Source organism: Lactuca sativa, chromosome 5 (genome assembly GCF_002870075.4).
Source record: "Lactuca sativa cultivar Salinas chromosome 5, Lsat_Salinas_v11, whole genome shotgun sequence".
Taxonomy (NCBI): Eukaryota; Viridiplantae; Streptophyta; class Magnoliopsida; order Asterales; family Asteraceae; genus Lactuca; species Lactuca sativa.
In genome coordinates this window covers 183,224,499-183,296,587 of record NC_056627.2, presented here as the reverse complement: position 1 = coordinate 183,296,587, position 72,089 = coordinate 183,224,499, and the positions used below count along the sequence as shown (strand labels likewise).

Genomic DNA, 72,089 nt, shown 5'->3' with positions numbered 1-72,089 from the left:
AATGGCTATTTTGGAGAGGAAAATAAAGGTTTTGCGTAACAAGGAGATACCTTTGGTAAAGGTTTAGTGGCAACATCGGAGAGGCTCCGAGTGGACCTGGGAGCCGGACGCTGAGATGTGGGAGCATTACCCTGAGTTATTCATGACGGTTGACTTCGAAGACAAAGTCTGGTTCAAGTAGGGGAGAATTGGAACATCCCGATGTCAAGGTAATTTCAAATTCAAACCTATGTTTGAATTATATTGTGTTTTGACCCTTGAGTTGAGAAAGGTTGCTAGATTGACCATCTTGGCAATGTGAAAATTTTGCCTAAGTGTTGTACGTTGAGTGTACATTGTGTATGCTAAACGTACTTGGGCGTGCCCTAGTACACTGGGCGTACACCTCGTATGCGGGGCGTACGTGAAGACATGCCAAACCCTTTATTTTAGGGTTTGGTCAATTTTAAACCTCATTATATCCTCATGTCTCATTTCTTCATCAGCCTCCCTATGTGGAAAATGATCCTAAGCAAACCCTAAGTGAAAGGAGTGCATCTTGAAGCCATTGGAGTGTTTTGGAGGTGTTCTTAAAGAGGAGGAAGGTGGTGAGAAGAGCTTAGAGCTTGGAAGCATCTTGGATCTAGGATTTCCTTCTTGCTAGCAACCTTTAGGAGGTATAAAGTTCTCATCTTGATCACTCCATCTTGTAGATCTACACATTTCTTCCTTTAAGACACTTTTTGTCCCAAAAATGGTGATTCTTTAGCATGGCATGTTCGAACCCAATAAGTTGTCCTTTAGACCTCATGAGGGGTCTTGAGTCATAAAAATGTAGTCTTGAGGGTTGGTTTCACTCCATCCATGCCAAAGAGGGTCTTAATGCATTAAGATGATGGGGGTTTATGTTTTAAGTACTTAATGGGCATGCAAAGTCATAAAGTTGGAAACTTTATGACTCATGAGGGTATTTTAGCTTTGGATCTGACTTTGGACGTGGAGATCTGAAGTATTAAGCTCTTAATGGAAAAAGGGTTGAACATGGCGCGTACAGTGGGCGTACTAAGTGGTACGTGATGCGTACGCGGTCAGCACAACGTAAGATGGTCAAACACCAAGTACGCTCTGCGTATGGAAGGGTACGCCCAACATACTCGGCTGAGTCAACTCGGTCGGGTTGGGTCGACTGAGTTGACTCAACTAGGTGTGGACTTTGACTTTGACTTTAAACAAGTTTGACTTAAGGGTAATTTGCATTGTGTTTGAGAATTGGTCATTTGGTTGGATAGGTGACGGTTAGAGCTGAGAATCGGATTCAAGACCTCATCGGCTATTGTTCAGATTGAGAGGTGAGTTTTCCTCATTGTACTTTCGAGTCGAAGTGACCAAGTCCGGCCTATTAGATTGATATACGGGTTTACTATATGTTGCTATGCGGTAGTGATCTATAGATCTACCCGTTTGTCTGTTGACTGATTATAAGTTTATCTGTTATGTATATGTCGACATGTTATGTTGGGTTGAGGTTGTAATGCTTTGTGTTGTAGCAAAAAAAAACCGGGAGCATTCTAGATATGAGTTGAGGGACGATTGGCATGCTAGACTCATAATGAGGGCTCGAGAGCATTCCAGATACAAGTTGAGGGCCCAAATGGCATGCCAGACTAGTATTGAGGGCATGAGGGTATTCCAATCTAATGTCTGAGTGAACGCGTTGTATATTGGCATTCCCTTCCTATGACTGGTTAGGCCAGACATAATCCAAACCGATGGCTGTGGACCCAGGGTATTCCAACCAGATGACTGATTGGACCCAACATGCTTGTTCATTTATGTTGTGTATTTTGTGTGGTGGTACTTTGGGGGAACTCACTAAGCATTGACTTACAGTTTTGGTTATGGTTTCAGGTACTTTCGAGGATCATGGAAAGTCGAAGGCCTGACCGTACACATCCTGATTTTATTTTATTGATCTTAGGAGACTCTGTTTTGAACAATGTTTTGAAAACAATGGTTTTGTAAGCACTTTTATTAGTAAATGGGTTAATTTAAAAAGTTAATTTTTTTGTGATTTTTGAGATATTACATGACCTTGGCTCATCACGGTGTGATTTCTTAAGTGAAAGTCATGGCGTGACATGTATTGTGCACGACGTGATCTAGCTGATGAGAGAAACCCTAGTTCTTGGCCTTCGTTCCCTATTTAAAGGCTCTAACCACTATGGTTTGCCTCATTTGACAGCCTTCATTTAACGTTCCAAAAAATACTGAGTAAAAATTTCATTTAAGATAAATCAAAACCATTCATTCATTTGTTCTAAAAGACAACCAGAGTAACAATATTCTCAATTCATCAGAGTAAAATAAAAAACAGCCAATGCGAAATAAATCTTCAGGGGATGCAGTGTGATCAAGTCGGTCATTCCCTTTGGAACCAGAAGTACCTGAAAACATTTTAAACATAAATTGTAAGCACAAAGCTTAGTGAGTTCCCCAAAATATCACATAACATACATAATATAGCAAATGCTATGGGCCGAATCATAGTCTTACCGCCACTTCCTTCCATGGGCCAAATCATGGTATTTTCTAGCAATGTCGAGGGCTAAATCCTGGTCTTACAAGCAAGTGTTAGGGGCCACATCCCAGTCTTCCATGCAAGTATCACAAAGACAACTAGCATCCTACATACAAATGTCAAGGGCCAAATCCTGGTCTTACATACAATTGTCATCTAAGGTCGATGCTTTTCGATCATGCATGTCCAATGCAAGTCTAGAGCGCAAACTACGTCAAAATGGAGAAATAACACCAAACTCTCATGTATCGAACTCAAAACACCAACACACTTTAGATCTGAAACATATGTTCATCAAGGGACTTCAAGGACTCATAAAGTTGCTAACTTTTTGGAATCCCACCATTCCAACTAGCTAATCCTTGAAGAAAAGGGAGAAGAACCTAGATCTAGAGACATAGTGTAACGCCTGGGTTTCAGGGCTAAGCATTTTTGTCAATGTAACAGTCTAGGTCAAATCTTGTAACTCTTTTTGAAGTAATAAAGATGAAATATTGGAGTATTATGTGAATTATGTGTGTTTATGTGTTTATTATTTAATTATAAATGTATAATTAATAAAGAATAAAAATGAGCATCAAAATTAAAGTGTGAGATAATCTCGATATCTCTACATAAAGTTGTAGAATATGTCACAAGGTTTCCGTGCATATAAGGAACGCCGAAATCCGAGTTATAACGAAGAAGTTATGACTCGTCGAAGTTTCGCGACAGAACCGGCACGATACTGGGAAGCGTAAATAGTGAATTTACGATAGAGCGAGATTTAGCCTTAGCGCTCTAAACGAAAGTCATATAATATGTTAAACTAAGAGCATAGATAAAAAGAACGCCCAAATCTGACATCGTATGAGGAAGTTATGATTTTTCTAAGATTTAGCATAGCAGTGCACAGCCCGAAATCTGAATTTTAGATCGGTCGATTTTTAGCCGACGGGATCTAAATGAAAGTTGTAGTACTCGTAAATACCAACGCGTGGATATAAAGAACATTGATAATAGAGCTCGTATGCGAAAGTTATGGACGAAGCTTAGTCCCTACTTTTCGAGCGCGACGAATTTGATACAGTTTTGTAAATCCGAGATAGAATGAGAATTAGCCAACGAGGTCTAAATGAGAGTTGAAGATCTCATTAATAGGAACTCAATGGTAAAAATACAGACAAAAACGGAGCTCGTATGCGAAAGTTATGGACGAAGCTTAGTCTCTACTTTTCGAGCGCGGCGAATTCGATACAGTTTTGTAAATCCGAGATAGAATGAGAATTAGCTAACAAGATCTAAATGAAAGTTGAAGATCTCATTAATAGGAACTCAACGGTAAAAAGACAGACAAAAACGGAGCTCGTATGCAAAAGTTACGGACGAAGCTTGGAGACTACTTTACTATACACTTCCTATAAATAAGAGATGAACTCTTCATTATTTCCTCACACCTTCAAACCTTTCTTTCTCTCTCTAACTTCTCTCTAACCTCCCTAAGCCCCTCCCAAGTCTAGGGAACCTCCCTATCATGAGAAGAAAGCCCCAGAGCGCCCGACGGCTCCGAGAAGAAAAGCTTTCGGCTCGGAAACGCTGCTCCAGCGAAGCCCAGTTTTTAAAAAAAATCCGCTGTAAGTGAGTTACGCCTATACTATATTTAATATAGCTTTTATTTAATTATAGTAACATTATTAGGACCTTAAAATAATTATTTGGACTATTATTATGAGTTATATTGAGTGTTATTTAACGCTTATATAATAGTAATAATAGCTAGACTATAAATTAGTCGCGATTAACGTTAAAACTAAACTCTAGTGGTATTAATACTAGGTTTTGGTCAAGGAAAAATTGTTTTAAGAAGTAACGAAGAGCTGTCCGAGTGCTGAGTCACCACCTTAACAGGTGAGTGCGTAGTTACTTTCAGCTTACACATAGATATGAAGTATTTTATATAAATTACGTGCTATGTGTGCATATTATCTGAATACTTGCTATCTATGCTAGATGAACGTTGTTATACATGTTTTCAATTATTTAAACTGTATATGTATTTTATATCTACGAAAATGTTGGGGTAAAACATGGGTAGATGTAATAGGTGATGTGTGATAAAATGATGAGAGGCCTCGATGTTGATGTTGTTGATTCTGTCATCTAGCGGAGTATGGATGACGACCACAGACTCTTCTAGACAGTCCAGTGGAACACTAGCAGACTCGCAACCTGTAGGTGTTTTTGAACGATGTGTTCACCAGTGTACTCCATCCCCCACATGGTTGCCTTTAGGACATTTATTGTTAAGGAATCCCCTTAGCAATAGTGTCCATCTCGATGATGATCCTTAAACTAGGTCCCTTATGATAGGTGTTTAGGGACGTAAAGTGAGGATAACGGGAACGGGTAATCGGGTTATTGTTGATTGATGAAATTAATAAACTTATTTATTGTGGGTTGAAAACCCTATGTGCTCACCAGGCTCCCAAGCCTGACCCACTCAGTTTCTTGTATTACAGGTAGTGGCGCATGAGCATAGGTGTGATGTTTTGGACGAGGGATTACGGATATAGGCCTGTAGATATGAAATAATGTAGTAAGGCTTATATTGTACTGTTTATGCTTTTGATCTGTACGAACATGACATCCCAAGTCTTTTAATGAAATACATTTCTATGGAAATGCTTTTGATAAATCTTTATCATATTTTGTTTTGGGAAAAATTCTGCAACACTTTCATTTAAAATGTAACTCTGATTTTTAAACAAAGCATAAACAAATCGGTCTTTTCTGGCCGTGATTTTGGGGGATGTCACACATAGAACAATAAATCCTGGATCTTGAACACTTATAAAGGTCCAAAATATAAAATAAAAGATGATGATGAGGCTTGTAAGCTAGATCTACACACCAAGTGCACTTCCTTCTTCTTCAAAACACCAAAACACCAATACAAGCTCAAGATCTTCAACAATGGAGGCTATGGTTCCATTAAAAGTGTTAGAGGATGCCCTAAATCTTGAGTTTATGGGTTTAAATATAAAGAAAACCCTAAAATATATGGGGTTAGGCCGAAACAGCCGCCAGTAACACTCTTCATGTCATATCATGGAGTCAATCCGAGACACATGATCTTCATCTTGCTTACCACATCGTGACACTCCATATGTCACATGGTTTTTCTTAAAAAACCATGTCTTTGACTCCTTTACATTATGAACTGATCCATTCAGGGAAACGGGCGTTACACTTTACTATCTAAAAATGATTCTTTCCCTAACCCTGACCCTTTTGGTGCTTTGTGAACTCATTCTATGTATTTTGATGTGTTCTTGAAAAAGAAGGTGGCCATTGGTGGAAGATAAAGTTATTCCATCCAAGCTCCTTCACTCTTTTCATCTTTTGGACATTGAAGAAGTATAACGTCTCCACTTTTATGCTTATATTTCATTAAATCTAAGTTATGGTTGACTATATAGTCATTTTGGTCCCAAAACCTTGTGTTCTTGGAGTTTGATGAACTATGAGACTTCTTTGTGCATTATGTTAGTTTCTGGACCTTGTATGATGGAGAAAAGGGGTTTACAAGGGCTTGTCTTGAATACATGCACAAGTTTTGGCCATTTAGAGAGTTTTTAGGACTTATGGTTTAAGATCTTGGATTATTGATTTGTCTAAATGAATAAAGTTGGAAACTTAATCTATTAAGTCCTTTAAGAGATTCAGATATGAAATTACGAGAATTGATCTGTATGGTTTAAGCACTTAATGGAAAGTGGGACTCCAATCTTAGTCTTACAACCATTTCTCTTGCTACAACCCAACTGCAGTCTTTCCTGCCATGATCCAACCATGGTCTTCCATACAAGTGTTGAGATCCAATCATATTCTTTCATAAAAGTGTTGTGATCAAACCACAGTCTTTCATGCAAGAGTCACAAAGACAGTCTAGCATCCTACATAGTATAGTGAAAAGATGCACCTCACACTCGAAGTCGAAAATGCCAAAGCTCTTATAGTCAAAAGGTTGGTGCTACACACCACCTAATGACGCATACAACGATAAAACCTTAGTCTAAACTCTAAAACTAGCAATTTTGACCAAAAGTTAACTAGATCAAAAGTCAACGATTAATGGTCACCACGTCATGGCCAATTACTGGCCATGTTCCGGCTACTGAATCAGTAACGACTAGTTCTGCCACCACGTCATGGCAAACTATGTCACCACGCCATGTTAGAATCACGAAAAAATAGTCATACAAACCTACTCAACATGTCGTGGTGAGCATCATGCATGTAACATCCCGATGTTGAGGTATTTTCAATTTTAAACCTATGTATGAAAGAATATTACATTTTATCCCTTGGATTTTGAAATGATTATAATTTGGCAATATGGTAATTCAATCCAGAAGTAGTACGTTGAGCGTATGTTGTGTACGCTAGGCGTACTAGGGCGCACCCTAGTACGTTGGATGTACACCTCGTATGCAGAGCGTACGTGAAGAAAGTGCAAACCCTAATTTTTAGGGTTTGGTCTATATATAAACCCCATTATAGCCTCATGTATCATTTCTTCATCAGCCTCCTTCAATGAAAAACGAACCCAAGCAAACCCTAAGTGAGAAGAGTGCATTTTGAACCCATTGGAGTGTTTTGGAGGTGTCTTGAAGAAGAAGAAGAAGAAGAAGAAGAAGGAGGTGAAAAGAGATTGGAGCTAGGAAGCATCTTGGATCTGAGTTTTCCTTTTTGTTAGCAACCTCTGGGAGGTATAAAGTTCACAACTTGATCACTCCCTCTTGTAGATCTAGACATTTCTTCCTTTAAGACACTTTTTGTCCCAAATATGGTGATTCTTAAGCATGACATGTTCTTGACCCAATAAGTCGGCCTTTCAGACCTTATGAGGGGTCTTGAGTCATAAAAATGAGGTATTAAGGGTTAGTTTCACTCCATGCATGCTATAAAAGGTCTTAATGCATTAAGATGTTAAGATTTTGTGTATTAAGCACTTAATGGACATGGAAAGTCATAAAGTTCGAAACTTTAGGACTCTTGAGGGTATTTTTGCTTTGGATCTGACTTTGGACATGAAGATTTGGAGTGTTAAGTTCTTAATGGGGAAAGGGTTGAACTGGCATGTACGCTGGGCGTACCAAGTGGTACGTTATGTGTACGTGATCAGCGCCTCGTAAGCTGGTCAACCACAAAATACACCTCGCATACAGAACAATACACCCAACGTACTCGGCCGAGTCGACTCGATTGGGTTGACTCGGCTAAGTGTTGACTTTGATTTTTACCAAGGATAACCAAGTTTGACTTAAGGGTATTTTGGGTATTTTGGATTGTTTTTGAGGATTGGTCATTTGGATGGATAGGTGACATTTAGAGCTGAGATTCAGAGTCGGGACCTCATTAGCTATTGTTCAGATTGAGAGGTGAGTCTTGCTCACTATACTTGCGGGTCGAAGGCAGTAAGGCCAACCTATTGGATTGGATATCCTATTATATGATAGTATGTTATTATGTTGTAGAGATCTATTAGATCTGTATCCTGGTATATATGGTATTAGCATGCGGTAGTGATCTGTAGATCTGTCTGCTTTCCAGTTGACTGGTTATATGATTTTATGTTATGTATATGTAGACATGTTATGTTTGATTGGGTTGAGGCAGTCCTGCTTTGTTCTAAATGCTAAGATACCCGGGACGGTCCGGATTGACTGTAGGCCGTGCAACGCGGTCTAGTCAGGCAGAAGGCTCGGAGAGCAACCCGAATAGGTTGTAGGCCCTGCAAGGCGGTCCAGTCATGTCGAAGGATCGGAGAGCGGTCCAGATGGGCTGCACGCCCTATGAGGTGGTCCAGTCAGGATGAAGGCCCATTTATGCGTGTTGTTGTTTGTTTTGTTTATGTGGTCGTACTCTGGGGGAACTCATTAAGCTTTGACTTATAGTTTAGTTTTATTGTTGTAGGTACTTCTGATGATCGGAGAAAGGCGAAGGTGTGACCATACACATCCTCTTGTTTTATGGCCTTATGATTTTGGGATACTCTGATATTGATACACTTTGAAAACAATGATTTTGTAAACATTTTATGATTATGGGTTGTTTTAAAAAGTTTTAAATTGTCGTGAATTTTGAGGCGTTACAAGTTGGTATCAGAGCCTTAGTTTGAGCGAATTGGAGGAACATTTGTGTGAATCCATGCTTAAACCAAGGAGCTGCAAAGGTTTTAAATTGATTTTCAAAATTGTTTTCAAAAGTAACCAAGGAAGGATGCGATGTGTACGATCAACCGATGCCAGTAAGTATACCCCAAGTTACCACACAGTTATCTGTTATTATGTTATGATGGAACAACATGCTAGTGATAGGCTACGGATCTTCAAAAATTGCATGATAGAATTGTCTGATACATGATCCCTTATTTCCTATAGAGTTTTCTTGATTATTGTTAAGGGACTCTTTCGGGTGTGAATTAATTATCAATTAAATACGTTAAGTCAGATGCTGCATGGGTTAAATAATTTTTGAGTGAAGGATTTGGTCCTATGGAACAACTCTTATTTGAGTCTAATCATTGTAGGGTTGAATTTTTTATTCGAAAATTATTTAAGTTATGTTCCATGTGATTGTATTCATGCAGTAGTTAACTGGCACCAATGGGGGTCATTTGACAATTGATGGTAGGGTGAGGTGTGGATCCTAGAAGAGCCTAGGAAGTATTTTAGTATGGCTGTTATGATTTTGAGCATGTATTGGGAGTATTATTATGAGTAGGTGACTTAGAGGACCCCAAATGATTCTTAAGGAAAGTATAGATGGGTGTGGAAGGTAGTATTGAGCCCATACTACTGGAAGCACATGATCCATACTCGAATCAAGGAAAATTTAGGGGATTCTAAGGGTAGGTTGGGGAAGATAACATGGTTTGATACCACCATTCATGACAGTGATTCCATATATGACGACCTTTTGGTTATGGTTGTCCAAACATGAGGATGGGTCTGGTAATTGTATTGGGCCTCAGTAGCGATGTCATTTTGGTTTTGAATGGTGCAGATCTAGGTGAGTTTGTTGGTTTTGAGGTCTCGAGGGACTTGCTCGATGTCGTGCATTTGAGTTGAGAGTCTCAAGAAGGAAATGGCTATTATGATTGGATTGATGATTTCAACTGGAAATTGAGTGCTTGACAGGTGGACTGGAGTGTCGCTAGTTATGGCGAGGGTTATGTCCTGACAGTTTTCTGAGAAGGAGTGAGCAGGCTTGTGAATTTCAGAGTTGGGATGTAATCCCAACATGGGGGCTAGTTGGTTGCGGTGTTTGGCAGCAATATGACAGTGTGGGAATGCACAGGAGGATTGATGTGGTATGGATGCTTAGTGATGGGATCAAGGGTCTGTTTTCCTTTGATACAGGCAGGTCAGGTACCAGATTAAAGGTTGGGATTGTAGGCAAGGAGTGTATGTTGTGGATAGTAAGTCGGTGTTTTGCTTATGTATTTGCATGAAATCCTTAATGTTAAAGGTAGTTATGATTGGAAAATTTTCTGAGGTCTTCATATGAAATTTAGAATATCTCAAGGTTTTCTTGGTCCTTATCTAGAAGATCATCTTGTGTGTGTTATACATTCCAAGAGTCGGGGATGGTTTATACCTCGTTGAGCCGGTTTGAGATATGGTTTGGTTGCAACACTAACGAAGGTAGTTCGAACCCTAATTGGGGGAGAACTAGGTATTCTTTTTGGAGGATTATCGATCTGTTCGCGTTTGTGGTGTCGAAAGAATGGTTCATAGGGATTTACGGTGTGGGTATGCGAGATTTCGGTCTAAGACTTGGTCAATCTAGGGGTGCAGAGCAAATGGCTATCAAATGCATGTGTACAGGAAATACACATGTTGTATCATAGCAGGTAGTAGTTGGTCAAGAAGCTCTTTGTAGCCATTGGTTCCTTTTTAGGATACCAATGAAAAGATGAGGAGGCGCTAGGATCACTCAGGTTGAGTATTGGTTGTCGAGGGAGTTGTCAAACCGTTGTATGGATTATTGTTCATAGTCTATGATCTATGTGAAACTAACTAGTTTTAATCCTACTAACTTAGACACAAAATAAACACACGAAAGGCAGTGTACCTATCGATTAGTAATATAGTTCAAGCGAGTAGGGTATCGAACACAGGGAATGGTAAACAATTAAAATAAATGCAAATATTATCTAAATAAAACAAGTAAAAATAGGGTTTTATCTAGTTTTAAAAAACTAGAAACTTAAATACTTAACTAACACTCAAACTAAGCAACTAACAGCTGAAGCAAATAACCAATCAACTAAATTCAATAATGAAGAAGACTTCTGTTTAGGTTTTGAATCATCTATTCCTATGGTTGATTTTATGACAAGTGCAATGGCTTAATTGGCTTTGGCTACCGATTAGTGTGATTCAATTCACGTTCGCTATTACTAATCCTTAGAAAACAAATTAATTCAAGCAGTGATCAAGTGATTAAACTAATAGATTTCCTAGTTTATTGATTCGGGTTAAGTAAAACTTGTAGTAAGCTAATGAAATATGCTAATTCAATTAACTCCTTGTTGATGGTTCATCACACAAGCTCACACATTAACTTACCTATTTTCTAATTAACCCTAGTTTCACGTTCGCTATTCCTAGGCATATAACAATGTTTTTACATAAATCATATGAGATTCACAACTAAGAGATGTTCATGCAACTTAATTACTGGTTAATTAATAGAAAATAGTTATTATTAACACATAAGGTTCTTTAACAAGCTTAACAAAACAAAACTCACCAAATTCAATTAATCCAACCACAAAATCAAATCATAATCACAAAATCATCTATCCTAAACAGAAGTTATGAGTTTTTAGCTCATATCTACAACAAATAACAAACTAAAAACATAATATAATGATTGAAACATGGTTCATTCAAAAGATTAAGATAAAAGTAATGTGTTATTGCCTTTGATCTTCTTCCAAATTGATATCTAAGTTGAAATCTCGAAAACCACAACTTCTAAGAACCCTTTTGGCCTCCAAAAATCGTCCTAAACTTCCCCCATTCGTTAGGGTTCGAATGAGAAGCGTTTCTATATATATATATATATATATATATATATATATATATATATATATATATATATATATATATATATATATATATTTATGAAAACAAGGGCAAATCGGCGAGTCCAGTGACCAACTCGACGAGTCCATCACTTAAAATTCCGTGTACGGCAAGTCAGCGTCAAGAATCGCGAAACTTCTTACCAACTCGTCGAGTTGAGGCCCAACTCGTCGAGTCCCTTTCGAATCAACATTTTCTCAAAACACGAAAGTCGTCCAAAATTGTTTCTATTTTTCAGAACATTTTGAATCTCGTCAACCGGAGTTACGGTTCATGAGATATGACCAAAATACTGACGAAGGGTCAAGCTGTCTAGCAACATCCTTATTTCTTCAAAATCCAAGACCCAAGCTTCCAATCGCTAGTTCCGCTTCATTTTCCATCCGAGCATGTCATTGTTGCTGAAAAATGAAATTCTAAACTAATTAATCACATTTTTTTCATTAAATGAGACAAAAAAAACATAAAGTATTAAGATAATGCATAAATTATATGACTAAATATGCCCATATCAATCTAGATTTGGCAGATGTCGATCGGTAAATCAGTTTCAGGGATGGGTATGTTCAGCTCCGCGTGAGTTTTGGTTCATTGGATTAGGTTCCAATGTGTTCTTAATCATTGGTCAGTTCTGTAACAACGCGAATTTTCAAACAAATTTTTCATTTTAAAAATATATTTATTTCCATTCAAAACAAGGCATAAATAGTTTAAGTATTCTCTCAAATACAAATAATCAAAATCCCAAGATCATAAAAGCATTCTTCAGTGTGTATCGATCACGCCGGCGCCTTCCCACGGTCCTCGCTAGTACCTGAAATACATGCACAACAACTGTAAGCATAAATGCTTAGTGAGTTCCCCAATATACAACTTACGCACATACGCCTTTCCAGGCCCCGACCTTCCGGTCCATGTGTCTCAGGGGACTTCCGTCCCTGCTGGGTAAACCTTCCGGTCCTACCCACGCCGACCTTCCGGTCCATCACACAACATATCGCCTTCCGGCCCATAACATATTGCCTTCCGGCCCATAATATAATCGCCTTCCGGCCCATAACATACATAGCACATATAACAAATAACTTACCACATATAGCATACATATCACATATCATATCCGACCTTCCGGTCACACAGTCAAACCCTTCCGGGTATAGTATAGTGAGAAGACTCACCTCGTAAAAGCTGAAAGCTAGCAAATCCCGAAATGACTCGTGCACAATCCGACGAGCTACAACCTCCCTATAACATCACATATCTCATTAACACTTATATCTTCTAAGTGTGACTATCCCTAAGAAGTCAGACTTAGGTCAACTCTGGTCAACGGTCAACTCGACCGGACTCGGCGAGTGCCATGGCGACTCGGCGAGTCTAGACGTCCTCCAACTCTCTGAGATTCCCTATCTACTCGTCGAGTATCCTCCTCGACCCGACGAGTTACTCCTGGAAGAATCGCGGGGCCACCCCGACTCCACTCGCCGAGTCTGAAGAACAACTCGGCGAGTCCCAGTAAATCTTCAAGCTACTCGCCGAGTCTGAAGAACAACTCGGCGAGTCCATGCCATGCAGGAGAGCAACTGCTTCCTAAATTACGTATGGTCCCGAGATATATAATCATGGGACTTTCTGGACTTCTAAACATCTTATTACTGGGGTATAAACATCTGGGTAATAACATAATAACCCATCTAATCACTAAGTGGGTTTCATAAACCCTAGATTCGTATACACATCAAAATAACAGAAATGGTCCGAGTATTACCTGAAAACGCACTCTCTGTGTCCCCCAAACCTCAGGACTCGATCCTCTTTGATATTCCTTTGGCCAAATTCTTCTTCTTCTTGCCTAACAAGTTCCTCCAAGTTCCAATAGCTTTCTCTCCTGCTCTAGACGTCCACAACGATTAGGGTTCTTCTCAATCGACCAAAAGACGGACAATGACGGCCTAAGAGGCGTTATATACGATCCAAAACCGAACGGTTAGGGTTTCTGCTGAACAGCGTCGCTCGTCGAGTCCATATCTGGACTCGTCGAGTCCAGTCGCGAACCCGCGACCAAGTCTACGATCCTACTCGGCGAGTCTAGGCTCCAACTCGCCGAGTCCCCTCTTAAATCACCCCCAAAAACATAATTTAATAATACCTGAGATTCCGGGCTGTTACAACTCTCCCCTGCTAGGATTTGACTTCGCCCTCAAAGTCTCATTCTGAAAATAGTTCTGGATGCTGCTCCCACATCTCACGTTCCGGCTCCTAAGTCATTTCCGATCCCTTACGGTGTTGCCATTGAACCAACACCAGAGGTACCTCCTTGTTCCTCAGAACCTTGATCTTCCGATCCCTGATAGCCACTGGTCTCTCCGCATAATTCAGGCTCGCATCCACCTGAATATCCTCTAATGGAACCACCGCCGACTCATCGGCTATGCACTTCCTTAATTGCGACACATGAAAGGTGTCGTGGATCTGTCCCAACTCCGCTGGCAACTCCAACCGATAGGCTACCCGGCCTATCCTTGCACTCACACGAAATGGCCCAATATACCGGGGACCCAACTTGCCCCTCTTCCTGAATCGAATCACTCCTTTCCAAGGAGAGACCTTCAGGAGAACGAAGTCGCCGACCTGAAATTCAAGCTCGGATCGACGCCTGTCTGCATAACTCTTCTGCCGGCTCTGGGCGGTCAATAACCTTTGTCTCACTTGCTGAATCTGCTCTGTCGTCTGGAGCACGATCTCCGTGCTGCCCATCACTCTCTGTCCCACCTCTCCCCAGCAAATGGGGGTCCGACACCTCCTACCATACAACAGCTCAAAAGGTGGCATACCAATGCTCGAATGATGGTTGTTGTTGTAGGAAAACTCTGCTAAGGGTAAATATGCATCCCAGCTACCACCGAAGTCTAACACACACGCTCGAAGCATGTCCTCCAGTGTCTGAATCGTCCGCTCGCTCTGACCGTCTGTCTGGGGATGGTATGCGGTACTAAAATGCAATTTGGTACCCAGCTCCTCATGGAATTTCTTCCAGAACCTGGAAGTGAAACGCACATCACGGTCTGAAACAATCGAGATCGGCACCCCATGCCGAGATACCACCTCTCTCACATATATCTCCGCCAACTTCTCCGCTGAAGAACTCTCACTGATGGCAAGGAAGTGTGCACTCTTCGTCAACCTATCCACAATCACCCAAATTGCATCAACTCCCCTAGCAGTCCTCGGCAATTTGGTGATAAAATCCATAGCGATTTGTTCCCACTTCCACTCGGGGATCTCCAATGGCTGTAACTTGCCATGCGGTCTCTGGTGCTCGGCCTTAACCCTACGACAGGTCAAGCACCTCTCAACGAACCATGCGACGTCCCTCTTCATACAGGGCCACCAATACTCTTTCCTCAAGTCCAAATACATCTTCGTAGCACCGGGATGGATCGAGAATTTCGATCTATGAGCCTCTTCCATCAAAGTAATACGTGTACCGCCCACGAACGGTACCCAAATCCGGCCCTGAAATGTCATAAGCCCTCGACCATCCTAAACGAACTCTGAAATTAGCCCCACAACCCGCTCTTTCTTCTGCATTTCTGGTCGCACCGCTTCGGCCTGTGCCCCACGAATAGCATCCAATACAGGAGTCATCACAGTCAGTCTCAAGCATACATCTCGCAACGGAGTGCTCTCCGCCTTGCGGCTCAACGCGTCGGCCACCACATTAGCCTTACCTGGGTGGTACAGGATCTCACAATCATAATCCTTGACCACATCCAACCACCTCCTCTGACGCATATTTAGATTGGGCTGACCCATCAAATACTTCAAGCTCTTATGGTCCGTATATATCGTACATCGAACCCCATACAGGTAGTGACGCCAAATCTTGAGAGCGAACACTACTGCTCCCAACTCTAAATCATGCGTAGGGTATCTCGCCTCATGAGGCTTCAGCTGCCTCGACGCATAAGCTATCACATGACCCCTCTGCATCAACACTGCACCCAATCCCGAAATCGATGCGTCGCAATATACCACAAAATTTTCCATCCCTTCTGGGAGAGCTAATACCGGGGCTTCGCACAACCTCTGGCGAAGTGTCTCAAAGGAGGTCTGCTGTTCGGGCCCCCATGAGAATGCAACACCCTTCCGGGTAAATCTGGTGAGTGGCACTGCGATCTTGGAGAAATCCTTGATGAATCTCCGATAATACTCTGCCAACCCAAGGAAGCTCCTGATCTCAGAAGGTGACTTCGGCACCTCCCAACTCATCACCGCCTCAACCTTGGCCGGATCGACCAATATCCCTTTCTGATTGACAACATGTCCTAGAAATTGGACCTCTCGCAGCCAGAAGTCACATTTGGAGAACTTTGCATAAAGCTTCTCCGACCTCAATACCTCGAGGACCTCCCTCAAATGCTCCTCATGCTGCTCTCTAGATCTAGAATACACCAGAATGTCGTCGATAAATACAATCACTGACCGATCCAACATCGGTCTGCATACTCTATTCATGAGATCCATGAACACAGCCGGGGCATTGGTGAGCCCGAAAGGCATCACCACAAACTCATAATGCCCATATCGCGTCCTAAACGCTGTCTTCTGGACATCCCCCTCCCGTACTCTCACCTGATGGTACCCTGACCTCAGATCGATCTTGGAAAACCAAGACGCTCCCTGCAACTGATCGAATAAATCATCGATCCTCGGTAACGGGTAACGGTTCTTGACCGTCAACTTGTTCAACTCCCGGTAATCAATACACATCTGGTGTGAACCATCCTTCTTCTTGACGAACAGAATAGGTGCTCCCCACGGCGAGCTGCTCGGCCGAATGAATCCCTTCCCCAGCAACTCCTGGAGCTGCGAGGACAACTCTTGCATCTCTGGAGGTGCAAGACGATAAGGCACCTTAGCAATAGGCGCGGCCCCCGGAACCAGATCGATACCAAACTCTACTTGCCTCACAGGAGGTACTCCCGGCAGCTCCTCGGGGAAAACATCTGGAAACTCACGCACCACAGGGACCTCCTCAACTGATTTCGGTCTCTCGGAAACCTCCCGCGTATCCATCACATACGCCACAAAACCCTTACAGCCCTGCTGTAGACACTGCCTCGCCCTAGCGGCCGAACAAAAAGCTGATCCTGAACGGGTACCCTCGCCGTACACCGAAAGAACTCCCCCACTATGGTCTTGTATAGTCACCAACTGACGTTCACAGTCGATGACAACGCCGAATCGGCTCAACCAGTCCATGCCCACGATGACACAGACATCACCCATCGCAATAGGAATCAGGTCAATCGGGAATTCAACCCCAAAAATCTCTAGTACACATCCCCGAAGAACTTCCGTGGCACAAATCACTTTCTCGTCAGCTATAGAAACTCTCAAAGGTCGACTCAACGACTCACGACTAACGCTGATATGCTGACTAAAGGCTAAGGACACAAAGGACCTACTCGCACCCGAGTCAAATAACACTAAGGCAGGCACAGAGTTCACAAGGAAAGTACCTACGCATATAATAACATAAGCACAACATCTCGACATTTAAAATGAATACATGAATTACAACATACCTGCCACGACATCGGGCGCAGCGCGAACCTCTTCCGCAGTCAGCTAAAAGGCTCTTCCCCGAGCCCTCGGGGCCTCGGCCTTCACCGGTCGAGTCGCAGTAGCTCCGGCAGCAGGTGCAGATCCCTGAAGAAGCTGAGGGCACTCGGCCTTCCTATGGCCTGTCTGGTTGCAATGAAAGCAAACCGTAAATCCCTTGGGACACTCCCTAGCAATGTGCCCCTCCTTGCCACACTTGTAGCAAGCACCAGATCGACACGCCCCCTCATGACCCTTGCCGCACTTTCCGCAAGTGCAGCCCTTCGAACCTCCTTTGCTCGCATCGGCGGACTTTACCCGCTTGGCTGCCGGCTGGAACTGAGCCGGTCGCCGGTCCACCCGCTGAGACTCGGCCTCCTCCCTGGCCTGGGTCTCCAACTCGATCTCGCGCTTCCTGGCATTCGCCTGAAGCTCAGCAAAAGTATGGTAAGTGGAGTTTGACACAAACTCCCGGATATCCCTCCTCAACACTCCCAAGTACCGGCTCATCCGAGCCTGATCAGTGGACACCAGCTCGGGGCAGAACATCGCCCTCTCATGAAACTTCCGTGTAATCACCGCGACAGAATCAGTACCCTGCTTGAGGGTTAAGAACTCCTGAACCAATCGTTCCCTCTCCACCGGGGGAACGTACTCATCTCTGAACATGGCAGTAAACCCCTCCCATGTTACTGCTGTAGTCTCTGCCAAAGTGAAGTTCGCCGTCACGAACTTCCACCAGTCCTTCGCTCCCAGACGGAGCTGGTTCAATGCGAACCGTACCCTCAGGTGCTCCGGGCATGAACAAGTGTAGAAGCACCCCTCTATATCCGCGATCCACCTCATCGCAGCAATCAGATCCTACGTCCCATCGAACTCTGGTGGCTTCGTGTTGCTGAACTCTCGGAACAGCAACGAATCACCCCCCTGTGGCCTAGCAGCGGCCACAACTGCGGTAGCTGCAGCGGTTGCAGCCTCAGTCAATGCGGCGTACCGCTCATCGAACGTCTCCATCAGTGTGGTCTTAATAGACCCAAACATCTCCGGGATCTCAGCCCGTATCGCCGCCGCTACCTCCTCGTGAATCATCTGACGAATCTCCTCGTCACTCACACCGCTCGAACTCGCTCCGTGGCGCGGTCTAACCATGATGTCTCTGAAATACAACATAAAACTATCAGAGACTCCACCGAGTATAATCGTACTCGATACGCAACCCTACTCAGTCCCCGATATCCAGGGATTCGTACTTGGGTCTCCCACTGACCCGGTGTCCTTGGTAGTACGGGCCCAATACTACCGACCACACCGCATCAGCGTTCATCCCAAGTCCTCCTCCCCAAACTCCGGATAGTGAGTACTCTACTTCTGATATGCACTATCTACCTGCATACTAGCAACGCATCTCATATAGGCAAATTTCCCTAGACTAAGGCATCACAAATCAAGCCACTCTAGTCCTATCATGAATACCTAGTCTTCTAGCATGCATAACAATTCATATCATATAATATTGTAAGGTATTTTGGGGATCTTTACCGTTCGGGCGCTGACTGATCGTACACACCGCTTCTTTCTTGCTTACCACGAAACCATTTACAAAAGTTTATGCCTTTATTTAAAAAGTTTTCCTCAAATCCTCGGTTTGAGTTCAGCTACTCCCGAAGGTGCACCCGAATCCCTCAAACCAAGGCTCTGATACCAATTGTAACAAAGCAAATTTTCAAACAAATTTTTCATTTTAAAAATATATTTATTTCCATTCATAACAAGGCATAAATAGTTTAAGTATTCTCTCAAATACAAATAATCAAAATCCCAAGATCATAAAAGCATTATTCAGTGTGTATCGATCACGCCGGCGCCTTCCCACGGTCCTCGCTAGTACCTGAAATACATGCACAACAACTGTAAGCATAAATGCTTAGTGAGTTCCCCAATATACAACTTACGCACATACGCCTTTCCAGGCCCCGACCTTCCGGTCCATGTGTCTCAGGGGACTTCCGTCCCTGCTGGGTAAACCTTCCGGTCCAACCCACGCCGACCTTCCGGTCCATCACACAACATATCGCCTTCCGGCCCATAACATATTGCCTTCCGGCCCATAATATAATCGCCTTCCGGCCCATAACATACATAGCACATATAACAAATAACTTACCACATATAGCATACATATCACATATCATATCCGACCTTCCGGTCACACAGTCAAACCCTTCCGGGTATAGTATAGTGAGAAGACTCACCTCGTAAAAGCTGAAAGCTAGCAAATCCCGAAATGACTCGTGCACAATCCGACGAGCTACAACCTCCCTATAACATCACATATCTCATTAACACTTATATCTTCTAAGTGTGACTATCCCTAAGAAGTCAGACTTAGGTCAACTCTGGTCAACGGTCAACTCGACCGGACTCGGCGAGTGCCATGGCGACTCGGCGAGTCTAGACGTCCTCCAACTCTCTGAGATTCCCTATCTACTCGTCGAGTATCCTCCTCGACCCGACGAGTTACTCCTGGAAGAATCACGGGGCCACCCCGACTCCACTCGCCGAGTCTGAAGAACAACTCGGCGAGTCCCAGTAAATCTTCAAGCTACTCGCCGAGTCTGAAAAACAACTCGGCGAGTCCATGCCATGCAGGCGAGCAACTGCTTCCTAAATTACGTATGGTCCTGAGATATATAATCATGGGACTTTCTGGACTTCTAAACATCTTATTACTGGGGTATAAACGTCTGGGTAATAACATAATAACCCATCTAATCACTAAGTGGGTTTCATAAACCCTAGATTCGTATACACATCAAAATAACAGAAATGGTCCGAGTATTACCTGAAAACGCACTCTCTGTGTCCCCCAAACCTCAGGACTCGATCCTCTTTGATATTCCTTTGGCCAAATTCTTCTTCTTCTTGCCTAACAAGTTCCTCCAAGTTCCAATAGCTTTCTCTCCTGCTCTAGACGTCCACAACGATTAGGGTTCTTCTCAATCGACCAAAAGACGGACAATGACGGCCTAAGAGGTGTTATATACGATCGAAAACCGAACGATTAGGGTTTCTGCTGAACAGCGTCGACTCGCCGAGTTCATATCTGGACTCGTCGAGTCCAGTCGCGAACCCGCGACCAAGTCTGCGATCCTACTCGGCGAGTCTAGGCTCCAACTCGCCGAGTCCCCTCTTAAATCACCCCCAAAAACATAATTTAATAATACCTGAGATTCCGGGCTGTTACAAGTTCATACTTCATTAAAGCGGAGATTCTACGGAAGTTTTGAGTTGTATCAGTTAAAGTTCAACAGATGCATCAACCTATCATCAGGTTCAGCTCGAGTTTGGAAGATGTCCTTGGTTATTGGGAGTCTAGAATTTGGGATAGTGTTGCTTAGTTTTCCAGATAGCACATTAGATCTGCATGTAATCTAATTTTCGGCATGTCGTGCTGGTAGGGTTGGTATTTGGATGGATCCGACTAAAGTTTTAGCAACATTTGTGGATAAATTAAAGGTTTGTCGAGATAGTTATGTATTGATGGTTTTGTTTAGTTTCAATCAAGGTATGGGATCTTGTTTCAATTGTTCATGAGGATGTCTTCTATTAATGATTGAGGTTCATCATTTCGTTAGAACTCGGGTACTTCGACCCTTTTGGGTAAGGTTATGGGTTCCCTAAGGGTGTGTAGTGTAGTAAGTTCATTAGATATTGTCGTGAGGCGTGTATGTGGGATTGACAAGATACCAATGGAGCACTTTATGTGAATTATATGCATGGTTCTTATTTGGGTTATATCCTTTGAATTAGAACAAGAGTACGACCGTTTATCCCATTCTCGGGTTGTTTGTGACCATGTTTTCTTCAGATTTTGTGTTGGTAGTAGCTTGTACCGTGAAAGGAATTGTACGTGGCAAAGGAGTATGTCATTGTTGCGCTCGGTTAACTTCAAGAGGGATGTTGATTGGATTCCTGCAAGGCGGTGGAAGGATGAAGAGTATCTTTAGGACCCCGTGGTGCTGAGCGTGAGTTTCCAGGCGAATGATGGAATGTCGACAGGATTGGCGTAATACCGGGAGCATTCCAGACTTAGCATGTGGGTCCAGTGATCATGATTGTTTATTTCTTCTACTTGTGGTACTTCAGTGTTGGTGCATTGTTGGAAGTCGTACGACTCACAAACTAGCTAATTTGGATAAAATAAGCAGTTAAGGGTTGTTGGGAGTATCAGCCGTGCATCCGAAAATCTTTTGCGGAGTGTTGCATTATAAATCCTGTTTTTTCATAAGTCGTTATTAGGGGTTTGGTTACCAAGGTTGGATATCGAGTATGGAGTCTCGAGTCATGACGTTCATTGTGAATGCCTCGAGTGATTTGTTAGGTGGGGGTACACCTGAGCTGATAAGGGTTGGATGCAATGTGAAAATTCTTGGATTGATCATCTTTGCTCATAGGAACAGTGGTTGATAATGGTGTGTCATGGATTCAAGGGTTTATTTAAGGTTTTTGGTACATCTTATGAATTTGTAATTGGTTGAAATTCATGATCAATGTGTCTTGAGTACTTCATTCCACGTGTTTGGTGGTGTTGTTAGTCAAAGACAAGGTGTGGGTTCATCGAATGGATGAGTATCAGTCCTGAAATATGGGTTCTGAAGTCTAGATCTGATGGGTTCCCGATCTCGGGAAGCATATTGATAGAGTTGATTCGGTGAATGTAGCTTTGAGAGTCCCCGACATTGTGGTTCTCACTAGAAGTTGTCCTATAGCTAGGAAGTTATGGAATATGTTGGTGTTGTATGTATTTGTCTACAGTGGTTATTTAGTTGAGGCTTGTGTTGGGAGTCGCCTTGCTTTTCGGATAAGGGTTCAACAACAGTGAATGGTCAGGAGTCCTGATTCCTAGTTGTATCGGGAAGGTAAGTCACGGTCGGAAGGGTTTCATATGGCTTGGATTGTAAAGAGAAGTCATATTAACTACGTTCCAAGATAGCTTTTCCTGCTTAAGAGTCGGTCGAGGTATTGGATTTCTGAATTTTGGGATAATTATGATGGTTTTCTTCAGTGCTAATGTAACGACCATAAAATTCGAGCCAGATTAAAACATTTTAATTCATTCAAAACCATAAAGTTCACACATTTGTTTTCAAAATAGTTCAAACATTAGAGCATTTCCCAGAACCATATCACATAAATCATAAAACATGAGGAGCGGTATGATCACGCCTTCGCCTTGCCACGGTCTCCTGAAGTACCTGAAACAATACACTGAAACTGTAAGCCCGAAAGCTTAGTGAGTGACCCCCCAAAATACCAACCTCAATACCATACACATAACATAACATATCATATCATGAACAGAACAGCCATGCATATCGAGTCTACAGTGTGACTGGTCCACCTGCACCAGGCCTTCAGTCCACCCGGTCCACCCTCTCTCCGAGTCTACAGTATGACTGGTCCGCCCACACCGGGCCTTCAGTTTTTCTGGTCCACTCTCCGAGCCTCGGCACGTCTGGTCCACCCTCTTGGGGCCTTCAGCCTATCCAGACCGCTCGCCAGGCCTTCGGTCTAACCGGTCCGCCCTGGGTACGTTAGCCTACAACACAAAGCAGGACCCGCCTCAACCCAACCCTAGTCTAACAACCATGTGCACATAAACATACAATCATATAGCAATTCACAACTAATCAACCAATCTAGCAGATCACATAACATAGCAACATCCTAACCAGGATACCGACCTAACCGGTCACTAACATAGTATCATCCTATATACCAGGATACCGACCTTAACCAGGTCTCTAACATAGCATCATCCTATATACCAGGATACCGACCTTAACCAGGTCTCTAACATAGCTTCTTCCTATATACCAGGATACCGACCTCAACCATGTCTCCAACGTAGCATCATCCTATATACCAGGATACCGACCTTAACCAGGTCTCTAACATAGCATCATCCTATATACCAGGATATCGACCTTAACCAGGTCTCTAACATAGCATCATCCTATATACCAGGATACCGACCTTAACCATGTCTCTAACATAGCATTATCCTATATACCAGGATACCAACCTTAACCATGTCTCTAACATAGCATCATCCTATATACCAGGATACCGAACTTAACTAGGTCTCTAACATAGCATCATCCTATATACCAGGATACCGACCTTAACCAGGTCTCTAACATAGCATCATCCTATATACTAGGATACAGACATAGCAAAGCAATAACATAACAAACAACTACCCAGATTCCCATCCGATAAAGGGCCGACCTTGGTGCCTTAGACCCTGTCGATATAGTGAGGATAACTCACCTGCAACTGCCGAATGAAAAGATAAGATCACACTGCTCCAATCTCTGACACGAACTCCACCACTGATCAATACTAAAAGACTGAACACAATAAATACCAATAATTACCAAAATACCCCTGGAAGTTAAACTGGTCAACCCTTGGTCAAAGTCAAAGTCCTCAGTCAAAGACAAACTTCCTGACTGACTCTACTTGCTGAGTCAACACGCTGACTCGTCGAGTCCCCATGCTCTGAAAACTCCCATACCGCGACTCAACAACTCACCGAGTCATCCCTCAACTTGCCAATTCATCGTTCAACTCGGAAGGTTAGGACTCCTCGACTAGACTCGTCGAGTCCAAGAACAGACTCGCTGATTCCAAGACAACATTCAACAGACTCGACGAGTTGTTCTTCCAACTCGTCGAGTTCCTGCGTATCTTCATCCAACTCGCCGAGTCTACCCATGCGACTCGCCGAGTATCTCCAGCTCTTAACCCATGTAGTGGCTTTTCAAGCCATGCTGGGGCTCAAATCCATAAATCTATCCTTCTACAAGCTATCCCTCACGTAAAGTTGCAAACTTTACGTGATATCAAGGAGATATAAACTCAAAACACACTAAGGCTTGGGTTTTAGACAAAAGGGGCTTCATCAATCATCCAAGGACTGAAACTTTATGAACTTAGGACTCAAAAGAGGTTCAGATCTGAAGTTTCCGCTTCAGATCTAGCTTCTATAACAATCCCCCCAACCAAGGAAAACCCTAGCTTCCACATATTAATGATTCTAGAAGAAAAGGTCAAGGTAACAGCTTAATACCTCACAAATGTGTCCCAAACTGGAGTGGATTCTGGAACCACATGAAATCCTTGATGGTTGCCTCTTGCTCTTTAAGTCTCCTCCACCAAATTCACTTCTCAAAGCTCCAAACACTCTCCAAGCTCTCACTCACGGCTATTAGGGTATCTGGGACTCAAAGGGAATGTAAGGAGGCTGAGGAGAGGGTATTATGTTCTTTATATATGGCACAAACTCCGGATTAAGGTTTTTTTTCTCATTCCAGCACCAACTCGCCGAGTCCAGCCTCTGACTCGCCGAGTTGGTCACTTAACGCGTGACCAAGGTCGCGACTCGACTCGCCGAGTCTATCCATCGACTCGCCGAGTCGGCCTCCCTTATTTACACTAAGAACCCTGAACTTGCACTTCTGAACTCGGGGTGTTACAATTCTCCCCCACTTAAATTAGGCTTCATCCTCAAAGCCTGCTGCAGCACACAATTCCCGATAATACTCCCACAATGCACCTCCCGGTATCGACCGACCCAGGTTCCTCCGAACACTGCCATCAAACCCCTTTAAAGTCCAACTCATTCTCACAGAGTCACGACAACTGCTTCAAGCCGACCACCGGCTGCTTTCTCTGATAACAACACTTATCAACCAATGATCACCCGATGATACTTCCATCATTCTAAATCACATAATCACTTGTCTCTCACAAACTAGATATCCCCTGAACCACCAGGTCCTGACCCGGTATCAAGCTACTACCCCTTTCCTCGACTGGCATATCCTTTATCGCATTCACTCCCGGGACTTATCCCGCTTTACTTTCCAAATCCAACTCATTTCTTTTCGTGCTGACAGGATGACACATCCTGCAGCTCTAGAGCAACTCCCATGAGCTCTCCTCTGCAATCACATATAATGTTGAACCTGCTCTAACATTTTCGGGCTAGAAAAACCCGACATACTTACGATACCTCCAGACATCCCCAGGATGAATTACCGCTACATACATAACCTCCTGATCACATCCATACTGGAAATCCAAGGCTCCATCCTTTCATCCCTTTCGAACTCCTCTGGTTCTAGACCACCGGAATTTCTTCCGTGACCTCAACCGACACCCAACTCGGATGTGCTTCCATACCACTGGCACAATCAAAGTACTTACTACCAATAGCTGAAGTACTGCCAATAATCCACTTACTCCAGTTCCTCCTCTTTTGGAGTACCCACGCTCCTTCCGGAGCTACATGCCTTTCCTTTCCAGGAAATCCACTCAACAACCCTTACCGCACCTGCACGTGCCACTGAGCTAAACTTCACTCTACATTATCCATGTAGAGCAACTGTTATTCTCAAACTTCCATGAACTCTGAATCTGCTTGCAAGGACTCTCGGGTCCATGCACCGCCTTCCACTAACATGATCAATACTTGGGGCCAGACCGTATTAATTATCATCCTATGGTGACGCCTTTTCTCACTCTCCTTGAACCGATCCACTAACACATACAGAGTCTTCAGCATGGCTGGACCACCTTACCAGGCCTTCAGCCTATCTGGACCACTCTCGGAACCTTCAGCATGTCTAGACCGCCCTCCTGGGCCTTCAGCCTGTCTGGACCGTTCCCCGAGCCTTCGGCCTGACTGGTACGCCCACATGCCTTCAGTCTGTTCGGACCGCTCAAAACTGTCTTACGTCACCCTGAACCATTCCTTCCGGAAATCTCTCCCGTACATACTGTTCTAGCCCACTTGGGGTTCCGAACTCTAACTCCATTCCTTATACTCGAATCTCGGCCTATCCCTAGGCCCAACCTTGGTCTGTATCCCGCCCCACTCGTCTGCCACTTATTTATACCAGCCCACACTCTTGGCTGACTGAAACACTGTTGAATCCCAAACAGCTAATCAACCTCAAATACTTGTCGATCCTCCGGAGAATTTTCCAATTCTCCCCACTTAGAGCACTGACCACCAACCACCGGTGACCCAACCGGCATCACTTAAATATTCTTACTCAACAAATTCTCTTATACTTGAGCTGATTCTAAACGAGAAACCTCCACAAAACCACGTTCCGGCATCGCGCATCTCGAACTCTAAGGGAGTTCGACTCCCCGCTGCACTTCTCAAAACATAATTGCTATACCCCACAACAAGACCGTATAACCAAATTCTGACCATCAATTCCTTGGATGCTAACCATTATAACTCCTTACTAGTATCACTTTCAACCAAACCATGAGACACGCAGAACGGCAAATAAAATACAACACCACAAAATAACAAGATAACCAGACAACAACAAAATGACAACATACCCGCAACCGCATCCGGCTCTGCTCTGACCTCCTCTGTTGTGAGCTAAAAAGCACACCCCTAAGCCCTCGGAGGCTCCGCTCCACCCTGGCCCCCGCTAGTAGTCCTCAAAGTGGCCGGTGCTGGAAACTACACTAGCCTGGAAACAAACTGTGGACAGTTGGCCCTCCAGTGACCAACCTGATGGCACTAATAACAAATCCTCATATCCTGAAATGGGGCTGACTGACGGCAATCCCTCGCATAGTGCCCCTCTCTTCCGCACTTGCGGCACGCACCACCGGACCTACAAACTTCAGTATGACCCTTCCCGCACTTCTCACAAGTACGGCCGCTATGACTGCCCAACCTGGAATCAACGGTCTTGGACCGTCTCGGCACCTGCGACTGCACCAGGGCCTGACTCTACTCTCTCAACTGCAACTCAATCTCCAACTCATGCCGCCGAGCGGCCTCCTGCAAATCCAGTAAGGTCTCGCACCTCTGCGTGGACACAAACTTCCTAATATCCCTCTCGAGCATACTCAGATATCGGGACATCTGAGCCTGCTCTGAAGCAAATTCAGGGAAAAACATCACCCTCTCGGTGAACATCCTGGTGATCTCCTTCACCGACTCTGAATCCTATTTCAGTTCCAAAAACTCCCGAGCCAACCCGTGGAACATAACGATTACTGAACATCTCCCGGAATAAGATCCCGTGATCAACCTCCACCAATCCTTCGCCTCGAGCCTCAAAAGGTTTAGAGCACACCTCACCCTCTGATCCGCAGGGCATGAACACCTGAAGAAACAACCCTCCACGTCTGACAACCACCTCATAGCAACGATCGGATCCTGAACTCCATCGAAAGTAGGGTGCTTCGTATTATCGAATCCCCGATACTGAAAACCTCGACCGGTTCCTCCCCCTGTCACTGATACACCCATTGTAGCTTCCGCGGCAGCCGCCTCTGTGAGAGTTGCATAACGCTCATCAAAGTACTCAACCATGGCGGTCTTGATCGACCCAACCATCTCCGGCAACTCAGCTCGAAGCATAGAAACAACCTCATCATGCAGGATCTCACGAATCCTGACATCCAACTCATCCTTACTTATCTGACCAATGACCTCGGGTGGCACTGACCCACCCTGACCGCCCTCTCCGGATCCCGATCCTGACCCGGATTCACCCCCGGCATGCCTCGTAACCACCATACTGAAAATACGCCGCAAGAAAATCAGATGCTTCCCCAATAACCCAGGAACCAACTCCTAACCCGAACCTAGGGGTTGTGACTTCCTTGCCACGCGTATAGGTCCTGTGCTTTCAGTAGTACGAGCCCATACTACCTTCCACACCTACCCATATTTGTCTCAAGTATCATCATAACACCCTAACAATATACAGAAATGCAGCGAGCGATTAAATCCTCGCTCCTAGAGGAATGCTAAATATTCATATCTGGCCTCCTAGCCTCTCACTACCCACCCAATCCATGAAACTTCCACCGACCCTGCAGCATTAGTGTATACTAGCCACACATAACGCTGGACCTGATAGACTTTCGAATATCCAATTCTACCCTAAGGTCGAATCAAACATTCTCAGGCTATAAGATCTTGATTATGCATAGTCGTGATGCATACACTAAACAACTACAGTAAGGATGTCAATTTCATATAAGGAAAACCCTAGGCTAATAGGCATCATATAATCAGGCAATTCTATCATGCAAATTCCTGAAGATTCCTAGCCTAGTACTAGCATGCTGTTCTAACATATCACATAATCAAATAACTTGCATGGTATTTTGGGGTCTACTTACTGGCTCTGGCTGATTGTACCTCCGCATCCTCCTCTACTTATTTTTGAAAACCATTTCAATTTCACTTTAAAAACTCTCCTTGATTTGAGACTGGATTCACACGAATGTTCCTCCAATTCACTCAAACCAAGGCTCTGATACTAACTTGTAACGACCATAAAATTCGAGCCAAATTAAAACATTTTAATTCATTCAAAACCATTAAGTTCATACATTTGTTTTCAAAATAGTTTAAACATCAGAGCATTTCCCAGAACCATATCACATAAATCATAAAACATGAGGAGCGCTACGATCACGCCTTCGCCTTGCCACGGTCTCCTGAAGTACCTAAAACAATACACTGAAACTGTAACCCCGAAAGCTTAGTGATTTACCCCCCAAAATACCAACCACAATACCATACACATAACATATCATATCATGAACAGAACAGCCATGCATATCGAGTCTACAGTGTGACTGGTCCACCTCCACCAGGCCTTCAGTCCACTCGGTCCACCCTCTCTCCGAGTCTATAGTATGACTGGTCCGCCCGCACCGGGCCTTCAGTCTGTCTGGTCCACTCTTTGAGCCTCGACACGTCTGGTTCGCCCTCTTGGGGACTTCAGCCTATCCGGACCGCTCACTGGGCCTTCGGTCTAACCGGTCCGCCTTGGGTATGTTGGCCTACAGCACAAAGCAGGACCCGCCTCAACCCAACCCCAGTCTAAAAACCATGTGCACATAAACATACAATCATATAGCAATTCACAACTAATCAACTGATCTAGCAGATCACATAACATAGCAACATCCTAACCAGGATACCGACCTAACCGGTCACTAACATAGCATCATCCTATATACCAGGATACCAACCTTAACCAGGTCTCTAACATAGCATCATCCTATATACCAGGATACCGACCTTAACCAGGTCTCTAACATAGCATCATCCTATATACCAGGATACCGACCTTAACCATGTCTCTAACATAGCATCATCCTATATACCAGGCTACCGATACTGACCTTAACTAGGTCTCTAATATAACATCATCCTATATACCAAGATACCGACCTTAACCAGGTCTCTAACATAGCATCATCCTATATACCAGGATACCGACCTTAACCCAAGTCTCTAACATAGCATCATCCTATATACCAGGATACCGACCTTAACCAGGTCTCTAACATAGCATCATCCTATATACCAGGATACCGACCTTAACCATGTCTCTAACATAGCATCATCGTATATACCAGGATACAAACATAGCAAAGAAATAACATAACAAACAACTACCCAGATTCCCATCCGATAAAGGGCCGGCCTTGGTGCCTTAGACCCTATCGATATAGTGAGGATAACTCACCTGTAACTGCCAACTGAAAAGATAAGATCACACTGCTCCAATATCCGACATGAACTCCACCACTAATCAATACTAAAAGACTGAACTCAATAAATACCAATAATTACAAAAATACCCCTGGAAGTTAAATTGGTCAACCCTTGGTCAAAGTCAAAGTCCTCAGTCAAAGACAAACTTCCTAACTGACTCTACTCGTTGAGTCAACACGCTGACTCGTCGAGTCCCCATGCTCTGAAAACTCCCATGTCACGACTCAACTCGCCGAGTTGCCCCAAGACTCGCCGAGTCCAACTACTCTGAATCCCTTCACGCTCAACTCACCGAGTCATCCCTCAACTCGCCGATTCACCGTTCAACCCGGAAGGTTAGGACTCCTCGACCAGACTCATTGAGTCCAAGAACAGACTCGCCGATTCCAAGACAACATTCAACAGACTCGACAAGTTGTTCTTCCAACTCGTCAAGTTCCTGCCTATCTTCATCCAACTCGCCGAGTCTACCCATGCGACTCGCCGAGTATCTCCAGCTCTTAACCCATGCAGTGGCTTTTCAAGCCATGCTGGGGCTCAAATCCATAGATCTATCCTTCTACAAGCTATCCCTCACGTAAAGTTGCAAACTTTACATGATATCAAGGAGATATAAACTCAAAACACACTAAGGCTTGGGTTTTAGACAAAAGGGGCTTCATCAATCATCCAAGGACTGGAACTTTATGAACTTAGGACTCAAAAGAGGTTCAAATCTGAAGTTTCAGCTTCAGATCTAGCTTCTATAACAATTCCCCCAACCAAGGAAAACCCTAGCCTCCACATATGAATGATTCTAGAAGAAAGGTCAAGGTAATAGCTTAATACCTCACAAATGTGTCCCAAACTGGAGTGGATTCTAGATCCACACGAAATCCTTGATGGTTGCCTCCTTCTCTTCAAGTCTCCTCCACCAAATTCACTTCTCAAAGCTCCAAACACTCTCCAAGCTCTCACTCACGGCTATTAGGGTTTCTGGGACTCAAAAGGAATGTAAGGAGGCTAAAGAGAGGGTATTATGTTCTTTATATATGGCACAAACTCCGGATTAGGGTTTTTTTTCTCATTCCAGCACCAACTCGCCGAGTCCAGCCTCCGACTCATCGAGTTCGTCACTTAATGCGTGACCAAGGTCGTGACTCGACTCACCGAGTCGGCCTCCCTTATTTACACTAAGAACCCTAAACTTGCACTTCTGAACTCGGGGTGTTACAGCTAAAGGTTAGCGGATCAAGGATTCATTATTGGTCGGGGTGCATGAATTTCATTAGTATTAGATTAAGGATAGTATGGGAAGGCAGTCGCCTGAATGAACCGACTTTTAGTTTAAATCGGGTTCTAGGGAGGACTGTCTGAGTGGCCCATAGTGGAGATGTGGGAACACTACCCTAGGTTAGTTGTAACAGCGGACTTCGAGGACGAAGTTTGATTTAAGTGGGGGAGAATTGTAACATCCCGATGTTGATGTATTTTCAATTTTAAACATATGTATGAAAGAATATTGCATTTTAGCCCTTGGGTTTGAAAGGATTGCAATTTGGTCCATAGTGGCAATATGGTAATTCCGTCTAGAAGTAGTACGCTAGGCGTACTAGGGCATACCCTAGTACGTTGGGTGTATACCTCGTACCCAGGGCGTACGTAAAGAAAGTGCAAACCCTATTTTTTTGGGTTTTGTCCATATATAAACCCCATTATAGCCTCATGTTTCATTTCTTCATCAGCCTCCCTCTGTGAAAAATGAACCCAAGAAAACCCTAAGTGAGAAGAGTGCATTTTGAGCCCATTGGAGTGTTTTGGATGAGTTCTTGAAGAAGAAGAAGGTGATGAGAAGAGCTTGGAGATGGGAAACATCTTGGATATGAGATTTCCCTCTTGTTAGCAACCTCCGGGAGGTATAAAGTTCACAACTTGATCACTCCATCTTGTAGATCTAGACATTTCTTCCTTTAAAACACTTTTTGTCCCAAATATGGTGATTCTTAAGCATGACATGTTCTTACCCAATAATTCGCCCTTTCAGACCTTATGAGGTGTCTTAAGTCATAAAAATGTGATATTGGGGGTTAGTTTCACTCCATGCATGCTATAGAAGGTCTTAATGCATTAAGATGTTGTGATTTTGTATTTTAAGCACTTAATGGACATGCAAAGTCATAAATTTGGAAACTTTATGACTCTTGAGGGTATTTTGGCTTTGGATTTGACTTTGGACGTGAAGATTTGGAGTATTAAGTTCTTAATGGGGAAAAGGCTGAACTGGCGTGTACGCTGGGGGTACCAAGTGGTACACAGTGCGTACGCGGTCAACGCCCCGTAAGCTGGTCAACCACTGAGCATGCCTCGCGTACAAAAGAGTATGCCCAACGTACTCGGCTGAGTCGACTCGGTCGGGTTGGCTCGGCTAGGTGTTGACTTTGACTTTGACCAAGTTGGACTTAAGGGTATTTTGGATTGTGCTTGAGAATTGGTCATTTGGATGGATAGGTGACGGTTAGAGATGAGATTCGGAGTCGGGACCTCATCAACTGATGTTCATATTAAGAGTTGAGTCTTACTCACTGTACTTATGGGTCGAAGGCACCAAGGCCGACCCATTGGATTGGATATCTTGTTATATGATAGTATGTTATTATGCTATAGAGACCTATTAGATCGGTATCCTGGTATATAAGATATTAGCATGCGGTAGTAATCTGTAGATCTGTCTGTTTGCTTGTTGACTGGTTATATGATTATATGTTATGTATATGTCGACATGTTATGTTTGATTGGGTTGAGGCGGTCCTGCTTTGTGCTGAAGGCCAAGATACCCAGGGCGGTCCAGATAGACTATAGGCCCTACGAGGCAGTCTAGTCAGGCCGAAGGCCCGGAGAGCGGTTCAGATAGGCTGTAGGCCCTACGTGGCGGTCTAGTCATGTTGAAGGCTCGGAGAGTGGTCCAGATAGGTTGTAGGGCCTGCGAGGCGGTCTAGTTAGGCTGAAGGCTCATTTATGCATGTTGTTGTTTGTTATGTTTATGTGGTGGTACTCTGGGGGAACTGACTAAGCTTTGGTTTATAGTTTAGTTTATTGTTTCAAGTACTTCTGATGATCACGGAAAGGCGAAGGCATGAACGTACACATCCTCCTGTTTTATGGCCTTATGATTTTGGGATACTCTGATATTGATAAACACATTGGAAACAATGATTTTGTAGATATTTTATGATTATGAGTTGTTTTGAAAAGTTTAAAATTGTTGTATTTTTGAGTTGTTACAATGCCATACCGTGGTTCCTAGCTGAAGACAACTTAATTTATTAAGCTCTAAATCTGTTAAGTCCTTTTCCCAAACATTCCAGAAGGCTTCTTAGGACCCTTAAGGTTCATAAAATCCAAACTTTATGGGTATGCATGCACATTCATGTCCTTCACTCAAACTAGGTAAAAAGGTAAGAAAATGACATAAATCTCATGCATGGCTTTCAAAACACCGTTAACTTCTAGATCCAGAAGATAAAATGCTTTAAGGGCCTTGGTGAGTGATAAAGTTGCTAACTTTATCACTCCCAATTATTCAAACTTCCAAAATAGACCTTAATATTATAACTTTCCAAGATCTATTAGAAATAAACCATAAAGATTAAGTCTTGAAGACTTACAATGGTCCAAAAGATGATTACAAAGGTGGAGATGAGTTGTTTGATGGATCATTGCACTAGAAATCTTCTTCTTCTTCGTTCAAAGGTCACAACATCACCAAAATGAGCTCAAAAGCTTGAAAGGTGGCTAGAGTTTGATCTTATGTACATAGAGGAGTGATGAAGACCGATGGTGGACAAAACCTAGCCATCACATCCTTTAAATAGGGCTCAAGGCTTGAAATCTAGAGTTTTGAACCTTGTTGTCACCTTGTCGTGGCTAATACATGACCACGTCATGGTGGCTTAATGAAATCCGCAATTCATGCTACTTTGCCACGTCGTGGATTCGTTATCACCACATCGTGGCTACCAAAAAATTCACCATATTAAAACATGAAATTCATACCTAAAACCGAGTGTTATAGTTGAGAGAGAGAGAGAGAGAAAGAGAGAGAGAGAGAGAGAGAGAGAGAGAGAGAGAGAGACGTTCTTAATGATGAGGGGGGGGGGGAGGCGTATGGTTGGGGACTACTTTATTTAATATTAATTAACACAAAAGATAAAACAAAAAGGAATATCTTTTGAAATAAGGGTAAAAATGTAATTTTATATGAGAGTTTAACAACAAATTTTAACGAAGTTAGTCGATAGTTAGTTATAAAGGTCATTTATATGCGGAATTTTCATCAAAAAGGACCAGCTATTTGCTAAGTTTTGTCAAAAAGACCATTAATGCAAAAAAAAAAAAAAAAAAAAAGTTTTATAAAGTCCGTTTTAAAAACAATTTTAAAACTATAAGGATCATTTGTGAAAATTTATAAAAAAAAGGTAAGCATTGTAAACGAGGGATGTGAAGGATGAAGTGTGCACCAATAACAATAAATGTGTAACGATATTTTTCTGATTGCCCAAAGAAACATCTCACCAGTCACCTCTATATTGAATAGACGACCGACCTCTGCTCTGAGAGTAAGATTGAGTGAATCAACGGGGTTATCGATCTGCCGCGAACAATTTTCTTGAAGATCTACAATTACAAACAACAACAACACTATAGCAAAATCATCCCTTTCCAAGGTAAACCCTAGATCTCTACTTGATCAATAAATGGTGGTAAACTTTCTTTCCCTTATTTTCTAAATGGGGAAACCATTGTTCTACGAGATCCTTGAAAAACCCGCCACTAGTTGTATTATAGGATTATGCACTTTAATTTGGTTCTACATACACAAGAAGAACATCGGGTATTCTCATGTGGGTTTGAGTTATGAAACGGCTGTCGAAGGTCACCATTGGAGGATCATAACCTCTGCATTTTCGCATATAAGTGTTCTTCATCTTGTTTTCAATATGAGTGCACTTTGGAGCCTTGGAGTTGTTGAGCAATTAGGGCATATGGGTTTAGGAGTGGGTTATTATCTTCATTACTCGATTGTTTTGGTAGTGTTATCTGGTTTGCTAGTTTTGGGAAGCTACCATGTTCTTATCAATCGATTCAAATTTGAGTATTTCAGAAGAGTTACTGCTGTTGGGTATTCTTGTGTTGTTTTTGGATGGATGACGATTCTTTCAGTGAGGCAACCTTCATCAAAATTGAATCTTTTTGGGTTTCTTTCACTTCCCATTAGTTTTGCCCCTTTTGAATCGCTTATATTTACTTCAATCATTGTTCCACAAGCAAGTTTTCTAGGGCATTTATCTGGGATTATTATCGGGTATTCGATTGCTTGGGGTTTGATCCATGGAATGAATAATTATTGGGCTGTTTCTATGGTGGGATGGATTTTGATTGTTTTTGGTATCAGTTTGAAGCAATCGGGTGCTTATGATTTTCAGTTTCTTGAAATTGAATCTGTTACAGATCCTTGTTTACCTGGTAATGGCAGGATGTTGCAAATGAGCTCTCTTTTGGATGCTCGTGATGAACTTGTATAGTGATTGTGAAAGAGGCATGTAATGATTTCTTGACAAATTTCTGATTTTATTATAATCTTTTATGTTAGTTTCGTATATGTGGTTAAAGATGTAGTCTTTGTTGGCTTTTGATATTGTGGAACTTTGGTTAATGACAAGTTTTAGGTGAAAATGTTTGGTTTAAATTGTGTTGTTGTAACTATATGCATGCATTAGTTTCTTTGTTGTGGGGACTTTATGATTTATTATCCTTTTCTGTTATCAGAATTGCTTGTTGATTGTGATACCCGATGAAATTTTGTGTTTGTTTCTCTTCAATATATGTTTAGTTCATGTGTGTTGACCTCATGTTCATTAAGGCACCTTTTTTTTTTTTTTCTTCTTCCTTTTCTTTTTCTTATTAAATAGCTTATTTTGATTTAGTAATGCTAATAAGCACTTTTGAGTGTGTGGATGGAATAAAATGAAAAATGTTAATTACACATGGAAAACAATTTACCTTTTTATAACCTTAAACCTCGTGTGGAACTTAGCCTTGTTTTTCGTATATACTCATAATTTGTGAAACATGAAAAACCAACTTATAAGATTATTATGTTTTGGTACTACATAGGTTAAATCCCAATATTTTTTTCTTTCTAAACTCTTTTTTGGTACTCTATAAGTTAATAAACATTTTGAGAAAAAACATGTTTAATTTTGTAATAAATAAGCAATCACAAACACTCCATCTAAGTGTTGTTTAGAGAATATTGTCTGGATAAATGATGTTTGAAGAGTATTTAAGGAAATAATGGGGAATCCAAGGAAATGAAAGGTTAAAATAAACTGGGACAACCTTGTAAACAGTTCCGACTTAAAGTGGAAAACCTCATTTTCCATGTCTTGCTCTATTAAGTCGGTCTTTACGTATTAAGTCAAAAAGAACATGCAGATTGCCAAATTAAGATTTGGCTCCATTAAGTCCATTCGTTTAAAAAAAAAGCATCTTAGTTTATTACCTTATCCAATTCCATAATGTCAGGGATAATTATTGTTCATTTAGGTCAGTTTGTGACAAATGATGACTATTTTCATATATGAAAAATAGACATCCATTTCATGAATTCCAATTCCTAATATAGCTTATTAGGTTCTAAACTTTTAACATTCATTACACAACAAAAAGCATATTCTAAATAAATTCTTGTTTTAGAAAAATATATTCTTTTATTAACAAAGCAATATACTTACATTTTCAGTTTTTGGACCAAATCTTTTTCATCATTTACACAATAATGGTGTTTTAAATGATCACGCATAATGTAATTGGGAATTTGGTACCTCATTATGTGATGTTAGTTGAATACTTATTCAATAATAATTCATTTTTAATCAATTTTAGAATATTTTATATTTTAGCAATTTATATAATTCTCTGTATTATAACATGTTCTTGGTAGGTAGTTACAGAAATATTGTACATGAAAAACACCAAAACCACAATCAAGTTCTTTGTCTAACCCTCCTCCCATTTGCATCACCGCCATCAGAAAGTTGACCACAAACACTCCGTGACTTTGCCCCACCACCACCACCACCACCAATGCTACACTCGTCTTCACACCCCGCCACCATTTTCAAAATCTCAGACTGCAACTTTGGACACTCTTCTTTCAAATACTCAAATCCATCTGATCGCATCACAGCTGCATTTCAAACATAAAAAATAAGAGTCCTCAACTGACAGTTGACAGTTGACAATTGATAGAATACCTGCAAGGTTTTGAGAAGCAAATCTCATGGTCAAGGTCAAGGTCAAGGTCAACTCCCTCTGGTCCAAAGAATTGAGAGTGAAAAACAGGGGATCGAGCAGCCAATACCAATTTATGAGCATGAAACTTTTCTCCAGCAACATTAAAGACAACATCTGCAGCTTCTGTGTTATCCAGTAGCATACCAAAATGTGATCCAATGTCAGATTCTGGGACCTGAATTGTATGCAACCTAGAACAATCGACAGCAGAAACAACCACTCCTACAGTACAATTGATTTTCAAGCAGTCGTCTTTCAGATAATCTGAAGTTTCTAGCATTTGTCGCCTGTAAAAACGCTTGTATCCCCTTTCATCCAAAATGATAAAATGTGGATTTTAGTTAAAAGTTAAAACAAATAGTAAGCTTGATGTTAAAACCTACCACTCTGTATTTCAATGTATATGGACCACTCTCGAGAGACCGATCAAAATGGCTATGAACTTTGTGCTTCCCTTTCCCACTCTGATCTACCAGAGTCAACTCAAACAACGCCCTTACATCGGTGCCCTCACTCGCAAGAGCAATGAAAACCGAAACATAAGTCGAATTGTCTTCCTGGTTCTTCCCATCAGGGTAGAAGTATATAGACCACTGGAACCCTCCCACCGTGAAATCATCACTGGCGATGTACTTACCGATTCCTATGCCCTTAGATAACGAATAACCTTGGATTACGAACCGGTGAGAGCCGTTAACCGTCTCCGTCACCGACCGGGAGCTAGTTGGTGAGTTAACCATGGTGTTTTTCTCATCGTCTGACATTATTATTGCATAGGGTTAAGGGAAATCGAAAGTCATGGAAGATTAGGTAAACTGGAGACCTTGCAAGAAATTCAATTGAACTCCAACTCAATTTATTGCAAGTTCTCTAAGGATGATTTTGGAATTACGATGATCGAGAATTTGTGTGATTTTCTTGGAGATCTCTTTCGCCGGCAACCGTTGTTATATTGCCGCAATGTCACCCTGGCTATAAATTGGCTTACCGAGAGAGCCGTGTATGAAACCGTTAACTTGGCTTAAGGAGGGAGCCAAGTATGAAACTACGTCGTTCTGTTAGGTTAATTTTAACTTATATTTAGGAAGTTTTTCCGGTTGATCTTAAAAAAAAAGTTAGTAACAATTTTGGCCATAATTAACAAGGTGACCTTTCCAATTAAGACCAATCACCCGGTTTTAATCAAATATCCCATAATTAGGATTGATTTGGTTTTGTTTGTTAACCAACTATTTGTAGAATAGTATATTAAAGAAATTAAGTCATCAACCTCTCATATAAACAAAGAAATTGAATCAATTTATAGCTAAACAATAAATGGACAACATGTTTCCTAGCAATTCATGTTACATTGTTGGTACAATTCCAATGTTCATGCTACATAATGGCATAACATTCATTTTAAGCTAGACAAGGACCAAACACGCAATTAAAACAAAGAATAAAGACATTCCGAGTTAAACAAATAAGTTAGGAACCAAACATATAAATTACCTCAAACCATAGGGACCATTCATGTAATTTACTCATCTATAAATATGTTTTGTATATGAATACCAAAAAAAACATAAGTTGTTTCATCAAATATAAAACAAAGAAATTCCATTGTGTAAGATAAACCGATTCTATGCTATACATCATACATATCCTAGATTCTACTAGGAATTCCCAACCCTTACCACTCGCAATATCAAGAACCTCAATCAACACCGCTAGTTGCCTTATGCATGCAAGTTGTATACAAAATAGGATTACATAGGCTGTCAAATGATGATTCTACCCTAAGTTCACAACCAAACAAGGAACATGGAATGAGGCCAAATTGATCATTCTAGGGCTATATAATTCTAATCGTATACAACTTTAAAAACATACACTTAGCAAATAACTGAGCCGATATCAATTCCAAGTAATACATAACATCAAGTTCTGCTAGGCTATAAGGCATCACACAAATTAGACAATTTTATCATATGATTCCTGAAGGTATCCTTAGCCTTAATCTAGCATGCAATTCTCATATCAAGCATACTACTCATAATACATAGGTATGGATAATTTGGGGAACCACTTACTTGAGCTCGGCTGATTGCACGCATCGTGCCCCCTCTTCTTAATAATAATCTGTTTAAAAGTTTAACTCCACTTTATTAAGAAACTATCATTTCCTTAGTTTGATTTCAGAAACACCCGAAAAGTATGTCCAAATCCCTCAAACCAGGACTCTGATACCAACTTGTAACGTCCCAAAAATTAGCAGTAAAAAATTTCTTTTAAAAGCTTATCAAATCATCCAATAAGTAATTCATTAAGTCATAATATCCAAAACATCATAGTACAAATATATCAAATGTGGAAATCGTGAGGGGAGGGTGTTGTTCATCACGTCGGGCCCTTTCCTTTGGAACTGAATGTACCTGAAACCATAAACATAAACTGTAAGCATAAAGCTTAGTGAGTTCCCCCGAGTATCACATACCACACATGAAAGAAGTTAATACTATGGGCCAAATCATAGTCATATAATCATTTCCTTCCATCGGATAAACCATGGTCTTTCTGTTCAGTGCCGAGGGCCAAATCTCGGTCTTGCATACAAATGCCAGGGGCCAGATCCTAGTCTTCCATATAATTATCACAAAGCATCCAACATTCTACACAACAAATAATGGGCTGACATTGGTGCCTTCAACCCATGGATCTAGTGAGGAAACTCACCCAAACTGCTGAAAAAACTAGATAAACGCTCGACCTGCTGGACTGGAGAAATCCTCGTGCTAACTAAACAAACAGAGCCCCAATTAATAATTGGGACATAATCTAAAAAAACTACATTACTTGTCTAATGTTCAAGGTAAAAAGGGCCAAGTTATCATTTTCCTTTAAGCCCAATAAAATCCTAGGCCCAACCTCGAAAATCATCCAAAGTCCAATATGGGTCTAGAATCAGAAGTGATCCATTACCATGAGAATTTACGATCCAGCCCAACAAGCAATTGCAAAAGATTAAAGGCCCAAAAATCACCCAAGTTGGACTGGGCCGTACACCCAGCGTACCAACTGGTACGCGCAGTGTACTCGGCCGAAGCGGGAAATGGTTGCGATTGAGGTGCAGTACGCATGGCGTACTGGGAGTTACGCCCAACATACGCACCCCTAAGGCAACACTCAATAAAAGGTCTTAATACCTTAAGACCTTACGACCAAAATTAGATATGAGGTTAATAAGACCCCTAAGGCCATAAAGTTGCAAACTTTATCCCATTGCATGGCTATAAGAAGCCCAACACTAACAACCTAGCTTACTCAAACCTTCTTCTTTACGATAACTTTTGCATGGGGACAAATCAAGATCCAAGATTGCATTTTTATGAAGTATAAGGCCTTAAAAAACGTTTGAAAGGATACCTTAAATGCTTTGGAGTACCTCTTACTCACTAAGATCTTGGTTTTGGGAAAAAAAGGGTGAAAATCAAGGCTTAACTAAGATCTAAAGAAACATAAACCAAGTTTGGAGCTTTATACCTCTAAATGGTGCACAATGAAGAGGAGACGTTGGATCCAAAGTCTTGAGAGCAAAGCCTACACCTTGAAGGTCCTTCTTCACACACAAGGAAGCACACAACTCACTCAAAAGCTCAAAATGATCAAAATGGACTAGGGTTTTCAAGGAGGGTCGATCTTGGGGGTGGAGGCTGATAAATGGAAAGGTCTTGGGGCCATAATGGTGTTTAAATAGTGTACAAACCCTAAATATGTCACAGCTAGCAAATTAGGGTTAAGATTTTGATCCTTGTACAAGACAATTTCCTCCATGTAACCATGCAACATCCCATTTAGTGAAATTCAAACTATAATGCTATTTAAGTCAAATGTCCATACATTGTGATTCAAGTTGAAAGAACCTCGTATAAGCCCAAAAACTCGATCCAATAGCTAAGTTCAATCAATTTTGGGCCTTAGCCCAAAAACCCTCGGCCCAAAACCCCTATTGGACCAAGAATTCTTCATTGGGCCTTGTTGGGCCGATAACTCCTTCATTGGGCTGAAAACATCTATTGGGCTTTCCATTGGGCCGAAAACATCTATTGGGCTTTTCATTGGGTCGAAAACCTTTCCTTAGGCCTTATTGGGCCGAAAACTCCTACCTTTGGGCTTTAATGGACCAAAACACCTATTAGGCCAAGCCAAAAATCGAAGCCCACTATTTTTGGGCCACCCTTTAGGGCCGAGAAACCTAGGGTTCGGTTATGGCTTAATAAAAAAAAATATAAGGGAAATTACTTTGCCACCTCCTTATTACCTCCCATACATCTAAGCTAAGGACCTCTATGTATCAAGGCAAGCATCCCATCAACTAAGCTCAAAGTCAACTCTTCTCTTTCCCTCCCTCTCATCTCTCCACTGACCCCCCCCCCCCCTCCAACACACTTCACATTTTCATTTTCCCTCTCTAAGTCACAAGAACATCCTCCCACTTCTTTCTCTCAAAAACTCAAACTTCTCTAATTTTTCCTCTAGAATTTGGTGGATGTGTGTATGAACCATCTTCAAAGGAGTCTTATTCAAAGGTTCATAAACTTGGTAAGATCTTCTTGTAACCTTTGTAAATCTAAGCATTTTTATGATGACCACTCCTTATTTACACACTTTTGTTGTGTCTTAAGCTCTTAGAATCACCACCATCTTCGAGAATCTCTCCAAGAACTCAAGGCTAGACCCGAAAATTTCCTTATTCCTCTTCTACATCTAAAAAATCAACCAAGGTGAGCTTCATACCCCACCTATTTTTTCGTGTTCTTCATACTTTTTTTTTGGGGGGGGGGGGGGGAGGGGGAATACAAGTCAAAATCTCGTTTAACCATTGGATAATTGCATGTACCGTTGTGTAATGTGTTTAACCTTTAGGTAATAGCATGCATCTTATATATTGTGATTAGAATGTTGATTACTTCATGTTTACATACCATAAACTCGAGATTTACAAGTTTCATGTTGCTAGATTAAGTTTATCCTTTGGATAATTTCTTATATCATAGTCATGGGTTGAAGATGAAACAAGTCTCAACTAAAAAGGTTCTTAACGTGTGTTAAAAATCATAAAGTATATGTTAATAACATATTTGTGTTTTGTAAAAATAGTGATATGCTAGACTCACAACAACATGGTATATTTTGTGTTACAAAACTCCTAAACAAAATTTTGGTTTGTTACACAAACTACAAAACTTGATTATTTTACAAAAAAAAAAAAAAAAAAAAAAAAATTCTAGTGAAATAGTCGTAATATGTTGTCACTGTTTGAATGTTTTAAAAACTTAAAGGATTATGCTATTTTCACAACATATATTACAAGTAAATAAGTCAATTAATTATTATTTATAAAAGTGTTGTAAATGATTTAACCAAACCGGTATACAAAACAGAATTATTATGACATAAAAATTTGCGTGTCATAATTAGTCCATCATAAAGCTGTGAAACACGTGTCATAAAACAGCAGTCATGAGTTTACACTAGTAATGTTGTTTTCATTATTCAATAATGGGAGTCAAAGTTTGCGTAAATCTATTAAGGCACTTGTGAGAATTTCCTTCGCCGTACCTACCTAGCGTACACCGTAAGTCGTGTAGTTATAACCAGAGTCTCTTGGAGGGAGAGCGAGGTAATTGTGTATAGATCTATACGAGGTTGACACCCCGACACCTGAGTTGTTCGCTACAGCTAGACGGGGCCAATCTAGGGCGACAAATATCTTACCGAAACGGACTCTTGAAGAACGTCATGACAGGCATATCAGTTATATTAAGCATGGTTGTAACGATTCACATAAGGATTAACAATGTTATTTTGGATTTACAAAATTATACACTTCACCGGTTTTATAAAATATAAAACTATGCATCATTTTTGTACATTACTATCACCATCCCGGTCTTAGGGTTTTAAGACTACAATTTTTCATAAAACAGAAAATATGAGAGTTTTTAGAAACACACACTCTTTTCAATTACGAACAAAAGAAAACAAAGGACACACATGCAATTATTCATAGTTTTAGAACGAGACTTACAAACCATTTTTCACATAAAATATCAGATTTTCTGGAGTTTTACAAATTATTACAAATCAAAGATGTTACAAATCTTTTTATACAAATATGCTTATGAGCTCACCAACTTTTTAGTTGATGCTTTTCAAAACGACTTGTATTCTCAGGGAATCGGTGAGCAGATACTTGGACTATGGATGTTGGATATTTTGATGCAGTTTAAAAATTACTTTTTTTCACTTTTGTATGATTTGTGAAAAAATAAAATTTATAAACGATGTACGGATGTTACCTTAATGTATGATGTTTGGTTGCTATGTTTCATGCATATTTAATTGTGATGATACTGTACAATGAAGTCATTCGCCTCCGGACGTTTCCGCCATCATGGTTTGGGGGTGTGACAGATTGGTATCAGAGCATTGTTTATAGTGAACTAGTATATCTAACCATACAAGATATACAACTATAAATACAATGGGACTAAAACACTCTGACTAAAATTATACTTTAAAAATATAAATATTTTACCAAAGTATACATACATACATGCATATTAGAAAACAATAAGAAGAGTTGGACATCGTAACTAAACTCAGATAGTTATGTAATCATATCTAGGGTAAATATAGTCTGATTAACTATATTTATTCGAGATATGACCAACATGTGTCTAGGAGTGGTTAAGGTGGTCAACAAATCTAAAACTCATCAATTGTAAATCAAAAGGGTCTAAGAACAAAAAAATACATAAAATACTATAGGGGTATTTTAACATTCTATCTATTTTCTCGTACTTAAATATTATCGTTCAGACACTATGGATGGCTTCCACCACCCTGGGGACCCATACTTCCCCAATCAGGGGAATGGGGGCTGGATTGAGGAGGATCCCGAGGAGGATCCGGAAGAGATCGAGGACGAAGAGATTGAAGAAGAGGAAATAGATGAGGAGATTGGCGATGAAGACGAAGAGGACGAGGATTCGGACGCTGAGTCCGAAGTAATCAACCCTCCCTACATGGCGAGGGTGCCAGCATATCATTTGGGCCCCAATGTCCCTACGCCCCCGTAGGCCTACGACCTAGAGTGATGGAGCAGAAACCAAGGACAACGTCCACCGTTCGACATGGAGCGGAGGTTTTAAGACCTTCGTCGTGGAGGGCCAGCGGACCAAGCCCTTTCTGTTATGATCCGAAGGGTCTTCGACATCGGAGACCAGGCACAAACGACAACTCATCAGGTCGTGGATATGAGGGCTGCACTGGAGGCCACTACCGCCCACACTCGGGATCTTCAGAGAGACCATTATTCGAGGAAGTAGCTCATCGAGGATCTTACCACTGCGCAAGCAGAGGTAAGGGAGTACCAGGAGCGACATGCTGCTCTGGAGGAGAGGGTGCGCATCGCCGAGCGCCGACTAGCCGAGCTTCATGGCACTTCTACCTCATCACAGGTACCACCAGGTATCACTCGTCGTGAGTAGGACTTATCCTGCCCATCGCTTGTGTTAGATTCGATTATGGGTATGCGTTGGTGCTACCCCTTTTCTTTTCTCTATGTTTATAGGATCGACCCTACGTTTAAGTGATTACAATATTCGCATGGTCGTTATGTTGTCAGATTTTATCCTCGATGTACTGTAGACCTTTTTAAAAGGTCAACTTTCATGCATTATGGACTAAAACATTATCATTAACGAAACGATTATGTGTTTTATTTGTGATGTTGTTATCTGCTATGTTCTTTCTTTTCATTTTTATTTGATGTAATACAATTTCAATTATAAGTACAATCAAACCACCAAAACCGCTAAAAAACATAGGGTTTCCATAAACTCGTCGTCATTCCTACTTCATAGCAGGAAATGCCCATAAGGTACATTCGAAGAAACAACACAACAGCGCCACCACTGCCGCCTCCACCAAAAATGGATTTTGCTGCATTCTAGACGGCAGTCTCAGCTACAGTTACTGCAACACTGGCACACATCAATAATGGCACAAACGGAGGAGGAAACGAAAATGGAATAGGGAGTTCAAATCACGGAGATAACCCAGGACATCAGAGAACCTATACATACAAGGATTTCACCAATGGAAAGCCAAGACCATTTAATGGGAGCAGAGGGGTGATAACTCTCACTCGATGGTTTGAAAAGATCGAGCCTGTCTTTGAAATCTGCGGCTGTCCTAAAGAATGTAAAGTGAAGTTCGTAGCTTGTACCTTTTCTGATAGGGCACTCTCATGGTGGAACGACCATGTCAAGGCCCTAACTCTACCGGTAGCAAACTCCATGGCGTGGGGGAACTCAAAAAACTGATGCTTGATGAGTATTGCCCCAGGGGTGAAGTACAAAAGCTTGAACAAGAGCTATGGAATCTCACTGTAAAGGATTCCAATATTGAAGCTCATATTTCTAGGTTCAGCGATCTGGCACTCTTGTGCCCGGGAATGATCACCTCTGAGAGCAAGAAAGTCGAACGGTTCATCTAGGGACTAACTCCCCCAATTCAAGGAAACATGATTGCTGCTAACCCCTCAACCTTCGACAGTGCCAAGCGCCTGGCGCAAAAGCTTTACGACCATGGAGAACCAAAGGGCACAAAGGTTGCTATTACTAAATCAAAGAAAGGGGATGACAACAAGAAGAACTGGGGAAAGACGAGAAAGGGATAACAGACTCAAGAGTCGGGAAAAAAGCAACAAATCATAGCAGTTCACGCTGCTACCACTCCTGCTACAACAACAACAACTGCACCAACATCTGCAAAGTCGTATGTCATCTCCCTCCCAAAATTGTGATAAGTCTAATCTCCACCATAATAAAACGTGCCAAGACCTACAATGCACCAATTGTAACTGAATAGGGCACACCACCTAGTATTACAGAATACCGCCACAGCAAAACAACCAACCCAACAACGTCGGGGCCAGTCAAGCATGTTACGGGTGTGGGGAGACTGGCCATTACAAATGAAATTGTCCCAAGGCCAACAATCGAGGTGCAAGGGGATCAAGCAGAGTCCTAGCAATGGGATAAGGAGAGGCTGTGTAGGATCCAACGGTAGTCACCGGTATGTTCCTCCTAAACAACATCTATACATGCATCTTATTTGATAGTGGGGCGGAACAAAGTTTCGTGAGTCATAAATTTAAGCACTTACTAAATCAAAGTCCCCAAAAGTTAAATGAAACCTTCACGATGGAAATGGCTAATGGGAAAACTGAAACAACCAACGATGTTTTTCTAGGGTGCACGCAAACACTAAATAATCACTCATTTCAAATCAACTTAAATACCAATTACTATTAGGAGCTTTGATGTGATCATCGGTATGGATTGGTTAAGCCTCCACCATGCCGATATTATGTGCTGCGAGAAGGCCATTCACCTTCACCTACCTAATGACCGAAACCCTAATTATCTACGGTGATAAATCCATTACAAACCTCCATCTCATCTCATGTATCAAGGCACAAAAGTGCTTGCACAAAAGAACCATGCCTTCCTAGCCCACGTGGTGGATAAAAAGAAGGAAGAGAAGAACATAAAGGACATCCCGGAGGTATGCGATTTCCCAGACGTGTTTCCTGAAGACCTCCTGGGAATACCCCTGAACGACAGGTCGAATTTCGGATTGACCTAATACACGAAGCCACGCCAATTGCCAAATCACCTTATAGATTAACCCCTATAGAAATGCAAGAGCTCTCCAGCCAATTGAGCGAGTTATTAGACAAAGGGTTCATAAGACTGATCTTCTCTCCTTGAGGAGATCCAATTTTGTTTGTCAAAAAGAAAGATGGTTCCTTTCGCATGTGTATCAATTACCGTGAACTCAACAAGTTCAATGTCAAAAATCGATACCCTCTTCCTAGGATTGATGATCTATTTGACCAACTACTAGGAGCTAGTTACTTCTTGAAATTAGATCTGAGGTCTGGATACAATCAACTGTGATTCCGAGAAGAAGATGTCCCCAAAACTGCTTTCCAAACTCGTTACGAGCATTACGAATTCGTGGTAATGCCTTTTGGTCTAACGAATACGCCTGCAACATTTATGGACCTGATGAACCGAGTCTGCCGACCTTTCCTTGACAACTTTGTGATAGTCTTTATCGACGGCATGCTGTTTTTTTCTCGAAGCAAGGAGGAACACAACCATCATCTACGTCGGGTTTTCGAAACACTCAGAGCAGAGAAGCTGTACACGAAATTCTCCAAGTGCGAGTTCCGAATCCGCAGAGTGGACTTTCTGGGACATGTAGTCAGTAAAGAGGGGATACATGTGGACCCTTCCAAGATCAAAGCGATTGAGGGATGGGAAACTCCGAGAACTCCGATGGAGATCAGACAATTTTGAGGCCTCGCCAGTTATTATCGGAGTTTCATTCAGAATTTCTCCAAGATCGCAAGCCACTCACCACTCTAACCCAGAAGGGTGTACCATTCACCTGGGAGCCGAAACAAAAAGTTGCCTTTCAAACCTTGAAACAAGACCTCTACAATGCTCCAGTGTTGTCCCTTCCAAATGGAACAGAAGATTTTGTGGTATATTGCGACGCATCGAATCAATGGTTAGGCTGTGTGCTTATGCAGCGCAGGAAGGTTATAGCCTATGCATCCAGACAATTGAAGACGCATGAAGTAAACTATACCACTCACGATATTGAGTTGGGAGCTGTGGTGAGGCACTACCTTTATGGGATGAAGTGCACCATTTTCACGGACCACAAAAGCCTCCAGCATATCCTGAACCAGAAGGAACTAAACATGAGGCAGCGACGATGGGTTGAGCTGTTGAATGACTATGAATGTAAGATCAGGTATCATCCGGGCAAGGCCAATGTGGTGGCCGATGCCCTAAGCAGAAAAGAATACTTGGGTCGCCGGGTAAGAGCACTAATGATAACAATCCATTCCCAATTATCTTCGCAAATAAAGGAGGCTCAACTGGAAGCCTTGAAGCCCGAGAACATCGCAAATGAAGCCTTGCGTGGGATGGACAAGAATCTTACAATCAAGGAGGACAGAACTTACTACCTCATGGACCGGATCTGGACCCCAAGATTTGGTGAGTTTAGAGACGTGGTCATGAATGAAGCCCACAAGACAAGATACTTAGTCCATCCGGGGTATGACAAGATGTATCTGGATCTCAAACAACATTATTGGTAGCCGAATATGAAAGATGAAATTGCTACCTACGTGGGCAAGTGCTTGACTTGCGCCAAGGTGAAGGTAGAATATCAAAATCCCTCGGGACTCCTTCAACAACCGGAGATACCTGAGTGGAAATGGGAAAGAATCACAATGGATTTTATAACCAAAATTGCCTAAGACAACAGACCAATTGGATGCCATCTGGGTGAGTTTCGATTGGTTGACCAAATCCGCCCATTTCCTGCCAATTAAGGAAACGTATAAAATGGAAAAGCTGACCCGGATCTACATAAAAGAGGTTGTGAGATTACATGGCGTGCCAATATCTATTATCTTGGATAGAGATAGTAGGTTTACCTCCCGGTTTTGGCAATCGGTATAGAGGTCGTTGGGAACCCAACTCGATATGAGCACCACCTACCATCCCCAGACAAATGGGAAAAGTGAGAGGACCATCCAAATATTGGAGGATATGCTAAGGGCCCGTGTGATAGACTTCAGCAAGACTTGGGATGTCCACTTGCCACTGATTGAATTCTCGTACAACAATAACTATGACACAAGCATCAAGGTCGCTCCCTTTGAGGCCCTTTATGGACGAAAATGCCGATCACCTCTCTGTTGGCGGAGGTAGGAGACACACAATTAGCAAAGGGACTGGTACCCAACATCACTCTTACTGGGCCCGAGATTATCAGGGAAACAACTGAGAAGATCGTTCATATCAGGGAACGACTCCAGGAATCTCGAGATTGATAGAAGAGCTATGCTGACAGACGATGGAAACCCCTAGAGTTCCAAGTTGGTGATCGCGTACTGCTAAAGCTCTCTCCATGGAAAAGGATGATATGCTTTGGAAGGCAGGGAAAGTTGAATCCAAGATACATCAGGCCATTTGAAATCCTTGCCAGGATTGGTCCGGTGGCTTACAAGTTGTAGTTACCACCAGAGCTCAACAATATACACCCAGTCTTTCATGTGTCAAACCTAAAGAAATGCTTGTCTGACGAGACTCTCGTTGTTCCGCTTGACGAAATTGAAGTGAAAGAAAATCTCCATTTCATTGAGGAACCAGTTGAAATCATGAATAGAGAAGTGAAATGAACAAAGCAAAGTCGCATTCCCATTGTGAAGGTCCGATGGAGCGCCAAACGAGGGCCAGAATTCACCTGGGAACGAGAAGACCAGATGATGCAAAAATATCCCCATCTTTTCCCTTGTTCTTGAAGGCTACTCCAGAATAAATTTCGGGACGAAATTTCTTCTAACGGGGGGATGAAGTCACAACTAGCAAATTAGGGTTAAGATTTTGATACTTGTACAAGAAAATTTCCTCCATGTAACTTTGCAACATCCCATTTATTGAAATTCAAATTATAATGCTATTTAAGTCATACGTCCATACATTGTGATTCAAGTCGAAACAACCTCGTATAAGGCCAAAAACTCGGTCGAATAGCTAAGTTTAATCAATTTTGGGCTTTAGCCCAAAAACCCTTGGCCCAAAACCCCTATTGGACCAAGACTTCTTCATTGGGCCTTGTTGGGCCGATAACTCCTTCAATGGGCCTTATTGGGCCAAAAACATCAATCGGGCTTTCCATTGGGCCGAAAACATTTATTGGGCTTTTCATTGGGCTGAAAACCTTTCCTTAGGCCTTATTGGGCCAAAAACTCCTACCGTTGGGCTTTAATGGACCAAAAACTCCTATTGGGCCAAGCCAAAAATCGAAGCCCACTATTTTTGGGCCACCCTTTGGGCCAAGAAACCTAGGGTTCGGTTATGGCTTAATATATATATATATATATATATATATATATATATATATATATATATATATATAAGGGAAATTACTTTGCCACTTCCTTATTACCTCCCATACATCTAAGCTAAGGACCTCCATGTATCAAGGCAAGCATCCCATCAACTAAGCTCAAATTCAACTCTTTTCCTTCTCTCCTTCTCATCTCTCGGTGACCCCCGCCCCCCCTCCAACACACTTCACATTTTCATTTCCCCTCTCTATGTCACAAGAACATCCTCCCACTTCTTCCTCTCAAAAACTCAAACTTCTCTCATTTTTCCTCTAGAATTTCATGGGTGTGTGTGTGTACCATCTTCAAAGGAGTCTTCTTCAAAGGTTCATAAAATTGGTAAGACCTTCTTGTAACCTTTGTAAATCTAAGTATTTTTATGATGACCACTCCTTGTTTACACACTTTTATTGTGTGTTAAGCTCTTAGAATCTCCACCATCTTCGAGAATCTCTCTAAGAACTCAAGGCTAGGCTCGAAAATTTCCTTCTTCCTCTTCTACATCTCGAAAATCAGCCAAGGTGAGCTTCATACCCCACCTCTTTTTCGTGTTCTTCATACTTTTTTTGGGGGTGGGAATACAAGTGAAAATCTCATTTAACCATTGGATAATTGCATGTACCGTTAGAATGTTGATTTCTTCTTGTTTACACACCATAAACTCGAGATTTACAAGGTTCATGTTGCTAGATTAAGTTTATCCTTTGGATAATTTCTTGTATCATAGTCATGGGTTGAAGATGAAACAAGTCTCAACTAAAAAGGTTCTTAATGTGTGTTAAAAATCATAAAGTATATGTTAATAACATATTTGTGTTTTGTAAAAATATTGACATGCTAGAGTCACAACAACATGGTATATTTTGTGTTAAAAAATTCCTAAATTTTTTTTTGGTGTGTTACACAAACTACAAAACTTGATTATTTTACAGAAAAAAATTGCTAGTGAAATAGTCGTAATATGTTGTCATCGTTTGAATGTTTTAAAAACTTAAAGGATTATGCTATTTTCACAACATATATTACAAGTAGATAAGTCCATTAATGATTATTTATAAAAAGTGTTATAAATAATTTAACCAAAGCGGTATACAAAATATAATCATTACGACAAAAAAATTTGTATGTCATAATTTGTCCATCATAAAGCTGTTAAAAGAACAAGTTATAAGTTGTATGTCATAAAGCTGTAAAACGCGTGTCATAAAATGAAGTCATGAATTTACACTAGTAATGTTGTTTTCATTATTCAATAATGGGAGTCAAAGTTCGTGTAAATCTGTTAAGGCACTTGTGAGACTTTCCTTCGCCGTACCTACCTAGCGTACACCGTAAGTCGTGTAGTTATAACCAGAGTCTCATGGAGGGAGAGCGAGGTAATTGTGTATAAATCTATACGAGGTTGAGACCCCGACACTTAATGGAGCCAGTCTAGGGTGACAAATATCTTACCGAAACCGACTCTTGAAGAACGTCATGACAGACATATCAGTCATATTAAGCATGGTTGTAATGACACACATAAGGATTAACAATGTTATTTTGGATTTACGAAATTATACACTTCACCGGTTTTATAAAATATAAAACTATGCATCATTTTTTTACATTACTATCACCATCCCGGTCTTAGGGTTTTAAGACTACAATTTTTCATAAAACAGAAAATATGAGATTTTCTGGAAACACACTCTTTTCAATTATGAACAAAAGAAAACAAAGGACACACATGCAATTATTCATAGTTTTAGAGCGAGACTTACAAACCATTTTTCACAGAAAATACCGGCTTTCCTGGAGTTTTACAAATTATTACAAATCAAAGATGTTACAAATATTTTTATTCAAATATGCTTATGAGCTCACCAACTTTTTAGTTGACGCTTTTCAAAACGACTTGTATTCTCAAGGAATCGATGAGCAGATACTTGGACTATGGATGTTGGATATTTTGATGCAGTTTAAAAATTACATTTTGTCACTTTTGTATGATTTGTGAAAAAATACAATTTGTAAACGATGTACGGATGTTACCTTAATGTATGATGTTTGGTTGATATGTTTAATTCATATTCAATTGTGATGATACTACACAACGAAGTCATCCGCCCCGGACGTTTCCGCCGTCTTGGTTCGGGGGCGTGTCAAAATATTAGGGTTTTGGTTAGAACCACGTACGCTCAGCTTACAAGAGTATGCACATCGTATTGGTGCGGGGCTTAGTACGCCCAACGTACTTAAGTTGCACCCAAAAGTCACAAAATTACTCTTGGGGACCCATTTTACAAATAAATCATAACTCAAGGGTCTAAAAGCAAATACCTGGAAATATAGTTGTTACAAAAGTACAATACCTATTAAGAAATACTTACCAAGTAATATACTTTGTAAATATTTGTGACATAAGTAATATTCAATACATACAGATTGTACATGTACTAAAATTGACATAATTCGTGTTGTTAAAATGTTTTGGACCATTTACCCCTATATGTATTTTTGTTGTAATATTTACACTAGTTATGGGCAATTTTTATATCTATATATTTTGGTTTGGTTAATTCGAATGACTTGAAAATTACTTGAAAAACGACATTATAAAAAAACATTAATATCAATGAATTAAAAAAAACCTTAACATTTGAAGATGTAGTAAAAGACATTCCACCGAATGAACCTGAAAAAATCATTAAGGGTTAAAAATGGTGTAATATATTATTAGGAAAGACCAAAGAGATTCTTTATTTTGCTTACATTATTGTAGCCACCAATGTATTTGGTTGCTAAGCGTACATCATTTTCTACACAGAAGCTAACAAACTTTTGGTTGAGAGGCTTCTGTTTGGCAGACATTCTAAATATAAATGAGGATTTTGAAATAGGGAAAGAGGGAATTATGAAATAGCATATAAAAACTACATTAATATTGAATGTATGATTGAAGATATAAACATATAAATTATAGAGTATAAGATCTTGAACCTGAAAGCCTTTAATAAAGGAAAATTTTGTTGCACCTCAAGACTTCCTTAAATCCTTTATTGAGGATAAAGACGAATTCCTCTTGATCATGTGTTTATGTCAACATGTCAATAGAAAAGATGAACGGATTTGAGAATGAAAGAAAAACCAATCAACAAGCAATAAACAGAAAAAAGCTGAGAGTGCATCACAATGAATTTATCATAAGTGCATTGCTATAATTGGTGCAAAAAACACCCTTTATACAGTGATAATTAGCATAACGGTATAAATGTGCTGTTGTTTTCGTATAATGACCAAAATAATAATTTTAAACTTTTTGACCGATTGAAATAAACAAATTGAGGGTTTTGACAAAAATAGCCTTAAACGGTCAACTTGACTAAGGACTAACTGTGTTCTTTTATGACTAAAATTCCAAATTTAAAATGAACATAATACTAATTTCTTAATGTTTTACCTAATTGAAATGAGAAAAACGGAGAAAATGGTCATTTTGACTCAAATGAAAAAATTAGACTTAAATGGTAAAATGATGAAAACGGTTAGTAGGTTGTTACTTTAACAAATTGTCTAACTTGGAAAATATATCAGAATAGATTACTAATTTGAAAACTATCACTTTTACCAATAAACATAAAATTTTCCATTTTGGTCATTATATAATGCTTCGAAAAAATTGAAGTGCCATTTTTACTTTATAAAAGTATGTAAGACATTAGGGTATCAATGTGGAAACAATCAAATGATTTAAGTGGTTTTTGGCTACCATTTTTGTAGATGACAATGGATTCAGGTGCATAACTTTAAAGAAACATCAACAAATCTATTTTCACAATCAAATTCCTCAAATTTATTTAAAATTTCTAAATCTAGGGGAGTAATCCCCAATAAAAACTACAATAAAACAATTATAAAACATACAAACAATGGATTACTATGATTGTTAGTTCTATCCTAGACAGGTATTTGTCCAAGGAGCTTCATACTTGTGAATATGTTGCATCAATTTCTACTCCTTATGTGTTCGACACAAGTAAAATATCTTATATGAGTCTAGGGAGATATTGGGTCAAACAGAAACGTAAAGCTCGGGTATTAGACATGGTTGTTTTTGCATTGGCAGAACTTCTTAATTGTGATAAACAAAAATAAGTAGAAATATGAAAAATAACGTTCTTAAGGTAGATTAAATAAAAGAAAAAGTAAGGGATAAAATCATTAGATCAAACCTGAGACTGAGAATCGATGCACAAAAAGGGCTGTGAGTTTACAAATCTGGTGTAGTAAAGAAAACAAACATAAACCCTTTGCTGATAAAACCTAGTACTCCTTCTTTTTCAAAGTTCATCGTCTGCAATTGCAAAAAATAATACAAATAACAAAAAATTAACTGAAGAGAAAAGTAAAACATGAAAATTTTGGGAGGGGTGTAAAGAGATAATCAAGATTTATCTATAAAAATCATACATAATTCGAGATTTATGTCTTCAGCAGTCAATTTCATTTTTTTCTCTGAACAAATTTGAAACATCAAAACATCTAAGTTTCACCACAGACAAGAGATTTCGTTTAGCACGTGAGGGTTAACGGGGGGAATTCATAACGATCAACAAGTCAATTATAAATCACTGATAATATGAAGTTATCAATAAAAAACTAAAGGGTAAATGGCACAAAAAACACTGTTTTTACACAGAAATTCGATTTTGACACCGTGTTTTTTTTTTTTTGTGTCAATTTTGACACTGTGTTATTAATTTTTTACTAAATGTAACCATATGACCTACTAGAGTCGGTTAACCGGTTACCCGCCCCTAATACGTCTTCGTGGTCGTCCATGTCACCCCCTTTCCCCTAACTTAACATGTCATCCCCCTCATCCCCTCATTTATTATCCTACGCAAAAAGGGTGAAAAAGTTTCTACCCTCATTAACTAGGGTTTCTACCGTCTGTAACTTCAAAGAAAGGTGAAAGCTTACCATGAGGAACCCACGACGTAAGATAAGGAGAGCACAACCGTTCGATGAAATGGGAAAGGGACCATATTACGACTCTGATTTTGAAGAAAGTGAATTAGAGTCGGAATCGGAGAGTGAATCAGAAAGGGCATTTGTTGTCGATGAGGAATTGGGTGACTATGATGCGAATGAACACACCACTTTTCCACAGTTGAAGGTACCTTTTGATGCCTTTCTTTATGATTTCTGCAATGTTCCTGTTTACAGTAAGAGGGAAAATGTTGATGATGAAGTCATTAGAGAAGAAGGTCATTCTGATAATGAAATTGAAGATGAAGAGGATGAGATTGATCAAAAACCAACCAAATATAGTGTTCATGACCCTTCTGTTCACTGGAAGAAAATGAAACCACATTTTGGTGAAAAGTATGCTAATCAGACTGAGTTAAGGTTCTGCCTAACTAACTATGCAGTTCACAATGGTTATCCAATTAAGGTGACCAAATCTTCTAGTACAAGGCTTCAAGCAAAATGTGGTTTAGACAATAAAGGCAAGAGATGTACCTTCAAGCTGTGGGCATCCTGGATGAACAAAGAGAAATCATTTCAAATTAAGGGACTTAATAATAATCATACTTGTGTTAGGGAGTACAAGCATGCCACATTGGTTAATCCTGACTGGATAGCCAAACAGTTCTTGAAAAAATTGTGTGTTAGACCAAAAATGAAAGCCAGGGAGATGAAAGAAGAAATCAAGAAGAAATTTTTATGCATTGTGTCTAAGGGACAATGCTATAGGGCTAAGAGGAAAGCACAAGAGATTTTAACTGGAAAGTTATCAGAGCATTATGCTCGTATATGGGAATATGGAGGAGAGATCATCAGATCAAACCCTGGTAGTACAGCAAAGGTTGGAGTTGATATCAAAGAAGATGGTAGCAGTGTTTTTAAAAGATTCTATGTATGTTTTAAGGCTATAAAGGATGGGTGGATTAGAGGTTGCAGGAGAGTCATTGGACTAGATGGTTGTTTTCTAAAAGGGCAATGCAAAGGGGAGTTACTCACTGCAATAGGAAGGGATGGGAACAACCAGGTATATCCAATAGCCTGGGCTGTGGTTGATGTTGAAAACAAGGACAACTGGGAGTGGTTTATTAAGTTGCTTGTGAAAGACCTTGGCTTAGAGTTAGGTGAAGGGTTGACAGTTATTTCTGATCAACATAAGGTATGTTTACTATTTTTTGTTTGTTTACTCTTTTATATATGGTTACTCTTTCTTGTAGCTTAATTGTTTTTGGTATGAATGTAGGGCTTAGTAGAGGCTGTAAAGGAGAATTTACCATTAGTTGAGCATAGGCAGTGTGCCAGACATGTGTATGTCAACTTTAAAAAGGTGTACAATGGGATTGATTACAAGAGACATTTTTGGGCAGCTTCAATGTCAACCACAGAGTCATCTTTTCTTGAGACAATGGAGGAACTCAAAGAAATGAATGGGGGTGCTTATGACCATCTCATGGCAAGGAACCCAGAGAGTTGGAGCAGAGCATTTTATAAGGAAGGTAGAGCATGTGAAGCAGTAGAAAATGGTATATCAGAGAGCTTCAATTCAGTAATTTTGGAGGCAAGGACTAAGCCACTACTTACTATGTTAGAGGAGCTCAGAATGTATGTTATGGAGAGGTTTTATAGGATGTCTACAATACATTTAACATGGAGGGGAGATGTATGCCCTACAATATTGACAAAGCTGGATGACTGGTGTACAGATATGAGGTAACATTATTGACTAAAATTATTTAGTATTCATTAAGATTTTCACTAACATGTATTGCATGAATTACAGGTTGTGGAGTGTTGTAGCTAGTGACACAAATGTATTTGAAGTGAGACTAGGATTTGAGTCTTTTCAGGTGGACTTAGGACAACAATTCTGCACTTGTAGATTATGGGAAATATCTGGGATTCCATGTATCCATGCATGTGCAGCTATGAACCACACACAACAACAACCTGAAACACTGATCAGCTCATGGTTTTCCAAAGAAAAGTTTGCAGAGACTTACAAAGGAAATATCAGGCCTCTAAATGGTAGTAGAATGTGGGCCAGGACACCATATGCCAAGCCACTGCCACCACCTGCAAGGAGGATGCCAGGAAGACCTAAAACCAGAAGAAGGAAACATATCACAGAGAAGGATGGAGAGTACAGGAAGTTAAAGTCTGTTGGAGGTACAAAGATATGCCAAAACTGTTGGGAGGAAGGGCATAACAAAAGAACCTGCAAGAATCCAACTAAGCCCCAACCTCAACAGGAAAAGAAAAGAAAGGGTAGGCCAGTGACTAGGGATGGGCAAATGGATGGACAGGCAAGGTGTAACAGTAAAAAAAGGTAAGCTTTATGATTTTCAAAGTCAAATCTTTATTGTCTACTATTGTTAACACAATTACTGTTTTATTAATAGGGTAAAGCAAAGGCATCTCAATCTGTTGAAGGGATACATGAAGGTAGTAGCAAGTATTTTGAAGATGAAGGGCTGCAAGATGTTATGTTGGTACAAGATTTGAAGGGGGATGCACATGCTACAGATATGCTTGCATCAGGATACTCAGAGGATGAGGTGTATCATCTACTATATGAACAAGATTTAGATGTTGAAGTTTTGGCTGAAGTTCCACCTGTTCTTGAAACTGTGCATGAAGAAGTTCCACATGTTGAAGCTTTGGCTGAAGTTGACATTGTACCAGAAACAGAGGATGAAGACATTGTTGAGACACCACCATCCCAAAGGTTGATGAGAACAAGGAGGCCTTCAGAGAGAATTACTAAAATTCAGACTGGAATGAAGGCTGTTGGAAAGAAGGTTGCTGGACCAGGTCGAAGTAGGTTGGACCCTGTTTCTTTGGAGTAGATTAGGGTGCAGAAGGTTAGGGGTTGATGGGCATGGTTTCTGTTATCCTTTTTTGTATTATGTAATGGACCCTTAACTAATCCCCTTGACTGTAATTATCTTTTGTATATGGTATACCCAAACATTACTACCCCTTTTGTAAATGGGATGGGTACATATTGCCAAAATGATCAATTATCTTTTGTAAATGTTATCCTTGTTATAGTGTTTTTTGTTACATAAGTAAAGGGTATTGTTGGTATAGTGTTTATGGTCAAGCATTATTATCTTTTATAATCCCAACTGTTACATAAGGTGAGGGTATTTAGGTCCTTTCTTTTTTGCTTACTGGTTTGTTCAATAAGTAAAGGGTAGTTTGGTCCACTTCCAACATATACCATCATAATTCCATAAGTAAACGTTAGTTTGGTCCACTAGCATCAGACTTCCAATTCACAATCACAAACATATACACTTCACAATATATATCAATATTGGTCAACATTGGAACATACAAACTTAAAGGTAGTACATCAATACATCCAGACACAAAAATGGTCAACATTGGACCTTAATTGGCATTAATTCATACTGAAAGACCTACCACAACCTCTTCCTACTTAACCCTTGTACACCATCCACATCAAAATCCCTACCATGACTACCAACATAACAAGCAAACCAATCACAACCCTAACAAGATCCATCAAACTTATTTCATCATGATGAGGGTTCCCTTTTCCATGTCCAGTGCTTTTTTTTTCTTTGCCATAACTTCAAACAGAAGTTCCTTATACCATGGACTTACTTCACCGTCATACCATTCAAAGTAGCCACAGTCTTCAACTTCATCGGGCCAGTATCTGCACCCAAAGTATCTTCTTCCAGGATTCTTCTCACTCGTTGATATCTTCAAGGGGGCAATTACTCCACAGTAGCACGTCCTAGAGGGACCATTGTTTGACTTGTTTACCCCACTTGTTGATCCAACTGATCGAGATGAAGACACCATTGCACAATCCTCGTGAATAACTGAGATGAAAAAGTGAAGATCGATCTAGGGTTCTAAAGGGTTGAAGCCGTTAGGGATCATTTATAAAGGCTCAACTGCCATGTAGGATCTTACGTGTATGCCACATAAGCAAATGGCCCACTCAGCAATATTCAAACCGGTTTACCTGAAGGCAACCAGTCATATGGTTACATTTAGTAAAAAATTAATAACACAGTGTCAAAATTGACACAAAAAAAAACACGGTGTCAAAATCGAATTTCTGTGTAAAAACAGTGTTTTTTGTGTCATTTACCCAAAACTAAACAATGAAAATCTTTTGCTAGTTATTTGGAAATATGTTACCTGTAACATGTAACACACTACTTAGGTTGAATCGATGAATGATAGAACTTGTTGGCAGAGAAGGATCATTAGTGGTGTAATGTTGCAATGGTGGAGCCAAATTAGGGTTAAGGGTTCTGTGATGTTAGGTTACGAATGGATTACGATTTTCAAAACTTTGAAAATCATTAAAGAGTTGCGTAACTCTTCAAAACAAACGGTGTTTGACTTATTATCTAGTCTTCAATATGATTTCAGCAATAATTTGATCTATGGGTGAAAAAGCTATAAGTGAAACATAATCAAATGGTTTGATTGTTTAAAATGATGCCATATATAAGGCTAGGTTAATGTGTTTCTTATATTTATTGTATGCTAGAATGCGCCAATAGAAATTTAATGTAACAATTGGTAAAAATAAGAACGATCGTACGATACTATGTTTTGATTATTAAGCAATATGAGTATTTTATCAAGAATGGTTGAAGGAATTTAACCTCTTTTATTTAAATAAGTTCTTGTGAAATATAAAACAAATAACTATTGATAAATTTTGTTATGATGTATGACTACAAACCATCACCGGTTTGTGAAAATTAACATATAACACTATTTGAACGCAACAAACTTAATTTTTGTATCAACATGTCTCTAGTTGATAAGTAAGTTAGGTTCTATGTAAAACGTGTGCTTAATAGTTGTGGAGGATCTAAATTTGACAAATATACGAACCAACGTGACAAAACGTGTTATAGATATGGTTAACCGGTTAAATGTCACGAAATTATACCTTGGTCAATAAATTTTATATTTAAATAAATAAAAATATAAAATGAATTATTATAAGGTATAATTAGAATGTATTTAGGTGTTTTTGAATAAAAAGAATAAAACATAAACATTAAAGTTCAAATAGACAAAAAAAACTACATTGTTATTTTATACTAAGTATACATGTATGTATTGGTATTATTATCTAACGAATTACTATTTATGGGTCACGACTTAAAGTGATTTCATGTAAGGAATATGATTTCTAAATCAATTAAGATAAGAGAATTGGTGGAGATAAGTTCCAACTTAACTAATAAGTGCTTAATCATTTAAGACATTTTACTAAGAATGCTTCTTAATCCCTCTTCTAATTTTCGAGATTAAGACCTTCCCTCTCCTTAACTAGAACTCCTAACTAACTAAATAACTAGTATTTAGTTAGTTAACTAACCCTATCTCTAAGCAACCACCCAAGCAAGTGGCTAGACAAGATCACATCACTTAAACTCACATCCCATCACAAGCTAGTCTAGGTTTTGTCCCCTTATCCTCTTCCACCCTTTCCTCCTTCATAATCACGGAATTTCCTCTTCATTTTACCCTCAATTCACCAGCCAATATTCCAGGGAATTACTCTCAACCTTCATCTCATTTTCAGTCACAAGAACTTCCTTCCAAAGCCATCAAAACCGTGAACTAAAGGGATGTTGTCCCTTTTGTGTTTCAGCCACCATTTCACTAATCTACACCTTCCTTTTGCTTTATATTTTTACCACCAAATACCCCTGGAAGTTAGTTGTTATGCTACTCAAAATTATAGATTCAAAATAGTGAGTAAACTACCCTTTTTCTTACTCTTTTGCTATGAAGTTTTCGTGACAGCAACATAGCCAAAACATTGGCTGTTTTGGAGTATCAAACCATCACCCAAAAGTTCTTTATCTTCAACTTTCCATTCTTCAAGTATTCACATAAAGTGAGTTCATACCCCTATATTTTCATGTTTTCTTCAAGTTTTAAGGGGAGGGGGGGGGGGGGGGGGGAATACAAGTTAGAACACTAAACAGAAGTTAAATTTAAAAGACAACTTTCTATAGAAAAGTTGAGTCCCATTCACGGGCTGTTTTTACCATCTTAAACTTAATATATTTCAAAACTATACAATATGAGAATAGTTCAGGTTTATACCTTTCTAAGGACTACTCGCACGCGTTCATACAATTTTTCTACAATTTATGGTGATTTTTATAAAACTGTCTATCATTTCAGAAGTGAGTTCGAACCAGTCTGTGAAGATGACCATTTTCACACTAGTTTGAGACCACTAAAATACATAATAAAATTTAGGAACAAAGTAGACTCATTTTCTAAACTCTCAGAGGTTATGGATTCAGTTTTTGACTTACGATGATTTATCTATAAATTTTCTAAAAACAGGGACAATAAAGGGTAAAACTATCAAAAGTGGTATATAGCTTTATTAACACCTTGTAACATTTTTGAGCGAGGTTTATACATTAAGGAAGTTAAAACACAATCATTTAAATACGTTTAATTACAATTTTAACAAAAATGATAAGTACAAAAAGGTCTTTTGTAACAGCCGGAACCTCAGGTATTATTAAAATTATGTTTTTGGGGTGATTTAAGAGGGGACTCGGCGAGTTGGTGCCTAGACTCGCCGAGTAGGATCGCGGACTTGGTCGCGGTTCCGCGACTGGACTCGACGAGTCCAGATAAGGACTCGGCGAGTCGACGCTGTTCAGCAGAAACCCTAACCGTTCAAGGTTGGGACGTATAAAAGGGGTCCATTGGCCGTCATTGTTCGTTTTTGCCTTCTGAGAGGAACCCTAAATCGATTAAGTGCAGCAGGAGCAAGGATCTTAGGCCATTATTGGTTAGAGAAGAGTGGGTGTGCAAGGAAGAGGGAGGATTGGCTAAAAGAGCAGCAAGGGGGTCACATTCTGAGGTTGGGAATACAGAGAACACATCATCCAGGTAAGAATTCGTGTTTGCTCTGTTATTTTGATGTAATTATGAAATTAGGGTTTATAGAACCCATTTAGTGATTTGTTGAAGTAATGCCTTGTTACCCCACGATTATAGTATTGTATTAGGACCTTTAGAGGTCCAGAAGGTCCCATGCATGTGTACTTCGGGACGAGACATATCCCAGGAAGCAGTTACTCGTCTGCATGGCATGGACTCGCCGAGTTGTTCTTCAGACTCGGCGAGTAGCTTGAAGATGTGCTGGGACTCGCCGAGTTGTTCATCAGACTCGGCGAGTGGAGTCGGGGTGGCCCCGCGATTCTTCCACGAGGACCTCGTCGAGTCAAGAGGTATGCTCGACGAGTAGAAAGGGAATATTCAGGAATCTGTGAGGACGACTAGACTCGCCGAGTCGCCATGGTACTCGCCGAGTCCAGTCGAGTTGACCGTTGACCGTTGACCAGAGTTGACCTAAGTCTGACTTCTTAGGGATAGTCACACTTAGATGATATGAGTGTTAATGAGTTATGAAATGTTATAGGAGGATTGTAGCTCGTTGGTTGGTGCGCGAGTGATTTCAGGAGTTGCTAGCTTTCAGCACTTACGAGGTGAGTCTTCTCACTATACTGTACCCGGAAGGGTTTGACTGTGTGACCGGAAGGTCAAGTATGTTATGTATTATGGTTATATGCTATAAGTGGTAAGTTAAGTGTTATATGAATATGTATGCTATAAGTGGTAAGTTAAGTGTTATATGGATATGTATGCTATATGTGGAAAGTTAAGTGTGATATGTGCTATGTATGATATGTGGGCCGGAAGGCAATATGTTATGGGCCGGAAGGCGATTATGTGATGGGCCGGAAGGCGTTGTAATGAGGACCAGAAGGTCCGGGCCTGGAAAGGCGTATGTGTGTAAGTGTATATTGGGGAACTCACTAAGCATTTATGCTTACAGTTGTTGTGTATGTATGTATTTCAGGTACTAGCGAGGACCGTGGGAAGGCGCCGGCATGATCGATACACACTGAAGATTGTTTAGGATCTTGGGAGTTTGAATAATTGTATTGACCGAATAATTAAACCATTTATGCCTTGTTTTAATGGAAAATATTATGTTTTAAAAATGAAAAAATTTGTTTGAAAAATTTGAGTTGTTACAATTGGTATCAGAGCCTTGGTTTGAGGGATTCGGGTGCACCTTCGGGGGTAACTGAACTCAAACTGAGGATTTGAGGAAACTTTTCAAATAAAGGCATAAACTTTTGTAAATGGTTTTGTGGTAAGCAAGAAAGAAGCAGTGTGTACGATCAGTCAGCGCCCGAACGGTAAAAGATCCCCAAAATACCTTACAATATTATATGATATGAATTGTTATGCATGCTAGAAGACTAGGTATTCATGATAGGACTAGAGTGGCCTGATTTGTGATGCCTTAGTCTAGGGAAGTTGCCTATATGTGATGCTTTGCTAGTATGCGGGTAGCTTGAGCGTATCAGAAGTAGAGTACTCACTATCCGAAGTTTGGGGAGGAGGACTTGGGATGAACACTGATGCGGTGTGGTCGGTAGTATTGGGCCCGTACTACCGAGGACACCGGGTCAGTGGGAGACCCAAGTAAGAATCCCTGGATGTCGGGGACGGGGTAGGGTCGCGTTATCGAGTGCAATTACACTTGATAGAATCTCTGATAATTTTATGTTGTATTTCAGAGATACCATGGTTAGACCGCGACACGGGGCGAGTACGAGCGGTGTGAGTGACGAGGATATTCGTCAGATGATCCACGAGGAGGTGGCGGCGGCGATCCGGGCCGAGATCCCGGAGATGTTTGGGTCTATCAAGACCACCCTTATGGAGACGTTCGACGAGCGGTACGCCGCATTGACTGAGGCTGCAACCGCTGCAGCTACCGCAGCTGTGGCCGCTGCTAGGCCACAGGGGGGTGATTCATTGCTGTTCCGAGAGTTCAGCAACACGAAGCCACCAGAGTTCGACGGGACGCAGGATCCGATTGCTGCGATGAGGTGGATCGCAGATATAGAGGGGTGCTTCTACACTTGTTCATGCCCGGAGCACCTGAGGGTACGGTTCGCTTTGAACCAGCTCCGTCTGGGAGCCAAGGACTGGTGGAAGTTCGTGACGGCGAACTTCACTTTAGCAGAGACTGCGGCAGTGACATGGGAGGGGTTCACTACCATGTTCAGGGATGAGTACGTTCCCCCGGTGGAGCGGGAACGATTGGTTCAGGAGTTCTTAGCCCTCAAGCAGGGTACTGATTCGGTGGCGGCGATCACGCGGAAGTTCCACGAGAGGGCGATGTTTTGCCCTGAGCTAGTGGCCACAGAGCAGGCTCGGATGAGCCGGTACTTGGGTGTTCTGAGGAGGGAGATCCGGGAGTTTGTGTCAAACTCCACTTACCATACTTTTGCTGAGCTTCAGGCGAATGCCAGGAAGCGTGAGATCGAGTTAGAGACTCAGGCCAGGGAGGAGGCCGAGTCTCAGCAGGCAGACCGGCGACCGGCTCAGTCTCAGCCGACAGCTAAGCGGATCAAGTCCGCCGATTCGAGGACGGGAGGTTCGAAGAACCGCACTTGCGTAAAGTGCGGTAAGGGTCATGATGGGGCGTGTCGAGCCGGTGCTTGCTACAAGTGTGGCAAGGAGGGACACATTGCTAGGGAGTGTCCCAAGGGATTTATGGTTTGCTTTCATTGCAACCAGACCGACCATCGGAAGGCCGAGTGCCCTCAGCTTCGTCAGGGATCTGCACCTGTTGCCAGGACTACTGAGACTCGACCGGTGAAGGTCGAGGCCCCGAGGGCTCGTGGGAGAGCCTTTTAGCTGACTGCGGAGGAGGTCCGCGCTGCGCCCGATGTCGTGGCAGGTATGTTTTAATTCATGTACTTATTTTAATGTCAAGATGTTATGCTTATGTTATTATATGCGTAGGTACTTTTCTTGTGAACTCTGTGCCTGCCTTAGTGTTATTTGACTCGGGTGCGAGTAGGTCCTTTGTGTCCTTAGCCTTTAGTCAGCATATTGGTGTTAGTCGTGAGTCGTTGAGTCGACCTTTGAGAGTCTCTATAGCTGACGAGAAGGTGATTTGTGCTACGGAGGTTCTTCGGGGATGTGTACTAGAGATTTTCGGGGTTGGATTCCCGATTGACCTGATTCCTATCGCGATGGGGGATGTCTGTGTCATCGTGGGCATGGACTGGCTGGGCCGGTTCGGCGCTGTCATCGACTGTGAGCGTCAGTTGGTGACTATACGAGACCCTAGAGGGGGAGTTCTTTCGGTGTACGGCGAGGGTACCCGTTCGGGATCAGCTTTTTGTTCGGCCGCTAGGGCGAGGCAGTGTCTACGGCAGGGCTGTAAGGGTTTTGTGGCGTATGTGATGGATACGCGGGAGGTTTCCGAGAAACCGAAGTCAGTTGAGGAAGTTCCGGTGGTGCGCGAATTTTCAGATGTCTTTCCCGAGGAGTTGCCGGGAGTACCGCCTGTGAGGCAAGTAGAGTTTAGTATTGATCTGGTTCCGGGGGCAGCACCTATTGCTAAAGTGCCCTATCGTCTTGCACCTCCAGAGATGCAAGAGTTGTCCTCGCAACTCCAGGAGTTGCTGGGGAAGGGGTTCATTCGGCCGAGCAGCTCGCCATGGGGAGCACCTATTTTGTTCGTCAAGAAGAAGGATGGTTCACACCGGATGTGCATTGATTACCGGGAGTTGAACAAGCTAACGGTCAAGAACCGTTACCCGTTGCCGAGGATCGATGATCTATTCGATCAGTTGCAGGGAGCATCTTGGTTTTCCAAGATCGATCTGAGGTCGGGTTACCATCAGGTGAGAGTACGGGATGAAGATGTCCAGAAGACAGCGTTTAGGACGCGATACGGGCATTATGAGTTTGTGGTGATGCCTTTTGGACTCACCAATGCCCCGGCTGTGTTCATGGATCTCATGAACAGGGTATGCAGGCCGATGTTGGATCGGTCAGTGATCGTATTTATCGACGACATTCTGGTATATTCGAGATCGAGAGAGCAGCATGAGGAACATTTGAGGGAGGTCCTTGAAGTATTAAGGTCGGAGAAGCTTTATGCAAAGTTCTCCAAATGTGAATTCTGGTTGAGGGAGGTCCAGTTTCTAGGACATGTGGTTAATCAGAAAGGGATATTGGTCGACCCGGCCAAGGTTGAGGCGGTGATGAGTTGGGAGGTGCCGAAGTCACCCTCTGAGATCAGAAGTTTCCTTGGGTTGGCAGGGTATTATCGGAGATTTATTAAGGATTTCTCCAAGATTGCAGTGCCACTCACCAGATTGACCCGGAAGGGTGTTACGTTCTCATGGGGGTCCGAGCAGCAGACCTCCTTTGAGACACTTCGCCAGAGATTGTGCGAAGCCCCGGTATTAGCTCTCCCAGAAGGGATGGAAGATTTCATGGTATATTGCGACGCATCGATTTCGGGATTGGGTGCAGTGTTGATGCAGAGGGGTCATGTGATAGCTTATGCATCGAGGCAGCTGAAGCCTCATGAGGCGAGATATCCCACGCATGATTTAGAGCTGGGGGCAGTAGTGTTCGCTCTCAAGATTTGGCGCCACTACTTGTATGGGGTTCGATGTACGATATACACGGACCATAAGAGTTTGAAGTATTTGATGGATCAACCCAACCTAAATATGCGTCAGAGGAGGTGGTTGGATGTGGTCAAGGATTATGATTGCGAGATCCTGTACCACCCAGGCAAGGCTAATGTGGTAGCCGATGCATTGAGCCGCAGGGCGGAGAGCACTCCATTGCGGGATGTGTGCTTGAGACTGACCGTGATGACTCCTGTATTGGACGATATTCGTAGGGCACAGGCTGAGGCTGTGCGACCAGAAATGCAGAAGAAGGAGCGGGTTGTGGGGTTAGTCTCAGATTTTGTCAAGGATGGTCGAGGCCTTATGACGTTTCGGGGTCGGATTTGGGTGCCGTTTGTGGGCGGTACGCGTATTACGTTGATGGAAGAGGCTCATAAATCGAAATTCTCGATCCATCCCGGTGCTACAAAGATGTATCTGGATCTAAGGAAGGAATATTGGTGGCCCTGTATGAAGAGGGACGTGGCATGGTTCGTTGAGAGGTGCTTGACCTGCCGTAGGGTTAAGGCTGAGTACCAGAGACCGCATGGCAAGTTACAGCCATTGGAGATCCCCGAGTGGAAGTGGGAGCAGATTACTATGGATTTTATCACCAAATTGCCGAGGACTGCTAGGGGAGTTGACGCAATTTGGGTGATCGTGGATAGGTTGACAAAAAGTGCACACTTCCTTGCCATCAGTGAGAGTTCTTCGGCGGAGAAATTGGCGGAGATATACGTGAGGGAGGTGGTGTCTCGGCACGGGGTGCCGATCTCGATTGTGTCAGACCGTGATGTGCGCTTTACTTCCAGATTCTGGAAGAAATTCCATGAGGAGCTGGGTACTAAATTGCATTTTAGTACCGCATACCATCCCCAGACAGACGGTCAGAGCGAACGGACAATTCAGACGCTGGAAGACATGCTCCGAGCGTGTGTGTTAGACTTCGGGGGTAGTTGGGATGCGTACTTACCATTGGCAGAGTTCTCCTACAACAACAGCCATCATTCGAGCATTGGTATGCCACCTTTCGAGCTGTTGTATGGTAGGAGGTGTCGGACCCCCATTTGCTGGGGAGAGGTGGGACAGAGAGTGATGGGCAGCACGGAGATCATACTCCAGACGACAGAGCAGATTCAACAAGTGAGACAAAGATTATTGACTGCCCAGAGCCGACAGAAGAGTTACGCAGACAGACGCCGATCCGAGCTTGAATTTCAAGTCGGCGACTTCGTTCTCCTGAAGGTCTCTCCTTGGAAAGGAGTGATTCGATTCAGGAAGAGGGGCAAATTGGGGCCCCGGTATATTGGGCCATTTCGTGTGGTTGCAAGAGTAGGCCGGGTAGCCTATCGGTTGGAGTTGCCAGCGGAGTTGGGTCAGATCCATGACACTTTTCATGTATCGCAGTTGAGGAAGTGCATAGCCGATGAGTCGGCAGTGGTTCCATTGGAGGATATTCAGGTGGATGCGAGCCTGAATTACGCGGAAAGACCAGTGGCTATCAGGGATCGGAAGATCAAGGTTCTGAGGAATAAGGAAATACCTCTGGTGTTGGTTCAATGGCAACACCGTAAGGGATCAGAAATGACTTGGGAACCGGAGCGTGAAATGCGGGAGCAGCATCCGGGACTATTTGCAGAATGAGACTTCGAGGGCGAAGTCTAATCCAAGTGGGGCAGAATTGTAACAGCCGGAACCTCAGGTATTATTAAAATTATGTTTTTGGGGTGATTTAAGAGGGGACTCGGCGAGTTGGTGCCTAGACTCGCCGAGTAGGATCGCGGACTTGGTCGCGGTTCCGCGACTGGACTCGACGAGTCCAGATAAGGACTCGGCGAGTCGACGCTGTTCAGCAGAAACCCTAACCGTTCAAGGTTGGGACGTATAAAAGGGGTCCATTGGCCGTCATTGTTCGTTTTTGCCTTCTGAGAGGAACCCTAAATCGATTAAGTGCAGCAGGAGCAAGGATCTTAGGCCATTATTGGTTAGAGAAGAGTGGGTGTGCAAGGAAGAGGGAGGATTGGCTAAAAGAGCAGCAAGGGGGTCACATTCTGAGGTTGGGAATACAGAGAACACATCATCCAGGTAAGAATTCGTGTTTGCTCTGTTATTTTGATGTAATTATGAAATTAGGGTTTATAGAACCCATTTAGTGATTTGTTGAAGTAATGCCTTGTTACCCCACGATTATAGTATTGTATTAGGACCTTTAGAGGTCCAGAAGGTCCCATGCATGTGTACTTCGGGACGAGACATATCCCAGGAAGCAGTTACTCGTCTGCATGGCATGGACTCGCCGAGTTGTTCTTCAGACTCGGCGAGTAGCTTGAAGATGTGCTGGGACTCGCCGAGTTGTTCATCAGACTCGGCGAGTGGAGTCGGGGTGGCCCCGCGATTCTTCCACGAGGACCTCGTCGAGTCAAGAGGTATGCTCGACGAGTAGAAAGGGAATATTCAGGAATCTGTGAGGACGACTAGACTCGCCGAGTCGCCATGGTACTCGCCGAGTCCAGTCGAGTTGACCGTTGACCGTTGACCAGAGTTGACCTAAGTCTGACTTCTTAGGGATAGTCACACTTAGATGATATGAGTGTTAATGAGTTATGAAATGTTATAGGAGGATTGTAGCTCGTTGGTTGGTGCGCGAGTGATTTCAGGAGTTGCTAGCTTTCAGCACTTACGAGGTGAGTCTTCTCACTATACTGTACCCGGAAGGGTTTGACTGTGTGACCGGAAGGTCAAGTATGTTATGTATTATGGTTATATGCTATAAGTGGTAAGTTAAGTGTTATATGAATATGTATGCTATAAGTGGTAAGTTAAGTGTTATATGGATATGTATGCTATATGTGGAAAGTTAAGTGTGATATGTGCTATGTATGATATGTGGGCCGGAAGGCAATATGTTATGGGCCGGAAGGCGATTATGTGATGGGCCGGAAGGCGTTGTAATGAGGACCAGAAGGTCCGGGCCTGGAAAGGCGTATGTGTGTAAGTGTATATTGGGGAACTCACTAAGCATTTATGCTTACAGTTGTTGTGTATGTATGTATTTCAGGTACTAGCGAGGACCGTGGGAAGGCGCCGGCATGATCGATACACACTGAAGATTGTTTAGGATCTTGGGAGTTTGAATAATTGTATTGACCGAATAATTAAACCATTTATGCCTTGTTTTAATGGAAAATATTATGTTTTAAAAATGAAAAAATTTGTTTGAAAAATTTGAGTTATTACATCTTTACTGTCAAACTTAAAAAAAATTTCATGCAAAGTTTTTAATAAAAAACGTAAGAATATGAACAACAATTACGAAACATACCAAATCATCTTTTAATATATATATATATATATATATATATATATATATATATATATATATATATATATATATATATATATATATAACCATTCGCATATATATGTTTTTTTTTAAAACTTGTCTTCTGCATTAATAATATACAAATATACTTTACGAAACTTTACCCCATTTGTATCCCGTTGAGCAAAGGGTAAAATATTATCAAATGCATATCTAAAGATTTCACGTCATTTTTCATAGCTATCCTAGTCTTAGGGGATGATCATTATACAAACATTTTTAGCACAAAAACACGTAAACTCGTTAATCAAATTTAGTGAGTTTTGTCTTCACGGTACCTTATAAAGTACATACAAAAGTCCTGTTGAATATAATCAGAGTCTCTTGTAGGGAGAGCGTGATAGTTGTGTATAGATCTATACTGGGGCTGACAATCCTGCACCTTAGCTGCTTGCAACAGCTGGACCGACAGGTCTAGGGGTGAAAAATTCCATAACGAAATCGACACCTGAAGAACGTTGCGAAGAAGGCAGTCTGGGTCAATCAAGCATGGTTATAAGATAAAAATGAAAACTCACATAAAACAACAACGACACTTTTAGTTTATGCAAAGACGGTCTTCAAACAATTTTATATACAAACAAAACTGCATAACATCAATTTAAGTAGGAAAATTACTTATATGCTTCGGTCTTGGTTCATTTAAGGCCACATCTCATTTTAGAGAAAATATATGATTTTCCGGAAAACAAACATTACTACATTTCATAGAAAAGGTTTACCAATATACATATAAACTCTTATGAACTCACCAACTTAAATGTTGATACTCTCTTTTCGAATAACTAGGATTCTCATGAAATCAGTAAATCAGGTAAGAACTGGCTTTGAGGATGGGACGCTTAAGCATCTAAACAATCTTTTGACAACATATTGTAATTGATATTTTGAAACATATAATACGTACAAATGATGTCACTTTTTCAATTATATATATGTTGGTTGTGTTTGCTTTGAAAATTTATACTCAACTGTTATGATACACTACATGATAGTCACCCGCCCCTGGACGTTTCCGCCATCCTGGTTTGGGGGTGTGACAGATTGGTATCAGATCATTGTCTATAGTGAGCTAAGTATATCAAACCACATAAGATATACAAACTATAAATACATAGGGACTAAAACTCTCTGACTTAACAATTTCAAAACAGGAAATCAGGGGTCCTTTGCTAGTAAGTTTATGTTTGCTAAGTGTATATGTTAAGGTGGTATATACTAAAGGTTTTATAGACTTAGAATTTGTGATTTTCACTTTACTTCCTTTTCCTTGTTTGGATGTGGATATAAGGTAAGATCACTTTTTCGACTGACTATTTAGTCTTGACTATATATGACCTGTATACGTAAGGCAACCATAGAAGGACCAGGAATGGACCGAGATTTCATGAAAAACATAAGTGCATACAAACATACTAGTAAGGAGTCATATTGGTAACAAAACAAAAAGTATTAAGATAAGTTAAACATTACGAGTAAGCCTCGAGGTATGTAATCAAGTCTGGGATGAATATAGCCTAATCAACTATATTTATCCAAGAGGTAACCAACGTATGCCGAGGAATGGTCGTAGTGGATGACGAGTCTAAAACTTACCAACGAACCATACAAAGGAAACTTTAACATACAAATTTAAAATACCATAGGAGTATTTTGCATTACTATAGAACCGCACACTTAGATTCTTCATATGCTTCTTACCCCTATTCTCGCATAGGCATATCAGCTAGGCTTCATCTCCACATAGACCCCTACTACCCTACCACCACAACCAATAGATGGATCACGAAGGATCCATAAGAATATTCCAAATAGTACCAATAGATGAAATACGAGGAATAAAATTCT

The 72,089-nt window shown here is 41.3% G+C and overlaps 2 protein-coding genes across 2 annotated transcripts; one reads left to right on the top strand and one right to left on the bottom strand.

The window, feature by feature from the left end:
• The first annotated feature begins 34,443 nt into the window (after positions 1-34,443).
• Positions 34,444-35,657, top strand: LOC111897229 (RHOMBOID-like protein 13). The gene has a single exon (XM_023893188.2). It carries the CDS (start codon positions 34,699-34,701, stop codon positions 35,491-35,493), a length of 795 nt encoding a protein of 264 aa, XP_023748956.1. The 5' UTR covers positions 34,444-34,698; the 3' UTR covers positions 35,494-35,657.
• A 1,219-nt stretch (positions 35,658-36,876) lies between these two features.
• On the bottom strand, positions 36,877-38,282 carry LOC111897232 (BTB/POZ and MATH domain-containing protein 4). Its single transcript, XM_023893191.3, has 3 exons — positions 37,644-38,282; positions 37,214-37,576; positions 36,877-37,160 (listed from the first exon to the last, which is right to left on the bottom strand). Exons 1-3 carry the CDS (start codon positions 38,029-38,031, stop codon positions 36,958-36,960), a joined length of 954 nt encoding a protein of 317 aa, XP_023748959.1. The 5' UTR covers positions 38,032-38,282; the 3' UTR covers positions 36,877-36,957.
• Positions 38,283-72,089: the final 33,807 nt, after the last annotated feature.

Bases quoted from the DNA above. Each gene is read 5' to 3' on its own strand.
- LOC111897229 (XM_023893188.2), top strand. From the start codon at position 34,699: ATGGGGAAACCATTGTTCTACGAGATCCTTGAAAAACCCGCCACTAGT.
- LOC111897232 (XM_023893191.3), bottom strand. From the start codon at position 38,031: ATGTCAGACGATGAGAAAAACACCATGGTTAACTCACCAACTAGCTCC. The intron at 37,577-37,643 runs TTAACATCAAGC...TTTTGGATGAAA, and splicing joins GAAATACAGAGTGGTAGGTT to GGGGATACAAGCGTTTTTAC. The intron at 37,161-37,213 runs GTCAACTGTCAA...TTTGAAATGCAG, and splicing joins TTGCAGGTATTCTATCAATT to CTGTGATGCGATCAGATGGA.